Here is a 72089-nt window from a genome sequence, read left to right as displayed (position 1 = left end):
ATACCTACCACTGGACCTTCTGAGGAAGACCAGATTTTTCTACACAGGATCACCGCTACAACAGAACCACATCCATTCACTTCAGGAGGACTGCAGCCACCACCTTATTGGACTGCTACTGCTACCCTAACAGGGTCAGGTCGTATCTGACTGTCAGTTTAAATCAGTTTTTTCCCTGCCTTGTTTTATATATATATATATATATATGTCGGGGTCTCCTCCCCCTGCCATGTAGCCCTGGGAGAGGGGCCCTGGGAAAGAGACGGGGTTTCCCGAGCCCCTGGTCAGCCTCCTTCCCCATTGGTTGTTTTGGGTTCCGCTGCGTGGGCAAGGATCCTCGGGTCCAGGGATTGTAAGAGTTCCTCGGCAGAGCCCCGGCCATGCGGCTGGAGAAATAAACATCTCTCTGAAACATCTATCAAGAATCTGTCTATATATATTTCCTTTCCACGGGACTCTTTGTTTGATATGCGTGTTACAGTATCCGCACTGCAACATAATGGTGGTGAATTGAGAGCAGAACGATCCCCGATCCCTAAGCGACTGATTTGTCAGTAAAGAAACTTTGGATTCCTCTTCTCGTTTTTGTTTTGCTATTCCATATGTAAACTATGGAGGAATCGTGGGAAGACTCTTGGCTCTCAGAGCCGCATATGGACATTTATTTTAAACTTGAAAAGATTCTTGAACAACGATTTGTAAATTTTAGCTTCATTCAATCTCAAGAGGAACTGAAACACTTCCTTTCATGGTTGTTTAAGAACTTTTTCTGTGTTTCTTGGGATTTAATTCTTACCAAAGACTTTTGGAATACCGTTTGGATAGAGTTAATTTTTGAGTCAAAATATATGCCGATGGAAGAATATTTTCGTGAATATTATTTAATTACCGAGACTGTTGAGCAATGTCAGCTGAGTCTTGGCGAAGGGAAGCCTGGCTCAGGGACCGTGCGACCGCGGCCATGTGGACCGAGCCATCTGCGAGCAGCAGCGAGGCAGTTCCCGCGTGCAGGCGGAGCCATGCAAGCTGCAGTGTCAGCGGCTGAGCGAGGCGTGGTGGGAGCGGGGCGACCCGGCTGTGCCCACCCGGCCCTGCGCAGCGCGTGGTGGAGTGAGCCCCGTGAACGCCTGACCAAGAGGGGCGGCGCGCGGGCGGTGGTTGGCGGCGGTGGCGGTGGAGCGGAGTCGAGCCTAGCCAAAACACGCGCTGGAGCAGGGCGCGGGGGGGTCATCACTCGGAGGCCCGGCCGAGACGTAGATGCAGTGCCTGGCAGCAGCAGCGAAGCTGCGACATGCGGAGAACTGAGCGGTGTGGCCCGGCCCGGCCCGGCCCACGCATCCCTGAATGCGACCCCAGGAAGAGCGCGCAGGCACGAGCAGCTCCGGCAATTCCAACACCCGAGCGAGCAAAAGGGAAAGCAACAACGCAGCGAGACAGAAAACAGCAGCCACTCGGAAAAAGGAAAAGATCATCGTACCTAAGGTTTTAGGAATAGTAAAGTGGTATAATGTTAAACAAAATTATGGTTTTATAACGAGATGTGACAACCAGCAAGACATATTCGTTCATAGAACTGCTATTAAAAAGAATAACCCTGAAAAATACATCCCAAGCTTGGGAGATGGAGAGGGGGTAGAATTCAAAATTATACAAGGTAGAAAAGGGTTACAAGCATCGCAGGTCACTGGGCCTGATGGTGTTCCTGTAAAAGGCAGTATATATGCAAAAAATCATACTCATGTTAGACAATATCTCCATTGTAGGCCCCCCCTACAGTCTCCCTTTCCTAATCTCACCTTTCCCCTTTATCCTATATCCTACTGCCCCCAGTGTATTCCCAATCCATTTTTCCACCCATGGTTTCCCTCACAAAACCATGCCTTTGCCAATTGTTTCCCCAAAAATCCCTTTCCAATGCCGAGTGGGGGATGAAAAGGGGGAGGGAAGAAATTAAACCCTCTCCTGCCTCAGTTTCCCCACAAAGCATGCCCGGAGAGTCCTGTCTCCCTTCTGTCAGCCTTAAGATGTTCCAGAGAATCTGTTTGGACATTTAAAGACTCAGGAGGGTGGCTTATTTTGTTTTAAAACTGTTCTTGTTATGTTTATCCAGTTGTTTTCTATGTTCAGTTTTAAATCTCTTTTTGTTAAAAATAAACAGGTGAAATGTCGGGGTCTCCTCCCCCTGCCATGTAGCCCTGGGAGAGGGGCCCTGGGACAGAGACGGGGTTTCCCGAGCCCCTGGTCAGCCTCATTCCCCATTGGTTGGTTTGTGTTTCCCTGCGCGGGCAAGGACCCTTGGTCCCGTGACTAGAAGAGTTTCTCGGCAGAGCCCCGGCCATGCGGTTGGGAAAATAAACATCTCTCTGAAACTCTGAAACATCTATCAAGAATCTGTCCATATATATTTCTTTTCCATGGGACTCCATGTTTGGTACATCGTGTTACAGTATCCCCACTGCAACATATATATATATATATATATATATATATATATATATATATGTATAAGTAAAGAACTGTTATTCCTGTTTCCTATATCTTTGCCTGAAAGCCCCTTGATTTCAAAATTATAATAATTCAGAGGGAAGGGGGGTTGCATTCTCCATTCCAAGGGAGGCTCCTGCCTTCCTTAGGCAGATACCTGTCTTTCAAACCAAGACACAGTATAATAGATTTGACCTTGGACTATTAAAGGCAATGATAAATACCGAGGGCCTAGTCGTATAATACTGCCCTGAGTTTTTCACATGTAACTCTGGTAGGTCAGTGGGTGCATAAAACTGACAAGTGCATATAAACAGCTACAAAGCCATGGTTTCAGATTATTTCAAAGGAGTATACTACTGTTTACTGTTTTCCTGTCTGCATAAGAGTAGCGAATATTAGAAAGTCAGCCACTGAGCAGATAACATATACTCAGAGAGCAAGTCTGTTTTGTAAGGTAATATCACTCCTAGTCACTTTACTGGCCCATCATTGTACTTAAACTTTTTTGATATCAAGTCAAATTCTAATTTTGAAGTGGTAAGGAAAAAATCTACACTTGAACCACTAAATAGCTGTACCAATTTGAAAAGCTGTTGCATGTTCATTCATGGCAAAATATTCATGGTAAAATTACCTTAGTAAAGCTGTGGGATAAAAATGGTAAAGCTGGCTGTACCGGTTTGGCCAAATTTAGAAATATATCCTCTGAGAGAAGGCACAACCACCCCTCCCCCACCAGGTTCGGGAAAAATAAATTTTCCTGGAAGGAAAGTGAAGGAGATAAAACTATTTATTTAACGAACACGCGGGAAAAGGAAAATAATGCTAAATAATAAAATCTCTCACTGTGGAGGAAAAACCTGGGAAATAGTGTTAAGAGTCCTCCCTTTGGTCTCCTCGGAGCTGGGGCTTGGCCCAGGGCCAGGCCCTCTGTGCCCGGTGGAAAGTCCTCCTGATGTGCTCTGAGGTTGAAGCAGTCCAGCAGAAAAAGGAGAAAATCCAAAATTCCAGGGAAGGAAAAGCAAAGTTCAACTCTCAGTCTCTCTCCGGAAAAAAAAATAAACTGAACAACTGGCCAAAAGCTGACTGGAAAGCAGCAAGCCGGGTGCTTCCTCACTTCCCTGACGCAGCTGAAAAAAAGTCCCTATCTCTATGTGACCTTGAACAAGCTGCAAACTGCTTTGAAAAAGTTTTGCTCAGTTTTTTCCTTCCCCCTCTCAGGCTCAGTTTAAAGGCATAGAAAGGCACAAGAATTAATTTCTGGGCATAGGGCAGCAATATGGGATACACATCACAAAGTCACCCCAAGACACTGGCACAGGTCCCTCTGCTTTTGCAGTGGAGAATTATGAGCCAATTATATGTAAACCTCAAATAGTTTCTGCAGATAACGTTAATAAGGGAGTGGGCCGGTTTGGTCAAATTTAGAAATACATCCTCTAAGAGAAGGCACAACCACCTCTCCCCCACCAGGTTCAGGAAAAATAAATTTTCCTTGAAGGAAAGTGAAAGAGATAAAAACTACTTATTTAACAAACACACAGGAAAAGGATAATAATGCTAAATAATAAAACCCTTTGCCCTGCTGAGAGAAACCTGAGATAATTTCAGAGTCCTTCTGTAGATCTCTCTCTCCCCCTCCTTGGAGCTGGGATGGGGTGGTGGGCCTACCTCCAGGGCCAAGGCCTTGGTGGAAACTCCTCCCAATGTATTCTGATGTTGAAACCAGCCAGCAGAGAGAAAAGGGAAAAAAAACGAAGTCCCAGGAAAACAAAAAGTTCAACTCTCTGAAGGAAAAAAAAAGAGCTGAGGAAAAAAAAACTGCCGAAAACTGGCTGGAAAGAAAAGCAAGTCGGGTGCTTCCCTTCCCTCCTGCTCTCCTGCCGCAGCTGAAAAAAAGGTCTCTATCTCTGTGTGACCTTGAACAAGCTGCAAACTGCTTTGAAAAAGTTTTGCTCAGTTTTTCCTTCCCCCTCTCAGGCTCAGTTTAGAGGCATAGAAAGGTACAAAAATTAATTTCTGGGCATAGAGCAGCGATATGGGATACACATCATAAGGTCACCCCAAGACATTCCACCCCTTATCTCATATCATTGGCTCAATGTCCAAACTAATATATTCTAACTCTACACACACACATCAATACATATATATATACACAGCTATGTACAAACAGTGACAGTGACACTCAGCAAGCAGTGGTATACTGGCATTTAACATTACAGATGGTTTTCACCCAACAATCAGATCTCCCTGCGGTACACAACGTGTTGTTCCATCTTTCTGCATTACCCACCATGTGCAACCAGGTCCCTGAGCAAAGACAACCCCACGGATGGGTTTGTCTGTACTCGAGGCAGAATTCATCCACACAGTCTTTCCTAACAGACCTCTGACATGCACTACTGGGACCTTATCTCCATCTACTGTATGCAGGGATTCAGATTGGGCTGGACCAGCTCTATTGGTGGAACCTCGGGTGTTAACTAACCAGGTGGCCTTTGCCAGATGCTGGTACCAATTTTGGAAAGTTCCCCCACCTAGTGCCTTCAATGTGGTGTTGCTGCCTGCTCTGAGCTTCCCTTCCCCCTCTCCAAGACAAGCCAGGACTTGCCTCTGTCATGGGCTCTGACCTCCTTTGTTCCAAGTGCGGGCAAAACCAAATGTAACTCAAACTCTTTAGCAGTGTCTGATTGGCCAGTCACCCCGGGTCTGCCCCCAGTTCTCCCCTTTCCCCTGTTCCGAATAAAAGAAGGACCCGAGAGGGGGCCCGTGCTCTTTGGCTTTGCATTCCTTCTGCGAACATCTGTGTGTCTCTGTCTCTGTTTGAAAGCTTCTAATTGCAGGAATTAGGCAAAACAAAGGCTATATTTCTCCCTCTTTGCTTCTACTGGTGGCATCAGCTTTGCAGCTACTATTTGCCGCTTTTAGAGCTACTGAAATGCTAGATTGCCCATGCTACCTCTCTAGGCTGCTTGAGGCTTCCTAAGGCATTGAACTACGAGCACTAGCCGGTAAAAAGCTGTGAGTATTCAACAAGGTGGTTTTCAACAATCTATTGCCTGCTTTGCCTGCAGCTGGTGCATGGTAAGGGACATGGTACAACCACTCAATGCCATGTTCTCTAGCCCAGGTGTTAATAAGGCTATTCTTAAAATGAGTCCCATTGTCAGATTCAATTTTCTCAGGGGTGCCATGCCTCCAAAGGACTTGTTTTTCAAGACCCAAGATGGTGTTACAGGCTGTAGCATGAGGCACAGGGTAGGTCTCCAACCATCCAGTGGTGTCTTCTACCATTGTGAGCACATAGCGCTTGCCTTGGCGGGTTTGAGGCAGTGTGATGTAATCAATCTGCCAGGTCTCCCCATACTTGTATTTGGACCACTGCCCACCATACCACAGGGGCTTCACCCGCTCGGCCTGCTTGATCGCAGCACGTCTCACAGTCATGGATCACCTGGGAGATACTGTCCATGGTTAGATCCACTCCTCGATCTCGTGCCCACCTAGAGGTGGCATCTCTGCCTTGATGACCTGAGGCATCATGGGCCCATCGAGCTAGCCCAGATTGGTTTTCCCCTATGCTGCCAATTAGCTTTTTCCCACTTTTCCACCCATCCCCATAGAGCTTTGGCTACCATCCATGAATCAGTGTAGAGGTAAAGCTTTGGCCACTTCTCTCTTTCAGCAATGTCCAGGGCTAGTTGAACAGCTTTGAGTTCAGCGAGTTGGCTTGATCCACCTTCTCCTTCAGTAGCTTCTGCAACCCATCATGTGGGACTCCATATGGCTGCTTTCCACTTTCGTTTCATCCCTACGATGCGACAAGAACCATCGATGAAAAGAGCGTAGTGTGTGTCTTCTGCTGGCAATTGGTTATATGGTGGAGCTTCTTCAGCACATGTCACTTGTTCTTTTTCTTCTTCATCAGTGAGACCAAAGTTTTCACCTTCCGGCCAATTTGTAATTATTTCCAAAATCCCAGGGCGATTCAGTTTCCCGATATGGGCGCCCTGTGTGATGAGAGCAATCCATTTGCTCCATGTGGCATTGGTGGCATGGTGGGTAGAGGGAACCTTTGCTTTGAACATCCACCCCAGCACCGGTAGTCGGTGTTAGTAGTTAAGTGTTGGAACCCTGGGTTCTGAGAATTTCAGCCTGTCAGTGCTGAGAAGCAGTGATCCTCAGAAGTACACTGTATTCGATCCAAAGCCCTGGGAAAAGCTTCCTAAATTGTGTGATAACACTGAGGTTATTACTGTGTAATTAAAAGTTATATCACTGGGTGGAATATGTAGAAATGTAGAAAATTAGGTTTAGGGGATATAGGTAATAATAGGTTACAATATGGAGGACTTTGGGTGTGGATTTGTTCTTTATCTTTTCTCCTTCTTCTGCACAAATCTGAGTGCTCTGTCATTGGGTCAAAAGTCCCACACTGCACGACATGAAAAGTTAGTAATTGGGTTGTAAGTAAAAACATATTACTTGGTATTTCATAATTGGTTAATTTAGACTTTAAAAAGCCTTGAAAGTTAAAACTCATGACTATTTTCCACCCTGCCAACTAAGAGGCACACTGTGCAGCTGTATTACTGATAAGATATAATAAACAACTTAGTCCACACAAGAATTCTCGATCTCCTGCATCTTAATTCAAACTCTGAGTAAAAGAACTCGAAATACAAAAACAGAGAAAACTAATAGTTAAGCAACCAATGGATAAGTAACATGAATGATAAACATACAAAAGTGTATAAATAACACTGGCTTCTTAGAATAAACGACTTTTTGCCTGGAATTGTTGTGGGGTCTGTATGTGTCTTGTCCTTCTCAACAGCGACATCTTTTGGCCCCAATGCGATATTGCAACAAAAAGTAATATTGCAATGAAAAGTAATATTGCAGCGAAAAGTGATACTGTAACGAAAAGTGATATTGCAACGCAGCGAAAAGCGATACAATCACAGGAACGGCAGGGCGAGGTGCCGTGGAGACAGAGCCTGGTGTAGCTGAAAAGGCAGAGGAGTTCTGCCAGCGACTCAGGTCATTGTTTTGATACCTTGTCGAGTTTTTGTCAAGGTAAGCCACCAGGGCCTGATTAAAATAGGAAATAATTTATCAAATGAGGAAAAGACTGTAGTGTCGACTTGGATGGCACTTTTAAAGCGAAAGGGTGTTAAAACCACAGACTTTGCCTTTCAAAGCGTCTTTCGGTGGGCACGCTCCCAGGATTTCCCCGCGGACGCCAGTGTAGCGTTCAGTGTGTCTGCATGGAAGGAGGTGGGGGAGAAACTCTGGGATGTGATCTCCAATGGAGACAAAAATGCCGCAGGCTTGGTTCCCACCTGGTGGCTGCTGTATGAAATGCTGAAGGAGTGGAAAAATGAACAGGACCAGCGGGAGCGGGAGACAGCAGAAGTTGCACAGCCGGTGGCTGAAGCGGAGGGGGACGTGCCGATGGTGGAAGCGGAGGAGGGGGAGACCTCGGGTGCCTCGGGTGCCTGCTCTGGTGGGCTGACCAGCACGCCTAACGTTGTTAAAGCAGAAGTAGAAAAGAATCTCGGTGGGTCCTCCTCGTACCTGTCTCTGAGAGACTATGTTAAACCGAAGTACCCCTCCCCCACTGAAGCAGCTGGCTGAGCTTTCACTGAAACATCACAAGGGCAGGCCTCCAGTTGTGCCCTCCGCTCCACCACCCCCGTCTCCTCCGAACCTGGCTGACAAACCGTAAAAACAAAAGGAAGGGGCGGGGGATCCCACACCGACACAGGGGGGTGCGGTCGGCGCTGGCCCGCGTGGCGGGGAGCAGGTGGAGCCCATTCGTGAGCCCTGTGCTGAAAGTCCTGGAGCGGGGTGCCCTACTCCCCCCGCTCCCATGGATCCGCTTTATCCACCCTTGCCTGCGGATGAGTGGAGAGATTGGAACAACCCTTGGTACCGTCTTTGGAACCCTCCGGTACTCTCTGTGGGACGGGGCGGCTCCAGTGGCGGCTGCAGCGGCTCCGTCCAAGGCCCTGTCAGAGCACCCAGGAACAGCAGCAGCTTCTTTCCCGCCCTTCTCCTCCCGCTGCTGCCTTTTCACTGTGTATCACCAAGAAGAAGAGGGCAGCGAGGGGGGGCAGGTGAGCCCTGGCATCCTCCCCACGCTCTCCTCGGAGGACCCAGACAACTGCGGAGGGGGCCCGGGGGGGCGCGTTCAGGGCTGTGCAGCTCCATTCCAGCTTCCAGCTTCTACCCTGCTCTTCCTCTCCCTTCCCGTGTTTGTGATTGTCAGAGACTGAAAATAGTTCATGCCTCAAACATTGATATAAAGTTTTGCTCATTATAAAGAAGCTACAACCAAAGAAGCCTCCGTGAAGACTGGGACTTTGAACTGAAAGTCAAACTGCTGATTAGATAAAGGGAAACCCATTGTTCAATCATCCCCGCCTGAGTTTGGGGTGGGGGGAGGGCACAGCTCACAGAAGCCAGGTTTACGCAGACCACCCCCCCCAACCGAGGAGGGAGGAGGAGGTTTCGGGTACGTGGCGTAACCTCTGGTCAGAGGCACTGAACACCCATCCTCGGTTACACAAACTGGCCCAGCTGTGGAACCCCCAACCCCACAGGGCACATCCATGGGACTTTCACGTGAGAGGCTTTGCACCACAGGGCTGCACGTGATGCAACAGATCCAGAGTCTGCTGTGAGAGACTGCCCCCCTCCCCCAGGGGGACATGCCTGAACATTGCTACCTGGCTTGAGGGTATATAAACCCATCGGATTCTATGCTTTTCGGGGGCACCTTCACCACCAAGAAGACCAGCTGGAGAGGATCAATGGAACATCGTTGGGATCCACAGAGTGGTGATATTTTCCTTATTCTGTCCCTGTCACTCTTCTGTCCCCTCCACCTATTTTCTACTTCCTTCCTTCCTTCCTTCCTTCCTTCCTTCCTTCCTTCCTTCCTTCCTTCCTTCCTTCCTTCCTTCCTCTCTCTCTCTCTCTCTCTCTCATATTTACCATCAAATAAAACCCTTACTATTGTCATTGGCATATGGTCTCGTTTGCACCTTAATTTGGGCAGAGGCATTTCTAAGAACCTTAAAACTGGATGACAACAGTGATATGGAAAGGTTACTGTCATCTGAGTCATTTTGTCAGCGCCTTATTATCCAAGAGATGGGATGATCATGTTATCATGATTTATTACTTAAAACAGCAAACAAAGCATCAGTCTCAGAGGCCGTGGCTTTAGTAACAAACCTCCATAACTGGAGACAATCACTGTTGGGGTCCCTTCCCCCCTGCCATGGAGCCCTGGGAGAGGGGCCCTGGAGGGGAGACACGGGGTTTCCCTGCCCCTGCTCAGCTTCATTCCCCATTGGTTGGTTTGGGTTCCCTGATAACACCAAGGACCTTCGGGTCCCGTGACTGCAGAGTTCCTGAGCTGAGCCCCGGCCATGCGGCTGGAGAAATAAACACCTCTGAAACATCTACCACGAATCTGTCCACGGGACTCCTGGTTTGAAATATGCTTGTTGCAGTAATCCCCGCTGCGACAAGTCACGAGTTTCAGAGTTACATCGTAATTTATAACTTTTTGGTCCAATAAGCAATTAACACGAAACTTTGTTTTGACTTTATAACCTATCACTTTTGGTACTTTTTCCTGCATTGCGTCTGTTTCACAACCAATAACTTGTTAGCTCACGTACACACATATGCTTCTATTATAACATCTAAATTCTTAAACTATAAAATCACATTACTATACTTAAAACCCTTCACCATATTACCCAATACATTTTCTTACTTATAACTATAGAAACACAGGTTTATAATTCTTCTGCTTAAAGCCTGTACAGCTTTGCCACTACATCAACCCAAGCTCCTTCCAGGGCTGTAAATCAAACTCTTTAATGCCTGTGGAAGTTTCTGTTTCTCTGTTTCCCACAGGTTACCACTAAAAGAGCTTCTGGAAAATGCTTGCTTTGTCCCAACCTTAGTGCCCTTGCAAATGCATATTACTCATGTTAAAAAACATGTTTTGCTATGCATCTCCAGAACATTTGTGGTTTCTGTAAAAAGTAACTTATATTTTCAGTAAGCTGTGGATTCTGATAGGATTGTTTACTGGAGAGGTTCAAGATTATTTGTACCGGTACCCTCAGCTCCTTCCTTGAAAAGAGCAATTAACTTTAAGATCTGATGTTGAAACCTTGAATGATTTGCAGGGTTGCTGAGAGTAATTAGCTGGCTGAATTCCTTTCTTTAACCATCTGTAATGTGCTTGGCAGAAGGTGTGTGGTGAGACTCGAGGTCGACCACTAGGATTCTGGAGCCGAAGCTACAGAGGGTCTGAAGCCAACTACACCCCAGCAGAGAAGGAAGTCTTGGCAGCCTATGAAGGAATCCAAGCTGCCTCAGAGGTAATCAGCACTGAAGCACAACTTCAATAATAATTAGCCAAAATAATAATAATAATAATTAGCCAAATAATTGGCTATTATTTAAATACAACATACTGTTATTGGTTTCCTACAGCATAAGCATTCTAAGCATTCGGAAAAACACCCGGTGCAGCTTTGTTGCTGTGTTCTCTTTCTGTTGTTTAGGTTTCTTGCTTCTGTTTCTCACGGGCACAAACGGATTGTGCTAAGATCTATGTTGGAACCAGACAGGCTTGCTGACCTGCTGTTAATTCCCACAGACAAACCCATCCGTGGGGTTGTCTGTTGCAGCGGGGATTTCTGCAACATGTATAGACAGCGAGGCCCGTGGAAAGAAATAGGGACCAATTCTTGACAGAAGTTTCAGAGATCTTTATTCTCCAGCCACATGGCCGAGGGACTGCTGAAGAACTGAGCAATCACGGGACAACCAGGGTCCTCCCTGGGCAGGGGAACACAAAATAACCAATGGGGAGCAAGATTGACCAGGGAGTAGGGAAACCCCGTAGGCCATGCCTCTACTCCAGGGTCCCCTCCCCCTGGACCCCACGCCAGGGGGGAGGAACCCCAACAGTTGTCTTTGCTCAGGGACCAGGTTGCACATGGTGGGTTATGCAGAGAGATGGAACAACACATTGTGTACTGCAAGAAGATCTGATTGTTGGGTTAGAGCCCCCTGCAATGTGGAATGCCTGTATACCACTGCTTGCTGAGTGTCACTGTCACTGTTTGTACATAGCTGTATATATATATGTATGCATATTTGTGTGTGTGTAGAGTTAGAATATATTACTTTGGGCATTAAGCTGACGGTATGGAATAAGGGGTGGAATGTCCTGGGGTGACTGTATGATACTGTATTCCCTATCGTCTGCCCTATGCCAGATGTGAGCCCTGTGCCTTTCTGTACCTTTAAGAGAGGGGGGGAGAGCCAGTGGAATTCCTTTGGCGATGTGTTCAAAACACAGATAAATTCGCTGGCTTCTCCTGCCTGGCTGCTCTGCTTCTGCAGCAGGGAAGAGAGTTACATTCCTTTTGCTTTTTAGCTAGTTTCTTGTTCATTAGCTAAAGTACAGAGCCCTGGGACTTTGGCTTCTTCTTCTTCTCTTCTGGAACTGTTCAGAACACCAGAACATGAGAACCTCACTGGGAGGCCTTTCCACTGAGGCCCGGAGGGGCCCCTGCCAAACCCCAGCTCCAGAGAGGAGAAAGCCACATCCACAAAGGACTCTGAAATCTACCCGGGTTCTCTCCACAGTGAGAGGTTTTATTATGTAGCATTATTCTTTTTCTTTGCCTGCATGCATTGTGTTTGTTAAATAAAGAAATTTTTTCCTTTCACTTTCCTCTGAGGAAAATTCTTTCCGAACCTGGTGGGGGAGGGATGGCTGTAACCTGCCTTCTATCAGAGGATGTTAATTTTGGACGTTCCTCCGAATTTGTCTCAAACCAGGACATTCATGAAGTTAGAAGTCTCCTACACACACCCTGGAAACATGTAGAACTTCTCCCTGAAGTTTGGAAGCAAACTCCATGGTTACTTTCCTGGGAATTGGGTGAAAGGACTTTATGTGTACTCCATCATCAATTTGGTGGTAAGTCACACTGACTCCTAGTCTATACTGTTCCTTCGCTAGCTGTAATATAGGTACCTTTTATCATGCACTGTATTTTTATCTACTAGTAGTTCTTTTTGTTTATCCCGTGTAGTAAGTAAGTCTGTTTAAAGTCTTCTGTCTGTTAATCTTGTCTATTCAATGAATAATTCATTTTATAATAAACCTAATCAGCCATTCTTAAGAACTTGGGAGCAAGAAATATTTGGGGTGCAGGCTGCCTCAAACAGATCTACTGCCAGAAATCTGAGTCAAAGGCAGGACTTGTCTAAGCTCTTGTCTCCATTCATAACACAGCTGTCTCTGAAGAACAGCCATGAGCAGGTCAAAAACCTGTGGGTAAGAATCAGAGACTGAGGCAACAAAGGGAACCTTGTGGCTGGTGGCTACAGGCTGCCTGACCAAGAGGAACCTATTGATGAAGCCATCTTGCTCCAGCTGCAGGAGGCATTGTGCTCACAGGCTCTTGTTTTGCCAGGGGACTTCAACCACCCTGATGTCTGCTGGGGAAGTAGTTCAGTGAGCTGTAGGCAATCCAGGAGACTCCTGGAATGCATGTAGGATAACTTCTTGAGCCAGGTAATAGACAGCCCTACCAGAGGGGATGAGATACTGGATCTGATGGTCACCAACATAAGCGAACTAATTGGGGATGTCAAGACTGGAGGCAGCCTAGGTTGCAGTGATCATGCATCAGTGGAGTTTGCAGTCCTGAGGGAGAAGGGTCAGGTAAGGAGGAAAGTTAAGCCCCTGAACTTTAGGAAAGCAAACTTCCAGCTCTTCAAGGAGATAGTCAATAGGATCCCCTGGGACACTGCCCTCCAGGACAAGGGAATGGAACTGAGCTGGCAGATCTTTAATGAAGACTTCCATAGAGCACAAGAGCTTGCGATCCCCAGGAGCAAGAAATCGGGCAAGGAACGCAAGAGACCAGCATGGCTGAGTAGGGAAGTGCTGGTCAAACTAAAGAGAAAGAAACAAATGCACAGGCAGTGGAAACAAGGACAGGTGACCTGGGAAGAGTATAAAGATGAAGTTGGGTTGTGTACGCATGCGGTAAGGAAGGACAAGGTGAAGCTGGAACTGAGCCTGGCAAGGGATGCAAAGAATAACAAGAAGGGCTTCTACAGGTATGTCAGCCAGAAAAGGAAGGTCAAAGAAGGCATATCCCCCCCCCCCCCCCCCCAATAAACAACACTGATAAACTGGAAACAACAGATGAGGAAACAGCTGAACTGCTCAACAGCTTTTTTGCCTCAGTCTTTAATGGCAACCTCTCTTCCCACACCTCTCAAGTGGGTGGACAGCAGGATGGGGACTGGGGGAGGAAAGTCCCTCCCACTGTAAGTGAAAATCAGGTTTATGACCACCTGAGAAACCTGAACATGCATAAGTGTATCGGACCCAACGAGATGCATCCCAGAGTCCTGAGGGAATTGGCTGATGTCGTTTCCAAGCCAGTCTCCATGATATTTGAAAAGTCATAGCATTCAGGAGAAGTCCCAGGTGACTGGAAAAGGGGAAACACTGTACTCATCTTTAAAAAGGGAAGAAAGGAGGACCCTGGGAACTACTGACCTGTCAGCATCACCTCTGTGCCTGGGAAGATCATGGAACAGATCCTCCTAGAAGCTCTGCTAAGGCACATAGAGGACAGGGAGGTGATTTGGGACAACCAGCACAGCTTCACCAAAGGCAAGTCCTGCCTCACCACCCTGTGGCCTTCTATGATGGGGTGACTATATCTATGGACAAGGGAAGGGCTACAGATGTCATTTATATGGATCTCTTTAAATCCTTTGACACAGTCCCCCACAACATCCTTCTCTCGAAATTGGAGAGAGATGGATTCAATGAGTTGACTGTTAGATGGATAAGAAAATGGTTGGATGGTCACATTGTTGCCTTTTTGGCCCCTGAAATCATGAGCCAGACATGGTTAGGTGATAAATTTTACCTTTTATGTAGGGTCACTTCACGTGCACAACATGCCGAAAATGCACCAAAGATGCACACGGGACATAGAGCGAGTACAGTTTCATAAGTTTGGCAAATTAGCATAATTGACAATAACCCCCAATTAGAAACACAGGTGATGAGGTAATTCCCTCCCTTCCTCGCTACTAGGTCTACTTTGTTTATGAGAAAGTATCTCAACCTTGGTTCTCAGAAGATAGGGCCCTAGGAATGTGTTTTGTCTTTCTTTCTAACAGGATAGGAAACTTACTAGCTATGAATCTATATAGTTATACAATAATAGGCTACAGGGCTACAAATATATGAAGAATATATAAAAGCAAAAATCAGTTTGGCATCAACATCCAGAGGATGGTGGTCAATGGCTCAGAGTCCCAATGGACATCACTGACAAGTGGTGTCCCTCAGGGGTCTGTATTGGGACCAGTGCCATTTAATATCTTCATTAATGACACAGACAAAGGGATCAAGTGCACCCTCAGCAAATTTGCTGATGACACCAAGCTGAGTGGTGCAATTGACATACCTGAAGGACAGGATGCCATCCAGAGGGACCTGGACAAAATCAAGGAGGGGGCTGGGTTGGTTTTGCACAGCCTGGTTTTTGGTAGCAGGGGGGCCACAGAGGTGGCTTCTGTGAGAAGCTGCTAGAAGCTTCCACCATGTCCGGCAATCCCTGATGGCTCTGAAGATGGACATGCCTCTGGCCAAGCCTAGGAGAATTAGAGAGGTTTGCAACACCTCTGTGATAACATATTGTCTTGGTTTGAAAGACAGGTGTCTGCCAAGGAAGGCAGGAGTCTCCCTTGAAATGGAAGGAAAAAAATTGCAACCCCCTTCCATCCAAATTATTATAATTTTGAAATTAAGGGGCTTTCAGGCAAAGATATGAGGAATAGGAATAACAGTTCTTTACTATTATATATCTAGATGTGTATAACAAGGCAAACAAACAACAATAACTATGGCAGTAATAGCAAACAATCACAAACCCAGTGCCAGCCTTCTCGGCTGTCAGGCCCTTTCCCCTTTGGTGCAGTTACGGTTGCAGCCAGCAGGGGCGCTGGTGGCTCCCGGTGAGCAGGGCAGGTGCGATGGTCTCCCCGCGGCTGCAGGGGGCGCTCCGGAGCGAGCTCTGGGAGCACATGGCAATGGCGGCCTGGGGTCCCAGGAAGAGATGGAACAAAGGCTTCACAAACCCCCTGGGCAGCCGATCTCGGTGTCTGGCCAGACCCTCGGGACAGCAGACTGGAACAGCAGGGACGAGCACAAATCCCGGGTGGCAGACAAGATGTATCAAACTCTGGAACTGCGGTGGAAAACCCCCGGAGGTCTGGGCAGGCAGGGTGTACAGGGCTACAGAGTAGCGAAGGCTTGAAGCAACGGCGGGGGCAGGGCAGCCTCAGCCCGGCTCCCAGAGAGGCAGGGAAGGCGGGCTTGGGAATCCCGGGGTTTCTCTGGTAGAAGGAAGGAAGGCAGCCGAAAAAGCAGAAGTCTTCAGTGCTGACGAATTCCTTCCAGCCTCCCTCTCCATCCAAACACCGCGGTCTCCCGGCTCACAAGCCCTGGTGAAAAAGAGTAGCCAGATGGACCCCTCCCCCTGTGGCCAGGTCTTTTGTTTTTTGTAAGCATCCAGTAATTTGTCCCCCTGGCAACATGTATGGGGAAAGTTCTTTAACAGAAAAAGAAAACAGAAGAGAAACTCCTAAAACCCCAACATATATTTAAGAACAAAATCAAAACTAAGGTGGGGGTGCAATTTGAATTTGAGCTTGAGAAGAGGAGGAGGTGAGAACATGTGAGGGAAACAACATGGAGACACCAAGGTCAGTGGAGAAGGAGGGGGAGGAGGTGCTCCAGACACTGGAGCCAAGATTCCTCTGCAGGCCATGGTGAAGACCATGGTGAAGCAGGCTGTCCCCCTGCAGCCCATGGGGGTCTACAGGGGATGCAGAGATCTATTACCGCAGGCCTGGGCCCTAGGGTATATCACCGTGTCCCGCAGCCATAGGGAGGAGGAGGAGAGATGATCCAGAAGGCAGGAATTGTGCAGCAAGATTGATTGATTTAATTATTTTACAAACTAGACGTTTTTCTTCATAGTCTAATTGGACAAAGGACCAGCCACCCCTTGGGGGTGACTGGCTAAAATCCTAAAACATCCATTGTCAAAATATTTTTCTACTATACCATAAACAAGACTTTTCAAGGTTGCAGGTGGCTTGGTTGTTTACATTCCCTGCTACCTCTACTGCATGAGAGAAAAGTTCCTCACGGACTTAGAAAATAGCAAGACAATCCTTGCTAGCAGCATTTTTGAATCTACAATTCCCCCTTTTTGTTTTATAAGATAACAACTCTACTATTAATCCTAAATAGAAATCTACCTCAGTTATTAATTCTAAATATGTCCTTAAGGCTTTAACTATCTGACTCCATAACAAGAAATTTAAAGTTCAGTCTCTGCTTGTGGAAGGACCATCCCAGTCTCTGCTTGTAGAAGGACCATCTGCCTGATGGTTGACATCCTGGTCATCATCAGAAGAGTCATTAGGCTGATGATCTACATTCTGGTCACCATTTGGATGGTTGGTGTTCTGGTCATCATTTGGAGGTTGCCTGTTCTGCCTCTGATGCCGTAGGTCAGGGCGAACGCATTTTGCAGGTAGCCACTGTGCCCCAGTATCTGTGGAAACGCAAGCATACCCACGACCCCAAATGATAAGCTCATGAGGGCCTTCCCACTGGTTAGTGAGTAAATTCCGTACCCAGACTTTTGCCCGGAGCAGTTGTGTCTCGCCTGCAGACTGCAATGAGAGAAAACGATTCAGAATAACAGGATTATTTGAATTTTGTGGTACCGTAAGGTGATTAATTGTATACAAAGCTTTTTCTAGTCGGCCTCAGTAACCAAATTCAAAGCTTCCTATGAGAATCGTTGAAAAGCCATAATAACAGCCCTTAATTCAACTAACTGAGCAGAGTCTGACTCGGATTGGTGTGTTAATCAACCACCTCAAAGGCAGTGTAGGATACTGTGCGCCCTTACGCACAGTGACCCCTGCTAAAAATTTGTCCCAATCCGTACGCCCCAAGCTGCCAACACATCCCGACCCCAAAGGTTAAGGGGAGTGGCAGCAACATAAGGCCTAATCATAGCTGGGTGCCCCTCTGAATCCTTCACCACCACAAGCCGTTCGCTTAAATAGCTCTGTGTGGTTCCTCCTACTCCTGCGATGGCCGATCCCGCTGGGGCTAAAGGCCATGAGGGAGGCCATGCAGAGAAGGAGATGATAGTTACATCAGCACCCGTATCAATCAAACCTCGAAGCTGAATCAGGGGTGGACCAGGGTACATGTCATCTGTGGCCTTTGGTCAGAAATGTCTGCAGTCCAGAAGGCCTGTGGAAGTCCCGTAGATCCACTGCCGTTATCTTCGTGAGTTTGTTGTTCTATCCTGGGGACACAAGACTTAAAAGGCACTAATTTAGCAAGGCAGGTCTTTTCAGGAATAGTTACAGGGGGTTTTTGCGTGGAGACCATAGCGCAAATCTGACCTTTAAAGTCAGCGTCAATAATTCCTGAGTGCACTAAGATTCCTTGATGGGCAACGTCAGGTTTTCCCACCAGCATTGCACTGGATCCCTGGGCTAAGTGTCCATATGCATCCAAGGGAACCTTATAAATACCGCTAGAGTCTAAGACGACTGCGGTTGAGGTATGGACGTCAAAACCGTCTGATCCCTGGGTGCCGTCTGATCCCTGGGTGCCGTCTCTAGGGTGGCTGGGTAGGCCTGTGCCTGTACCTGTGCCACTCTCTGGGGGAGCGACTGCATCGGAGAGCAATTCCCCCTCCTTGCACCCCAGCGGAAGTTTCCTGGCAACGGCCGACCATCGGTGTGAGTCAGGGATCTACAATAGTCCAAGCAATGCCCTGGCCTGCCACACCTCTTGCACTGGGGGATCGGTGTGTTCTCTTTTTGGTTCGGCTTAGGCCGCTTCTGTTTTTTCGCCTGTTTTGGTTGCTTTGGTTCACGACCAGAAGATGTGTGAACAGGCTGCAGGAACGCAGCCAAAGCAGACCTTCTCTGGTTCCCAGATCCCACCTTAACACAGGTTTCGACCATGTCTGTTACCTCAGGATCCCCTGGTAAGGCATCTATGATTTTTCTGCACTCCTCGTTTGCGTTATCTCTCACTAACTGCCTTAACAACAACTGTCTTAACCCGTCATCCCCAACCTGCATCTCGAGAGAAGCAGCGACTTTCTCTACAAAAGAGAGGAATGACTCTGATTTCCCTTGAACTATTTCAGTATATCGCTTTCTGGGTGCAGACAACTCTATGGTTTTCAACAGGGCCGCCATGCCGACCTGTTGAGCTTGCTGCAGGATGCTAGAGGACAAGGTACCCTGTAGACTGGGATCAAAGAAGGGACCAGTCCCCATCAAAGCATCCATTCCTGCTGTCTGTCTAGGATCAGCAGCAGGGAGCTGCATATTTGCTAATGCAGCCTTGCCAGCCAGCTTTCTCCAGGTTTTCTCAAAAACTGTAAATTGTACAGGTTGAAATAGAATTTGACCTAAGTGTCTGATATCAAATGGAGAAAGCAAATCTGTATTTATCACCCTTATTATCTGCATAACCTCAGCAGAACCTAGCCCATATTGTGCCACCTTGGATTGCAGGTCCTGGGCAACCTTCCAAGCAATTACCTCATGCTTGTCATGCTCGCCAGAATCTGGGAGAACCTTTTACACTGGGAAAGCTTGGATCTCCCCTTTTGGGGAAGCACTACCATCCTGAACTTCTGGCACAGCCTGTGGATGGAGTGTAACAGCTCCCCGGTTACCCCCAGAATCCTCAGATCTATTTGGCATTCCAAGTGTTTCAAATAACCTCCAGTCACTCTCCTCCAATGCTCGCATCTTAACTGACTCTAAGAAGCGACTGTAGTGGGTCGGACGCACTGTTACCGTGCAGTCCTGAAAGGTCCAGGGGCGAGACCGGCGCAGCCTTTTTCTTCGCTCCGCGGCTACAGCCGCCTGACGACCTGGGGCCAGAACCTCATCTGCCTCACTGCCTGTCGATGAGTCATCAGGAAAAGGCAACTCTGAGGTGCTGGGAGTGAACAGAAATGGACGGAGAGGGGCACTTTGGCTAAGTTCGCTAGAGGCAGAACAGACAGCACAGACTGCAGCTGGCTGCGCTGCAGTTTGAACAGCAGTTTCTTTACGGGATGCTGTCTCGGCCAATCCCGACTGCACTGGTACCGAAGCTGCTGCCACCGTCTATGGGGCTACGGCCGCGCCCGGCGCCGCGCTTGTCTCTTGCACAGCAGCCGCGTTCAGCACGGTCGCTGCCGAGATCGCTCCTGTTTCGCGCTCCCCGGCTGCGGTCGGCGCCACTGCCGGCCCGTGCTCCACAGCCACGCCCGGCGCCTTCACTGGCCCATGCTCCGCGGCCGCGCTCGGCACCGCTGCCTCTGCCCGCCGCTCCGCAGCCGCCGTCGCTTCTGGGTTTTCCCGCGGCAGCGCTGCTTCTGGGTTCGCCGCCGGCCGCACCGCTTCCTGGTTTGGAGCCGCGGCTCCCGTGGGCGGCGCGGGCGGTGTTGGCGGCGCGGGCTCGGCGCGCCCCACACGGCAGGGTGCCTCTGGCATCCGCTGCAGTAGCAAGCTGAACAGGTCCTCCATCCTTCGGGATAGGTTTGGTAACTCTGTCAGCAAAGGCAGATGCTGTATTAAAAGGTCGATGGCTCGGTTCTGCGACTGCGCAGAACAGTCCAGCGCCAAGGAGGGCAGCGGACCACACCCAGGCAGTCTCGGCGCAGGCACGCCCGGCGCTACGCCCGCTAAGAAGTTAGATCCAGGTGCATACGCAACCAAGCTAGGAGCTGCTCTGGGGGTCCAGTTTGCTAAGCTGCTAATTTGTGGCCCTGGATAAGCCGTGGCCGCCACCAAGCCAAGCGGTAAGGCAGGCTGTGCGCCATCCCGCTGCCCCGACCCCCCCGCCTCTGCCGGCGCGGGGTCCCTGGGGGTCACAGAGTCCTGCGATTGGGGAAGGTGAGGCGGAACAGGCTCTGCCTGTGGAGCCGGGGGGGGTTTTCCGAATCCACCATCATTTGCCCCGGAAACACGGTCCGCGGGGTGCCCCCCGGACATTCCTTCGTCACTCATCACCGAAATAGGCGAGCCCGCTCTGCTGCTACAGTCAAGGTCTGTCAGCAGAATAAATAACGAACGCCAGGTTTTGTATAATTCTAACGCTGCTGGCTCCTCAGACGGGAGCTCGTGTCGGACAGCACAGCCGAGTTCCTGCCATAAGGCAAAGTCCAGGGCAGTATCTCTGTCCACGGAAATCCCTTTTAAGGTAGCCCAGTCTAATAATTCCTGAACTGAGTTTTCAGGAATGGAGGTGTTCAATATGCTAAACACACCTTTCCAGACCAGTACCACAGCGTCGGTTTGTGAGCCGCTGTTCGCCATTTCTCAGTCCTGTCGGACTTCCCGGTCCCAGGGGGGAAGGGGATCAGCATACCTCTAGAGGAATTCGGCTTGGCTCGAAGCATGCAGGACACGTCAGAGAGTGCAGATCACGTCGGGCAGCACCAAATATTACCGCAGGCCTGGGCCCGGGCCCTAGGGTATATCACCATGTCCCGCAGCCATAGGGAGGAGGAGGAGAGATGATCCAGCAGGCAGGAATTGTGCAGCAAGATTGATTGATTTAATTATTTTGCAAACTCTTTTATAGACTTTTTTCTTCATAGTCTAATTGGACAAAGGACCAGCCACCCCTTGGGGGTGATTGGCTAAAATCCTAAAACATCCATTGTCAAAATATTTTTCTACTATACCATAAACAAGACTTTTCAAGATTGCAGGTGGCTTGGTTGTTTACATTCCCTGCTACCTCTTCTGTGAGAGAGAAAAGTCTCTCACGGACTTAGAAAATAGCAAGAAAATCCTTGCTAGAAGCATTTTTGTATCTACAGAGATCCACCCACAGCCTGTGGGGGAGGTGCTCATGCCAGAGCAGGTAGATGCCTGGAGGAGGCTGTGATCCAGTCGGAGACGCAGTGGAGAGAGGGGGCCCCTGCTTCCAGGATGGAGGAGCCTGTCCTTGGAGGACTGCACGCGGTGGAAGAGTGACCCATGCTGCAGCAGTTTTTGGAGGACTGTTTGCCCATGGGAGGGACTCACGTTGCAGCAGTTTTGGGAGGACTGCTGCTTGTGAGAGCCGAACTACACTGGAGAAGTTCACGGAGAACTGTCTCCTGTGGGAGGGACCCCACGGTCTCACAGGGGAATGACTTCTCTCCCTGAGCGCAGTGGAACAAAACCTTTGGTGATGAACTGACCAACCCCCCACACCCTGTCTCCCGGCACTGTTGGTGGAAAGGAGGGAGGGATTGGGGGAAGAAAAAGTGGTTTTAAGGGCTTATTTTACTTCTCAGTATCCTCCTCTGATTTTGTTAGCAATACATTCACTTTGTACCTTTAAGTTGAGCCTGTTTTGCCCTTGGAGTGTTTTCTCCTGGTCCTTATCTCAACTCATGAACTCTTTGTTAATTTTTTCCTCTCCTCTGCCCTGCTGTAGCAGGGGAGGGTGAGTGAGGAGATGTTCTCAGCTTGCTCAGTCATTCAGCTCACCGTTCTGTGCCTTAGAAAGCCCCGAGCTGCCTAGAGAGACGGCACGGGCAATCCAGCGACTCGATGGCTCTGAAATGCAGCAAATGATAGCTGTAAAGCTAATGTCAATAGCAGAAGCAAAGAGGTAGAAATACAGTGTTGTAGTGGGGATTCCTACAACACGTATATACAGCAACACCCATGGAAAATTATAAGGACCAATTCTTGGTAGATGTTTTCAGAGAGATGTTTATTTTCCAGCCGCATGGCCGGCGACTGCCGAGGAACTGTAGCAATCACGGGACCAGAGGGTCCTTGCTGGGCAGGGGAACACAAAACAACCAATGGGGAACAAGGCTGACCAGGGAGTAGGGAAACCCCGTGCCTCCACCCCGGGGCCCCTCTCCCAGGACCCCACGCCAGGGGGGAGGAACCCCAACAATACAGCTCAAACTCTGTGCCTCAATCCTGTTTCTTTATTCCTCCTGGAGAGAGAGAGAGAGAGAGAGAAGCAGCTGTTTACAGAAGAGGGGCCAGAGCAAGAGGGGGCGGAGCCCGCTCTGGTCGCCTTTTATTCGGGGGAAGGGAAAGGGGAGAGCTAGGGGTGGACCCGGGATAACCAGCCAATCGGACTGTTTTGGGGGAATCTGTGTTACTTTCAAGTTTTTACCTGTGCTCAGAACAAAGGGGATTCAGAACACATGGTTGAAACAAGTCTGGACTTGTCTGGCCAGTCCCGGGGCAGTGCTGCACCTCAGGCGCAGGCAGCAACAGGTGAGTGAGAGCGACTTCTGTGGGTGCCTGGCGTTTGGCCAGTGTCAAACCACGACAGGGTGGATTTGGTGTGGGGAGCTTTTTTCCTTTTCTTTCTGTTTAGTTTAGTTGGTTTTTGTGGTTCTCAGTGAAGACTGTATGTTGAATATGGTTTAAATGAAAATTCTTAAATATGTGATTCACAGAGGTGAAGGGTGGAATGGGTTAGTTTTGCACGGCCTGGTTTTGGTAGGGGGGGCCACAGAGGTGGCTCCTACCATGGACGGCTCATTCGTGGTTTCCATAGTAACGAGTTTTGTTTTGGATAGAAACCGAAGCAGCTGTGGGTGGCAGGAAGGGGCCAGCATGGGCGAAGTGGGGCGCGCGGAACCTGTGCTGCTGGGAGTATCCCCGGGCGAGTGTGTCTCTGCCACATGTACAGTCTGTGATAATGGGGCTACCCTATCTGCCCCTCTCCTCTTTGCTACCCAAGGGGAGAAGGCAGGGTCCAGTTATGGGCCAGTTGCCTGGTCTGGCAGAATCAGTGTGCCTTTTGCAAGGCACATTGGGTCCAAAGAGGAAGAAGCCGCATTTCAGGCTCCCTTCAAACAGGCTATAAGCAAACAGTCCTGTTTTACCGAACACCTTAGAAGGGAAACTGAATCAAGATACTATAAGAGTTATTAGTGCCACAGGGGTAAGCGAGATGAGACCTTTCTTCCAACCTTTGAAATATGAATTGGAAAAACACTGGGTGATTCATCAGTTTCTCTATTTGCCAAATTCTCCTAAGAAGAATCTATTGAAATTTTGTAAGGGGAGGAGAATAGCAGATAACTTAAGAGGGTGTACCGTATTAAATTTTAAAAATACCTTCTCCTGCATTCCTGCGAATAAGAAAGGCCAAGAACTCTTTGCTGTTGAAGAATCCTGAAACAGGGAAAAGGAGCCAGCTCACAGAGATAGTCCTACCTGAGGACTTAAAGAACAGCCCAACTATATCCAGAAATCAGCTGGCAAAGTGTTCCGGTTTGGCCAAATTTAGAAATATATCCTCTGAGACAAGGCAGGTCACAACCACCCCTCCCCCCACCAGGTTCGGGAAAAATAAATTTTCCTCGAAGGAAAGTCAAGGAGATAAAAACAATTTATTTAACAAACACATGGGAAAAAGATGATAATGCTAAATAATGACATCTCTCTCTGTGGAGAAAAAAACCTGGGAAAGTGTTAGAGTCCTCCCTTTGGTCTCCTTGGAGCTGGGGCTTGGCCCAGGGCCAGGCCCTCTGTACTCAGTGGAAAGTCCTCCTGATGTGTTCTGATATTGAAGCAGTCCAGCAGAAAAGGGAGAAAATCTGAAATTCCAGGGAAGGAAAAGCAAAGTTCAACTCTCAGTCTCTCTCCGGAGAAAAGAAATTGAAAAAACTGGCCGAAAGCTGACTGGAAAACAGCAAGCCAGGTGCTTCCTCGCTCCCCTGCCGCAGCTGAAAACAAAGTTGCCATCTCTGTGTGACCTTGAAGAAGCTGCAAACTGCTTTGAAAAAGTTTTGCTCAGTTTTTCCTTCCCCCTCTCAGGCTCAGTTTAAGGGCATAGAAAGGCACAAAAATTAATTTCTGGGCATAGGACAGCAATATGGGATACACATCACAAAGTCACCCCAAGATGCGAAGGAAGTGAAGAAGGCAGCAGCTAAGAATTGCTGCATTCGACCAGCAGCCACAAATTGCTGCATCTAACAGTTGCATCCACCTCACTGTAAATTTGTTCTGTGAACATGAACGACAAGTATCCCATGCCATGCTATGGGAACATGGTAATGTTATTCTGAAAACATTTGCCGTCAGTCCCGGTATATCTCTGTTCTCGACACTAACTGATAATATATCTGAGTATGACTGTTTACAGACCATTGAAGAGGCCTATTCCAGCAGACCAGACCTGAAGGACATGCCTTCAGAAGACCCAGATTGGGAGCTGTATACAGATGAGAGCAGCTTTGTGCAAGACGGCAAACAGATGACAGGTTATGCAGTGGCAACCACAAACTAGATAATCGAGACAAAGGCCTTGCCATTGAATGTACCATCACAGAGAGCGGGACTGGTTATTGCTTTAACGAGAGCTCTAGAACTGAGCAGAGGAAAGAAGGTAAAAATATGGGCTAATTCTGAATATGCATTTAATGTTGTGTATGTCCATGGAGTCATCTGGAAGGAAAGAGGACTGCCAACTGTTCAAGGTAATGGAATCAAACCTGCTGAACAGATGCATGCACTGCTACAGAGTATTTGGGGGTCTAGAGAAGCAGCTTTTCTGCATTGCAAAGCTCATCAAAATGGGAAAACAACCGCCAAATCATTTTGAATCATTTTGCTGATTAAATAATAAAAGTGATATGCGGAAAAGACTCCACTACTGGAATAAGTAATAAACTAGGTATGTTTATTCCAGTGCTGGGACGCATGGGGGATAGCTCCTCCAAAGTCATGCGTGCCTACAGCTGCATTCAGCTTGGTATTTATCAGGTTACAAGTTCCATATTCATTAAGTTTCCCAATATGCCCATACATATTCATTACCTAGCCCCGCCTAGCCTCGCCTCATATTAAAATGAGCCCAAAAGTCATTTACATCCGCGTTGCGCTTGCACAGTGTTGTCTGGTGGTGGTGGGCAGAGGTCACTGAGATGGGGTAAGGGTCTTCCTCAGATGAAGTAAAGGTCTTCCTCATTCTGAACTTTTTACCTTGCTTCCCTGCGCATGCTCTTTATGTCCCTGGCCCAAGTCCAAACTTCAAGGCTGGTTTAAGTTAGTTTTAGGTTGAAAACAGGATCTTTGGTCAAGATTCCTTCCTTTTATCAATAGTCTTATATCTTCTCATCCAGCTTTGGTAGGCACAATAAGTGTTGAGCAAGCTGTATGCATTGCTTTTAAGAAACAACTTCTTAGCAAATCATTTAACCTCTGCTTCCCCATCCCCCCTGATTCAGTCCCCGCTTTTCTATAGAGTTAGTAAATTCTTTTACTAATACATAAATTCTTTCTTTAATAATTTTATACGGTAAGCATCCCTTAATGCTTTTCCATGTGCATTTGACAAAGTAGTTAAAACTGATAACTTCTTTAGTACTCTATAGTTCCAAATAAGCAACATAATAGACAACAAAAGGCAAGCACTCACCAAAATTAATAAGACAATTATGGGGTGACAGAACTGTAGTGGTTTGGTCCAAAACAGTCATTACTGTTTACCTTCTGTGAGATAAGAATTAGGAGAAACACAAAGCAGGCACCAAACTTGAAAGAATATATAGAAGTTTATTAATAGACCTAAAAGAAAGGAAAAAAAAGATAAAATAAAATCATACCACACCTTCAGAACACTTGTCCTCCCCCCACCTTTCTCCCTTCTCCCACTGTAAAAAGACAACCCTTGAGATGTTCAGTCTGTTTACCACTTCCATAATAACCTTGTTCAGTTCATTTAGGAAGAGGAGTCTCTCTTGCTCATGCTATGGAGTCATCTCCACAAGAGATTCTCTCATGGCTTCAGTATCACGAGACAGCTGCCCGGGTTGGTTCTCTGCTCACATGTGAGTCCCTTCCCACGACTTGCAGCTTTTCCCACAACTGCTTTCGAGAGTCCAATCTTGAATTACTGGGGTACAATTTTAAGGTTGAGTTGTTCAGAAACAAAAGTTCTTTTCACCCATCTTTGGGAGCATTTTCATCTCTGAGAATAGACGCCCTCCTCCTTTCCTGGGAGAAAAAAGCATCTTCATCTCTAAGACTATCTCTGGGAGTATCTCTAGGAACGGAGGTCTTCTCCTTCCAATTGGAGCAAGAGTCCTCCATCGCTTCCATCTCTCCCTGTTCAAATTTCTCTTCAAATCACAGCTGCTTCAGCATTTGCTTGTTTTAGCATAGGTGCTTTTGCTCACAAGTACAAGTTGAACGCTCCACCCCCCATGCTTTCATGAAATTACAACGGGTACTCTGATATATCATAGTCCATCACCACCATAGCTTTACAACAGAATTTCAGCTTTAAGCATCTTCTCTTTCTCCTCCCTCAGGTTTTCAGCTCTTCTCCGCACTAAAAGGGTTAATCTCACCTGGGTCTTTCAGCTGGAATTTCACTTATCGCTGTTGGTCACATGATCTTTGCCAGGCAGCAGGCAGCTTCAGCTGAATTCTTCAGCCGCACTGGAGAGGGGGAGGCCTCGCCGTCTGCACAGAGCAGGGCTGGGGGGGGGCTGCAGGTGGAACAGGGCTGCATGGCTCCAGGATGGCTGTGGTCCGGCCCGGCTGGACCTGAGCAGGTCCCGGCAGGGTCCGACAGGGCCCAGCAGGGCCGCTGGGCCCTGTATGGGCCCAGGCCAGTTACCAGTCCTCCGTCCAGGAGCAAGAGAGAGAGCTTCCCGGGGTTTGTCCATTCTTAAATGAGGACCACAGAGGCGGTCAAAATTCTAAGTGACTTAAAAAATTGTCCATATTCAAACTTGCCAGCTCATAGGTTCTGTCAGGTCATAGAGGAGCTGTAAGCACCCCTTTGCAAGAAAATCACTTCCAGGACTATGCTTGTTAACCCACAACAATAACGTATTTAGAATGCCAGTTGCGGTAGGTGACCACCCGAAAAGCACATCCCACCAGTTATGACTTGCGTCTTGTTTTGCTCTTTGAAGATTCTGCTTATTTCTTGTGTGTCATGATGGATGGTGACTACGGTCTTTTTCCCATTTTTTTTGATTTCTTCTAAAATCTCAATTATATCCTGATGTTTCACTAATTGCTATACTAATGTGAGGTCCATCCCAATAAGTGTGGGTAGCAATTTATGGTATATGGTGAGGTTAGACCTTATCAATTGATGAGACACAACCGGGACTAAATACGAAAAGTCACACCCAACAATCTTGGTAAAATTACAAATACAAAAATTCGAGTGATTCCTGGCAGCTACATTTATATTACTGTCATCTATCATCATAAAAGTGCACTTCCCTGCTGTGGGCAGCCAGAGCGGCTTGGCTCCCCCTCTCCAGTGCTGCCAAGATTCAGCTGAAGCTGCCCTGCAGAGATCATGTGACCAACAGCGATATGCGAAATTCCAGCTGCAAGGCCGACGTGAGATTAACCCTTTTAGTGCTATGATGAGCTGAAAACCTGAGGGAAGAGAAAGAGGAGATGCTTAAAGCTGAAATTCTGTTGTAAAGCTATGATATATCAGAGTATCCTGTTGTAATTTCATGAAGATATTGGGGGTGGAGCATTCAACTTGTGAGCAAAAGCACCTGCGCTGAGATAGGCAGATGCTGACGCAGCTGTACTTTCATGAGAAGTTTGAACAGGGAGAGATGGAAGCGATGAGGACTTTTGCTCCGAATGGAAAAGGAGAAAACCTCAGTTCCTAGAGATGCTCCCAGAGATAGTCCTAGAGATGAAGATGAGGAGGACCCTTTGCTCCCAGGGAAGGAGAAGGGCCTCTGTTCTTAGAGATGAAATGTTCCCAGAGATGGGTGAAGAGAACTTTTGTTTCTGAATGGCTCAACCTTAAAATTTTATCCCAGTAATTCAGGAGTGGACCCTCGAAAGCAGTTGGGGGAAAAGCTGCAAGTCGGGGGAAAGGACTCACATGTGAGTAGAGAAACTCCTCTTCCTAAATGGATTGAACAAGGTTATTATGGAAGTGGTAAACAGACTGAACATCTTAAGGGTTGTCTTTTTACATTGTCAGTGGGAGAAGGGAGAAAGGTGGGGGGGAGGACAAGCGTTCTGAAGGTGTGGTATGAGGTTTTTTGTTTTCCCCCCTCCTTTTAGGTCTATTAATAAACTTCTTTATATTCTTTCAAGTTTGGTGCCTGCTTTGTGTTTCTCCTAATTCTTATCTCACAGAAGGTAAACAGTAATGAGTATTTTGGACCAAACCACTACAGCACACACAGCCTTGACCAATATATACAAGTACAGTTTTCGGTGTAGTGTCTGGGTGGACCTCGAAGTGACAAATGCCTTGTTCTACATCAAGACATATGTCGTTAGCATCAAGTGTATTACTTTCACAGATAAACCCTTCTTGTTCCAGTGTGATGCAAGATTCTAAATTTACCGTTTGCCATTTTCCTTCTACCATCCGAGCCCATACTTTGTGTTCAGAGGGGTAAAAATCTGTCCCTTCATAGTTTAGTCCCAATGCAACAATAGGATGAATTTCATTAACTGTGGCATTCCGTATCGTAAGCACAAATGCAGTAGCTATGTTCGTCATTGGGTCATAAGTGAAATTTACCAAGGTCCACCAGGATTGGAGCTTTCTTTCTAACTTAGTAGCATTATTCCAAACAGCTTCTCAGATTTCAATAGGGAAAATGCCTTAATTTCCTTCTCTTATAATTAAGGAAGCTGTTGACTGCATCCATAATTGGGCTTGTATGCAGCTAAGGGCTAATGAGACATTGTATTGAGCTACACCAAGTGTGTTTAATATCAGTCTGTGGTCCAGGTCGCTGGTCTTTGCGAAGTCTGGGAGTATTTTTGAGACTTGCCACTGGTTGTTTCCTAATGCTAATAGGGAGGATTGTAGGGGCTGTTTTAATTTGGTCAGGTCACTGGTTGCCGTGGACAATTTATTCATCAGTATCTCTAAATCAATTCTGTTTAGGACTCCCAGTCCTGTTCCCAGCATGCCAGTCAGGTCTCTGCATTCTGCCTTTGAGGGGTGTTTGCTTTTGCAGCCAGGCTGTCCACCCTTCAAAGGATGTTTGTATTAAAGGGGAGCAGGCTGGTTGGATCTCAGAAATATTAATTTGCATTAGTAGTTCTACACGCTTAAGAGACCACTCTGGATTAAACAGCAGTAATTGCTGGCCTGTGTTCCTCACTACATAAGGGCCAATCTCATAAATCTTTGGTTCAGGCTTAAGTGGTGTGACCTGGGTTTGGATTCGATTGCCAGCGTAGGTTGTAGTAGGCCTAGTCATGGTATTTATCTGGAATTTGAATGAGAGCCCATTACTGTCCTGGGCCCAAAGACAAACTACTTCAACGGTCTGTACTAATGTAAAATTATACCAACAATCTACTTCACTTGAATGACTACAGATTTCATTATGTTTGTCTGTAGGAGTAGTTGAAACACTAATTTGGGTTGCTTTTCTATGAGTAGTTCCGTTAATCATTTGGCATCCTATTTTGATTTCTTCGCCTACAGTTCCCTGAAGCTGCCAAGTTTTTTGTTTTTCTCATTCTTGCTTTGTATACACTTGATTTCCGTGCATGACCACAGTCAGCAGGTTTAAATCCTTTAAATCAGAATATTTCCCCATGAGTCCAGTGAACTGAATAAAGGCTTGGGACTATATGTCTTGTCTCTTATGAATAACTTCCCAACAGGAGGTTACAATTATGACTGTGAAAAATCCAATTTTCTGGGTTATACTTGCGTGCCACCCTGACATTTTCATTTTGTTCAGGTAAACTTCAATTTCAGTTCATCACCACCAGGGGTCACTTTCCAAGGGGCCTCTGGAGCCTTCTTTACTCAAGTATGGTGAATCCAGGCACTCGATTCTCTGATCTTAATCGCGGTGTAAGTGGTGAGAAGTACCTGGAATGGTTCTTCCCACTGTGGTTCCAGAGTTTTTCTGTAAGAGACTTAACATATATATAATCTCCAGGGTGAATGTCATGTACAGGACCGTCCAAGACTCGACTTCAGGTTCCAGCCACATGTTTTCCAATTTCTCTAAGCTGTTTGTCTAAAGCAATCATATAGGTGGTTAGCGTCTGTAGGTACAAAAATGCTGTTAGCGAGGATTTTCTTGCTATTTTCTAAGTCCGTGAGAGATTTTTCTCTCTCACAGAAGAGGTAGCAGGGAATGTAAACAACCAAGCCACCTGCAACCTTGAAAAGTCTTGTTTATGGTATAGTAGAAAAATATTTTGACAATGGATGTTTTAGGATTTTAGCCAATCACCCCCAAGGGGTGGCTGGTCCTTTGTCCAATTAGACTATGAAGAAAACAGTCTATAAAAGAGTTTGTAAAATAATTAAATAGATCAATCTTGCCGCACAATTCCTGCCTGCTGGATATTCTCTCTTCCTTCTCCCTATGGCTGCAGGACACGGTGATATACCGTAGGAACAAGGCCTGTGGTAATATTGGTGCTGCCCGACGTGATCTGCACTCTCTGAGGTGTCCTGCATGCTGCGAGCCAAGCCGAATTCCTCTAGGGGTACGCTTAACGCAACCGGGGGCTTGTCATCACAAGCCCCGGCATGCCCTCGGGCAGAGGGGACGCAGCGTTGGCCTCCACAGCGTCCTCGCTGGACGGCTCAGTGGAATCAGCGTGAGATGGGTGCGTGCGCTGGCTCCTCCTCAGAGGAAACATGTCGGGCAGCCGATGATCAGGCTGGCGTTTGCCCGGAGGCAAAGAAGGCGGGAGGGGCTTCTGGTGTGAGTTCCAACAGGTTTATTTGCAGGAGGGACCAGGGACCAGTAAAAGCCCCGAGGAGATGCGGGCTAGCCCCCTTTATGGGGGGGTGGAGTAAGGCAGGGAAAGGGAAAACAACCAATGGGGTACAAGCAGAGGGGAGGATACAATTTTTCAGAACAAATGGGGAAAACAGGGAGGCAGGAGTCATAACATGGAACCAATTAATAACTACAAAAGGGAGAACTTTCTGGAACAGGGGGAGGTAATTTAGAATTGGGAGCCACCCAGGGGGAGGTAACCTAGACCTCAGTGATCTCGTCTGGTCTGCCTTCCGATCCACTGTCCTGGGTGGGGAAATCCACCCAGTGGATAGCCCTGGTTTGACTGACATTTGATGGTTTCAGCCTGAGAGCAGGCTGATCCACCCCAACATACGCTGTTCCCTTTTCCCGCCGGGACTGGGAAGTCCAACAGGACTGAGAAATGGCGAACAGCGGCTCACAAACCGACACTGTGGTACTGGTCTGGAAAGGTGTGTTTAGCATATTGCACACCTCCATTCCTGAAAACTCAGTTCAGGAATTATTAGACTGGGCTACCTTAAAAGGGATTTCCGTGGACAGAGATACTGCCCTGGACTTTGCCTTATGGCAGGAACTCGGCTGTGCTGTCCGACACGAGCTCCCGACTGGGGAGCCAGCAGCGTTAGAATTATACAAAACCTGGCGTTCATTATTTATTCTGCTGACAGCCCTTGACTGTGATAGCAGAGCTGGATCGCCTATTTCGGTGATGAGTGACGGAGGAATGTCCGGGGGGGACCCCGCGGACCAGGCTTCCGGGGCAAATGATGGTGGATTCGGAAAAACCCCCCCGGTTCCACAGGCAGAGCCTGCGCCGGCTCACCCTGCACAATTGCAGGATTCCGCAGCCCCCAGGGACCCCGCGCCGGCAGAGGCGGGGGGGTCAGGGCAGCGAGAGGGTGCACAGCCCGCCTTGCCGTTCAGCTTGGCGGCGGCCACGGCTTATCCAGGGGTGCAAATCAGCGGCTTAGCAACATGGACGCCCAGAGCGGCTCCTAGCTCGGTTGCGTATGCACCTGGATCTAACTTCTTAGCGGGCGTAGCGCCGGGTGTGCCTGCGCCGAGACTGCCTGGGTGTGGTCCGCTGCCCTCCTTGGCGCTGGACTGTTCTGCGCAGTCGCAGAACCGAGCCATCGGCCTTTTAATACAGCATCTGCCTTTGCTGACAGAGTTACCAAACCTATCCCGAAGGATGGAGGACCTGCTCAGCTTGCTAGAGCAGAGGATGCTCGCACCACCAGCACCGCCCGCGCCGCGCCGTGCGGCCAGCGGCAAACCCGGAAGCAGCGCTGCCACGGGAAAACCCGGAAGCGCTGGTGGCTGCAGAGACACGGCCAGAGACGGCGGCGCCGGGCACGGCCGGCGAGCGCGAAACAGCCGCGGAGGCAGCGAGAAACAGCAGCGGAAGTGGCGACCGCGCCGAACGCAGCCACAGTGCAAGAGGCAAGCGCGGCGCCGGGCGCAGCTGCAGCCCCAGAGACGGCGGCAGCAGCTTCAGTACCGACTCAGTCAGGACTGGCCGAGACAGCATCCCATAAAGAGGCTTCTGTCCAAACTGCAGTGCAGGCAACTGCAGTCTGTACTGTTTGTTCTGCCTCTAGCGAACTTAGCCAAAGTGCCCCTCTCTGTCCATTTCTGTTCACTCCCAGCACCTAAGAGTTGCCTTTGCCTGATGACTCATTGACAGGCAGTGAGGCAGATGAGGTTCTCGCCCCAGGTCGTCAGGCGGCTGTAGCCGCGCGGCGAAGGAAAAGGCTGCGCCGGTCTCGCCCCTGGACCTTTCAGGACTGCACAGTAACGGTGCGTCCGACCCACTACAGTCGCTTCTTAGAGTCAGTTAAGATGCGAGCATTGGAGGAGGGTGACTGGAGGTTATTAGAAATCCTTGGAATGCCAAATAGATCTGAGGATTCTGGGGGTAACCGGGAAGCTGTTACACTCCATCCACAGGCTGTGCCAGAAGTTCAGGATGGTAGTGGTTCCCCAAAAGGGGAGATCCAAGCTTTCCCAGTGTATAAGGCTCTCCCAAATTCAGGGGAGCATGACAAGCATGATGTGATTGCTTGGAAAGTTGCCCAGGACCTGCAATCCAAGGTGGCATAACGTGGGCTAGGTTCTGCTGAGGTTATGCAGATAATAAGGGTGATAAATTAAGATTTACTTGCTCCATTTGATATCAGACACTTAGGTCAAATTCTATTTCAACCTGTACAATTTACAGTTTTTGAGAAAACCTGGAGAAAGCTGGCCGGCAAGGCTGCATTAGCAAATATGCAGCTCCCTGCTGCTGATCCTAGACAGACAGCAGGAATGGATGCTTTGATGGGGACTGGTCCCTTCTCTGATCCCAGTCTACAGGGTACCTTGTCCTCTAGCATCCTGCAGCAAGCTCAACAGGTCGGCATGGCGGCCCTGTTGAAAACCATAGAGTTGTCTGCACCCAGAAAGCGATATACTGAAATAGTTCAAGGGAAATCAGAGTCATTCCTCTCTTTTGTAGAGAAAGTCGCTGCTTCTCTCGAGATGCAGGTTGAGGATGGCGGGTTAAGACAGTTGTTGTTAAGGCAGTTAGTGAGAGATAACGCAAACGAGGAGTGCAGAAAAATCATAGATGCCTTACCAGGGGATCCTGAGGTAACAGACATGGTCGAAACCTGTGTTAAGGTGGGATCTGGGAACCAGAAGAGGTCTGCTTTGGCTGCATTCCTGCAGCCTGTTCACACATCTTCTGATAGTGAACCAAAGCAACCAAAACAGGTGAAGAAACGGAAGCGGCCTAAGCCGAACCAAAAAGAGAACACACCGATCCCCCAGTGCAAGAGGTGTGGCAGACCAGGGCATTGCTTGGACTATTGTAGATCCCTGACTCATGCCAATGGTTGGCTGTTGCCGGGAAACTTCTGCCGGGGTGCAAGGAGGGGGAATTGCTCTCCGATGCAGTCACTCCCCCAGAGAGTGGCACAGGTACAGGCACAGGCCTACTCAGCCACCCTAGAGACGGCACCCAGGGATCAGATGGCACCCAGGGATCAGATAGCACCCAGGGATCAGACGGTTTTGTCGTCCACTCCGCAGCCGCAGTCGTCTTAGACTCTAGCGGTATTTATAAGGTTCCCTTGGATGCATATGGACCCTTAGCCCAGGGATCCAGTGCAATGCTGGTGGGAAAACCTGATGTTGCCCATCAAGGAATCTTAGTGCACTCGGAAGTTATTGACGCTGACTTTAAAGGTCAGATTTGCGCTATGGTCTCCACGCAAAAACCCCCTGTAACTATTCCTGAAAAGACCTGCCTTGCTAAATTAGTGCCTTTTAAGTCTTGTGTCCCCAGGATAGAGCAACAAACTCACGAAGATAACGGCAGTGGATCTACGGGACTTCCACAGGCCTTCTGGACTGCAGACATTTCTGACCAAAGGCCACAGATGACATGTACCCTGATCCTGCCGTACGCCCGTCCACCCCGGATTCAGCTTCGAGGTTTGATTGATACGGGTGCTGATGTAACTGTCATCTCCTTCTCTATGTGGCCTCCCTCATGGCCTTTAGCCCCTGTGGGATCGGCCATCGCAGGATTAGGAAGAACCACACAGAGCTATTTAAGCGAACGGCCTGTGATGATGAGGGACCCAGAGGGGCACCCAGCTACAATTAGGCCTTATGTTGCTACCACTTCCCTTAACCTTTGGGGACGGGATGTGTTGGCAGCTTGGGGTGTACGGATTGGGACAAATTTTTAGCAGGGGTCACTGTGCGTAAGGACGCACAGTATCCTACATTGCCTTTGCGGTGGCTGACTAACACACCAATCTTTGAGTCGCAGTGGCCCCTACCAAAAGAGAAGTTAGACGCCCTTCATCAGCTGGTTCAGGAACAGTTACAACAGGGGCACCTTGAACCTCCTACTAGCCCCTGGAACACTCCTGTTTTCGTAATTAAGAAGAAATCAGGGAAATGGAGATTATTGCAGGACCTCCGGAAAGTTAATGCAGTAATGGAAGGTATGGGGGCATTGCAGCCTGGCATGCCCTCTCCCACCATGATTCCTATGGGGTGGGACATCCTGATCATTGATTTAAAGGATTGTTTTTTCACAATTCCTTTGCATCCTGTTGACAAACCAAAATTTGCCTTTACTGTGCCTGCCATTTAGAATGCTGAACCTGCTAAGAGATACCAATGGAAGGTCCTCCCTCGAGGGATGAGGAACAGCCCAATTATCTGTCAGTGGTATGTCGCCCAAGCTTTAGCCGGAGTTCGCAAGCAGTTTCCTGATGCACGCTGCTACCACTACATGGATGATATCCTGGTGGCAGCGTCCACTCGGGACGAGCTGCTGAGAATACAGCCTCAGCTGCTCGCTGCTCTGCATGCCTATGGATTAGAGGTAGCTCCGGGGAAAGTTCAACAGCATCCTCCTTGGAAATATTTAGGAGTGAAAATTTTGGACCAAACTATCCAACGCCAAGAGGTGCAATTCCCGGATTCGATTAAAACCTTGACTGATGCTCAGAAGCTGTTGGGTGTCATCAATTGGTTATGACCTTACTTAGGTCTAACTGCAAAGCAACTTTCCCCGCTTTTTAATACATTAAAAGGGGATCCTGATCTGAATTCACCTCGGGAGTTGACTCCGGAAGCGCGACTAGCGGTGCAGGAGGTCCAATGGGCTGTTTCCGCTCGTCAGGTTTATTGAGTGGATCCCTCCATTGCTATCACTGTTTTCATTACTATTCCAGACCTCCATCCTACAGGTATCATTGGCCGGTGGAATGCTCAATGGCCTGATCCTTTGCATATCCTAGAATGGGTCTTTTTGCCTCACCAGCCGAAAAGGATTGTGACCACAGTGTTTGAATTGGTCGCTTCTCTGATAATCAAATGCCATCAACGGTGTTTGCAACTGATGGCTGCGGATCCTGCAGTAATTGTCATTCCGATCTCAAAGGAATACTTTGAGTGGAGCCTCATCCATAGTGCTCCTTTGCAAAGCGCGCTGCAAAACTTTTCAGGGCAGATCACTTACCATTTGCCCAGCCATAAATTATTGCAGTTGGCAAAATCGACCGTACTTTCCTTGCGGCCGACATATAGCCGAGTACCGGTGCAAGGACCCACCGTCTTTACGGATGGTCCAGGGAAAACTGGGAAAGCCATTGTTACCTGGAAGGAGGGATCGGAATGGCAGGTGCTGAAGGAACACGAGTCAGACTCTGCTCAGTTAGTTGAATTCAGGGCTGTTACCATGGCTTTTCAGCAATTCTCACAGGAACCTTTGAATTTGGTTACTGACTCTGCTTATGTAGCAGATATAATGCAACGCTTAGATTCTTCACTTCTGAAGGAGGTGAACAATGCAGCTCTGTTTTCACTGTTGCAAACCTTGTGGTCTGCAATTCAGGCTCGAGTGCATCCGTATTACATTCTGCACATTCGAAGCCACACCAATTTACCAGGTTTTCTAACAGAAGGCAATGCCAGGGCTGACATGCTGGCCAACCCTGCATGGGTAGGGCCTCAGCCTGACAAAATTGCACAAGCCAAGGCATCGCACGGTTTCTTCCATCAAAGTGCACATACCCTGCAGAAGCAGTTTCATTTAACACCAATCGAGGTGCGCGACATTGTCAGCGCTTGCGCTGTCACGGACTCGCTGCGCCTTTGCCAGTGGGGGTAAACCCCAGAGGGCTAAAAGCCTTGCAGATTTGGCAAACGGATGTAACTCACATCCCAGAATTTGGTCGGCTGAAATATGTGCACGTGTCTATTGACACTTTCTCCTCAGCTATGTGGGCTACTGCTCACACTGGAGAGAAGGGCCGTGATGTCATTGCCCATTGGAAATTGGCTTTCTCGGTCCTGGGCGTGCCAGCTTCTGTGAAAACCAATAATGGTCCTGCCTACGCCTCGGAGAAGACGTGGCAGTTTTTACACCTATGGGGTGTAGACCATACCTTTGGTATCCCACATTCTCCTACTGGCCAAGCCATTGTCAAACGCGCTCATGGTACCTTGAAGCGTGTTTTGGACAAACAGAAAAGGGGAATGCATGGAGAAACCCCACAGAGCCGACTAGCAAAAGCTTTGTATACAATTAATCACCTTACAGTACCACAAAATTCAAATAATCCTGTTATTCTGAATCATTTTCTCTCATTGCAGTCTGCAGGCGAGACACAACTGCCCCGGGCAAAAGTCTGGGTACGGAATTTACTCACTAACCAGTGGGAAGGCCCTCATGAGCTTATCATTTGGGGTCGTGGGTATGCTTGCGTTTCCACAGATACTGGGATACGGTGGCTACCTGCAAAATGCGTTCGCCCTGACCTACGGCACCAGAGGCAGAACAGGCAACCTCCAAATGATGGCCAGAACACCAACCATCCAAATGGCGACCAGAATGTAGATCATCAGCCTAATGACTCTTCTGATGATGACCAAGATGTCAACCATCAGGCAGATGGTCCTTCTACAAGCAGAGACTGGGATGGTCCTTCCACAAGCAGAGACTGAACTTTAAATTTCTTGTTATGGAGTCAGATAGTTAAAGCCTTAAGGACATATTTAGAATTAATAACTGAGGTAGATTTCTATTTAGGATTAATAGTAGAGTTGTTATCTTATAAAACAAAAAGGGGGAATTGCAGGTACAAAAATGCTGTTAGTGAGGATTTTCTTGCTATTTTCTGTGAGAGACTTTTCTCTCTCACAGAAGAGGTAGCAGGGAATGTAAACAACCAAGCCACCTGCAACCTTGAAAAGTCTTGTTTATGGTATAGTAGAAAAATATTTTGACAATGGATGTTTTAGGATTTTAGCCAATCACCCCCAAGGGGTGGCTGGTCCTTTGTCCAATTAGACTATGAAGAAAAACGTCTATAAAAGAGTTTGTAAAATAATTAAATAAATCAATCTTGCTGCACAATTCCTGCCTGCTGGATCTTCTCTCCTCCTCCTCCCTATGGCTGCAGGACACGGTGATATACCGTAGGAACCAGGCCTGCGGTAATAAGCGTCTCCTCCCCTATTTGGGTAGATATTCCTTTCTGTACCCCATATGGTCTCCCATAAAGTATTTCGAAGGGACTTCGCTTTTCTTTAATTCTGGGCTTGGTCCAAATTCCTAACAATGCAAGTGGAAGAGATTGTGGCCAGGGTAGGTTAGATTCTTGCCCTAGTCTCACAATTTGCTGTTTAATCAAATGATTCATTTTCTCTACTTGACCCCTTGACTGGGGGTGGTATGGAGTGTGGAGTTCCCAATCTATGCCTAAATGATGGCTAATTTGTTGTACCACCGTTGAAATAAAATGTGGTCCCCTATCTGAGGATATTGTGGCTGGAACTCTGATGCGCAGTATTATTTCTTGTAGTAATGCTTTGGTTACTTCTCAAGCCTTAGCGGTTCTAGTAGGAAAAGCTTCCGGCCATCCTGAAAAAGTATCTGTCAGCACTAGCAAATATAGATACCCCCCTTTTCTTGGAAGTTCCATAAAATCAATTTGCCACTGCTGTCCAGGCCCATGGCCCCTTCCAATTTGACCCATTCTTGGTTTGGGGGTATTTTTGGGATTAGTCTAGCTGCAAAGGTTACACTTTTGGGTTACCTGCACAACGGTTTTGTATAAATTTCTAGCTATAATTTTCCCAATTAAGTAGTTGTATAAGGCATTTGTTCCCCAATGTGTTTTCCGGTGCTCCTCTCTTACTAGTGACCATAGCAAATGGGAGGGAATAACCAATTTTCCTTCTGCAGTGACAGCCCATCCCTCTTGGTTGAGTGTTGCAGTGGGGATCCTGCAACACGCATATATCAAACCAGGAGTCCCGTGGAAAGGAAATATATACGGACAGACAGATTCTTGATAGCTATTTCAGAGAGATGTTTATTTCTCCAGCCGCACGGCCGGGGCTCTGCCCAGGAACTGTCCCAGTCACGGGACCAAGGGTCCTTCTGCCCGCGCAGGGAACACAAACCAACCAATGGGAACGAGGCTGAGCAGGGGCAGGAAACCCCGTGCCTGTGCCCTCAGGGCCCCTCTCCCAGGGCTACACGGCAGGGGAGGGACCCCAACACCTCACCCGTTTTATTTTAACAAAAGGAGAATGAAAACAACTGGATAAACATAACAAGAACAGTTTCAAAACAAAACAAGCCACCCTCCTGAGTCTTTAAATGTCCAAACAGATTCTCTGGAACATCTTAGGGCTGACAGAAGGGAGACAGAATTCTCTGAGCATGCTTTGTGGGGAAACTGAGGCAGGAGAGGGTTTAACTTCTTCCCTCCCCCTTTTCATCCCCCACTCGGCATTGGAAAGGGATTTTTGGGGAAACAATTGGCAAAAGCATGGTTTTGTGAGGGAAACCATGGATGAAAAAACGGATTGGGAATACACTGGGGGTAATAGGACATAGGGTAAAAGGGAAAGGTGGGATTAGGAAAGGGAAACTGTAGGGGGGGCTTACAATGGAGATACTGTCTAACATGACTACGATTTTTTGCATATATACTGCCTTTTACAGGAACACCATCAGGCCCAGTGACCTGCGATGCTTGTAACCCTTTTCTCCCTAGTACAATATTAAATTCCACCACCTCTCCATCTCCCAAGCTTGGGATGCATTTTTCAGGGTTATTCTTTTTAATAGCAGTTCTATGCACGAATATGTCTTGCTGGTTGTCACACCTTGTTATAAAACCATAATTTTGCTTAACATTATACCATTTTACTATCCCTAAGGTCTTAGTTGCTATGATCTTTTCCTTTTTCCGAGTGGCTGCTGTTTTCTGTCTCGCTGCGTCTTTGTTCTCTCTTTCGGTCGCTCCCGTGTTGGAATTGTCGGGGCTGCTGGTGCCTGCGCGCTCTTCCCGGGGTCGCGTTCGGGGCTGCGCGGGCCGGGCCGGGCCACGCCGCTCAGTTCTCCGTGCGTCGCCTCCTCTGGTCGCAGCTTCGCTGCCGCTGCCGGGCGCTGCACCCACGTCTCGGCCGGGCCCCCGAGCGACGACCCCCCCGCGCCCCGCTCCAGCGCGTGTCTCGGCTGGGCGCGGCTCCGTTCCACCGCCATCGCTGCCAGCCACCGCCCGCGTGCCGCCCCTCTCGGTCAGGCGTTCACGGGGCTCGCTCCACCACGCGCTGCACAGGACCGGGCAGGCACCGCCGGGTCCCGCCGCTCCCGCCGCGCCTCGCTCCGCCACCGACACTGCGGCTCGCGTGGCTCCGCCCGCGCGCGGGAACTGCCTCGCTGCTGCTCGCAGAGCGCTCGGTGCACGTGGCCTGGGCCGCACGGTCCCTGCGCCACGCTTCCCTTCGCCAGGACACAGCTGACATTGCTCAACAGTCTCAGTAACTAAATAATATTCACGAAAATATTCTTCCATCGGCATATATTTTGACTCCAGTATTAACTGTGTCCAAACGGTTTTCCAAAAGCCCTTGGTAATAATTAAATCCCAAGAAACATAGAAAAAGTTCTTAAACAACCATGCCAGGAAGTGTTTCAGTTCTTTTTGAGCTTGAATCAAGCTAAAATTTACAAATCGTTGTTCAAGAATCATTTTAAGTTTAAGATAAATGTCCATATGCGGCTCTGAGAGCCAAGAGTCTTCCCACGGTTCCTCCATAGTTTAGATATGGAATAGCAAAGCAAAACCAAGAAGAGGAATCCAAAGTTTCCAGGGTTTACTCACACAAATCAGTCGCTTAGGGATCGGGGATCGTTCTGCTCACAAATCTCCACCATTTGTTGCAGTGGGGATACTGCAACACGCATATATCAAACCAGGAGTCCCGTGGAAAGGAAATATATACGGACAGACAGATTCTTGATAGCTGTTTCAGAGAGATGTTTATTTCTCCAGCCGCACGGCCGGGGCTCTGCCCAGGAACTGTCCCAGTCACGGGACCAAGGGTCCTTCTGCCCGCGCAGGGAACACAAACCAACCAATGGGAACGAGGCTGAGCAGGGGCAGGAAACCCCGTGCCTGTGCCCTCAGGGCCCCTCTCCCAGGGCTACACGGCAGGGGAGGGACCCCAACAGTTGAGTGCTCCCCCTTCATCCTTAATCAATTTCTTGTCCTTTTTATTATATGTGGGCTTACCCTCTAGGGAAAGTTGTCCATCTGGAATCAAGGCTTCAGTTTTTGTTACCTCACCTTTTGCTGCTTCTTTTGCCTCTCTGTCCGCCAGTTCATTCCCTTCTTCCAATTCTGAGCTCACCTTTTGATGTGCCCTTATGTGCATGATTGCTGGTAGCTGGACTGCTTCCAACAGTTGCATTATTTCTTGTGCATGTTTGATGTTCTTTCCCTGCGAATTTAACAGTCCTCTTTCTTTCCAAATGGCCCCATGTGCGTGTACAACTCCAAATGCATACCTTGAGTCTATATAAATGTTTATTTTCTTTCCTTTTGCTATCTCTAAGGCACGGGTTAGGGCGATTATTTCAGCTTTTTGTGCAGAGGTGTTTGTTGGCAGGGGTCCGGATTCTATCACCTCCTGGCAGGTGGTAACTGCATACCCAGCATGCTGCTTTCCACTGATGACGTAGCTGCTCCCATCAGTAAACCAGGTCTCTGTGTTGTCTAAAGGGGTATCCTTCAGGTCCGGGCAGCTGGAGTAGGTGGCTTCGATAGTCTCCAGGCAATCATGGCGTACCGGTTCCCCTTGATTTCCACTGAGAAAGGAAGCTGGGTTGACAATGTTAGTTACCACTATTTCTACATCATCGTGTTCCACCATAATGGCTTGATATTTCAGGAACCTTTGTGGGGAGAGCCGGTGCCCGCCTTTCACCTCCAGCACCGCGGACACTGTGTGGGACACCAGCACAGTCATTTTCTGACCCAAGGTGAATTTGCGGTCTTCTTGGATGTTTAGCACTACTGCTGCAACAGCTCTGAGGCACCCAGGACATCCTTTGGCTGCTGCATCTAGCTGCTTAGAGAAATAGGCAACTGCCCATCGGTATGGGCCCAGGTCCTGTGCTAGTATTCCCAAGGCAATCCCTTGTTTCTCATGGGAAAATAGAAAGAATGGCTTACTCATGTCTGGAAGTCCTAGAGCTGGAGCTGACATGAGGGCATTCTTTAGCTGACCGAAGACCTGCGTGGCCTCCTTTGTCCACTGGAGATCTCTGCTCTCCTTTGTAATGTGCTTGTATAGTGGTTTCACAAGCAGCCCGTAATTGTAAATCCATAATCTGCACCATCCTGTCATCCCCAGAAAAGTCTGTAACTCTTCCACTGTCTGGGGTTTCGGGGTTTGGCACATCGCTTCTTTGCGATCTCGCCCCAAAGTTCGTTGCCTGGCACTGACTTCATAGCCCAGGTAGATCACTTTCTGTTTCACCACCTGAGCCTTTTTCTTAGATACCCTGTACCCTTGGAGCCCCAGAAAGTTTAAGATGCTTACCGTCCAGGCTACACAAGCTTCCTCTGTTCGGGTAGCTATTAGGAGATCATCCGCGTACTGCAATAGCTTCCCTTCTTCTGGTGGAGCTTCCCAGGACTCTACGTCTTTTGCAAGTTGTTCTCCAAACAGGGTGGGACTGTTCTTAAATCCTTGAGGAAACACCGTCCATGTGAGCTGGGTTTTGCGCCCACTCTTAGGGCTTTCCCATTTGAATGCAAAAATTTTCTGGCTGACTTCATGGAGAGGGAGGCAAAAGAAGGCATCCTTTAAATCTAAAAGAGTAAACCAAGTTAGCTCTGGTGTTAAGCATGTTAACAGAGTGTAAGGATTCGCTACCACAGGATAGAGATCTTCAGTTATTTTGTTAACAGCCCGTAAATCCTGTACCACTTGGTACGACCCATGACGTTTATCGACAGGCAGGATAGGAGTGTTAAAATCAGACTGGCACTCTTTTAACGGTCTTAACTGTAAGAATTTTTCAAATATTGCACTAATTCATTCTGTGTCTTCCTTTTTGAGGGGGTATTGTTTAATTCTAACTGGTTGTTTTCCCTCTTTGAGTTTGACCTGTATTGGGGTTGCATTTTTGGCTCTCCCAGGTACATCTGTGGCCCAGACTCCTGGGAACACTTGGCTCATTATCTCTTCTCTAATTTCCTCTGCAGAGTCTTTGGTTGTTAATATTAAGCTCAGTATTTCCACATACTGTTGGTCATTTACCTCCAGAATAATTTCCCCATTCCTAAATGTAATGGTTGCTTGTAATTGTTCCAATAGATCTCTTCCTAAAAGCACTTTTGGAGAATTGGGTAAATATAAAAACTTGTGAATACCCCATTGTTTCCCAATTTTATATTTCAATGGCTTGCAAAAATAAGCTTTTTCAGATTGACCAGTTGCTCCTTGTACCACAATGTAGTCACCCCCCACAGGCATTAAAGCTTTATTTAAAAGTGAATATGCTGCCCCCGTATCAACCAAAAATTCTATTTCCTTTTTCTTTTCCCCTAGCTTCATTATAACCAGTGGATCCGCTAGGGTGGTGTCATAGGTTAGCAAGCATAGTCCCGGAAGGGACGTCCTTGCTAAGGGGTGCTTACAGTTTCCTCTGGGAACTGATAGAACCTATCAGCTGGCCAGTTTGAATATGGACAATTCTCTAAGCCACTTAAAGTTGTGACCACCTCTGTGATCCACATTTAAGAATAGGCAAACTCCCCCTCCAAGCTCTCTCTCATTTCCGGCGCTGGCACAGGTGGCTGCAGGCCCCGTGTGGGGGCCAGCGGGCCCGGCCAGGCCCTGCTTGGACCAGGCTGGGCCGGGCCACGGCCATCCTGGGTCGATGGACCTGTTCCAGCCATGGAACCCCCCCCACTGCCTTGCCATGGGCAGCCGGAGCGGCTCGGCTCTCCCCCCTCTCCACTGCAATAAGAAAAATTCAACATTCCAGCTGCAAAGCTGCAAGGCCGAGGTGAGATTAACCCTTTTACTGCTGTGAAGAGCTGAAAACCTGAGGGAAGAGAGAGAGGAGATGCTTAAAGCTGAAATTCTGTTGTGAAGCTATGATATATCAGAATATCCTGTTGTAATTTCATGAAGATATGGGGGGTGGAGTGTTCAACTCGTAAGCAAAAGCACCTGCGCTGAGATAGGCAGATGCTGACGCAGCTGTAATTTCATGAGAAGTTTGGACAGGGAGAGATGAACCAGATGAGCACTTTTGCTCCAAACGGGAAAGGAGAAAACCTCAGTTCCTAGAGATGCTCCCAGAGATAGTCCTAACGATGAAGATGATGAAGACCCTTTGCTCCCAGGGAAGGAGAAGGGCCTCTGTTTTTGTTTCTGAACGGCTCAACCTTAAAATTGCACCTCAAAAAACTTCAAGAGTGGACCCTCGAAAGCAGTTGCGGGAAAAGCTGCAAGTCGGGGGAAGGGACTCACACGCAGGCAGAGAGACTCCTCTTCCTAAATGGACTGAACAATATTTGGAAGTGGGCGGCTGTCTCGTTGTGATAATGTTTTCATAGCATGAGCAAGAAGAGACTTCTCTTTCTAAATGGACTAAACAAGGTTATTATGGAAGTGGTAAACAGACTGAACATCTTAAGGGTTGTCTTTTTACATTGTCAGTGGGAGAAGGGAGGAAGGTGGGGGGAGGAGGAGAGTTCTGAAGGTGGTATAATTTTTTTTCTTCTTTTTAGGTCTGTTAATAAACTTCTTTATATTCTTTCAAGTTTGGTGCCTGTTTTGCATTTCTCCTAATTCTTATCTCACAGCAGATAAACAGTAATGAGTATTTTGGACCAAACCACTACAGGTGGAATCCCCCGCTCCTCTTCAATCTTCTTTCATGTGTGCAACCACCCTCCCTCCTTCTCGGTCCCCTCTGTTCTGGCAGTCTTCTTGTCTTCTTTCTGGGCACTCATTTTTCCAATGATTGAACTTTCTGCAAATCGCGCATTGGTCTTTACCTAGCCAGGGTGGGCCCTGTCTGGGAGGTCCTTGTCTGGGGGGGTCCCTGTCTAGGTTTTTCCCTATTTCCTTCCCTTACTACTGCTACTAATTTCTTCATCCCTTGCTTGTAACTTTCTTCTCGATTACTGAATACCCTCCAAGCTGCATCTAATAGAGTTTCCAGGTTCCTCCCCTCTGGTCCCTGAAGTTTTTGCAATTTACATCTGATATCTCCTGTGGATTGCCCTAGAAACAAAGATACTAGCTGTTGTACCCCTACTTTGGTCTCAGGATCCAGTGATGTATTGCAGCGCATTGCGTCCTTCAGACGATCCAGGAATTCGGATGGTGACTCAGAAGGACCCTGTTTCCTTGCTGTCATAGGTTAGCAAGCATAGTCCCGGAAGGGATGTCCTTGCTAAGGGATGCTTACAGCTTCCTCTGGGACCTGATAGAACCTATCAGCTGGCCAGTTTGAATATGGACAATTCTCTAAGCCACTTAAAGTTGTGACCGCCTCTGTGATCCACACTTAAGAATAGACAAACTCCCCCCCCAAGCCCTCTCTCTCGTTTCCGGTGATGGGACAGGTGGCTGCAGGGCCCGAGCCGTGCCCAGTGGGCTCGGGCCAGGCCGGGCCGGGCCACGGCTCCAGGATGACTCCCCCCAGCAGGGCTGTGGGCAGCCAGAGCGGCTTGGAACCAACCCCGCCTCTCCACTGCTGCCAAGATTTCAACAAAGTGGCACCTCTGTCTGGCAGAGGTCAGGTGACCAACAGCGATAAGCCACACAGCTGCAAGGCCGAGGTGAGATTAACCCTTTTATTGCTGTGAAGAGCTGAAAACCTGAGGGAAGAGAGAGAGGAGATGCTTAAAGCTGAAAGTCTGTTGTGAAGCTATGATATATCAGAGTATCCCGTTGTAATTTCATGAAGATATGGGGGGTGGAGTGTTCAACTCATGATCAAAAGCACCTGCACTGAGATAGGCAGATGCTGACGCAGCTGTAATTTCATGAGAAGTTTGGACAGGGAGAGATGGACCAGATGAGGACTTTTGCTCCAAATGGGAAAGGAGAAAACCTCAGTTCCTAGAGATGCTCCCAGAGGTAGTCCTAACGATGAAGATGAGGAAGACCCTTTGCTCCCAGGGAAGGAGAAGGGCCTCTGGTTTTTTTTTCTGAACAGCTCAACCTTAAAATTGTACCCCAAAAAGTTCAAGAGTGGACCCTCGAAAGCAGTTGCGGGAAAAGCTGCAAGTCGGGGGGGAAGGGACTCGCACGCGAGCAGAGAACCAACCCGGGCGGCTGTCTCATTGTGATAATGTTTTCATAGCATGGGCAAGAGAGACTCCTCTTCCTAAATGGACTGAACAAGGTTATTATGGAAGTGGTAAACAGACTGAACATCTTAAGGGTTGTTTTTTTTTACATTGTCAGTAGGAGAAGGGAGGAAGGTGGGGGGAGGAGGAGAGTTCTGAAGGTATGGTATAATTTTTTTTTTTCCCCTTCTTTTAGGTCTGTTAATAAACTTCTTTATATTCTTTCAAGTTTGGTGCCTGCTTTGCATTTCTCCTAATTCTTATCTCACAGAAGATAAGCAGTAATGAGTATTTTGGACCAAACCACTACACTAAATTGGTGTTTCCACCCGGTTACAAACCCAACCCGCTACAATTGCATACAAAGCTGACCAATTTAGGGTCTTGGGAATAGCCCTTTCCACCCCTTTTGCTATCCATTCTTGATAACCTTTGAATTTCTCTAATTCAGCTGTTCTATTCGGACTCCAGTGTGGTTCCTGGAGTGGGAAGTAATGTTTTACATCTAATTGTTGCATTTTGTAATAATCCTCTGTGATATCTCTTGCTGTTTTCAAAACTAACTGCTTCTCTGTGTCTGTTAGTCCACCCAATAGTAATTGTATATCAGCCCAATCTAGATGATGCTGTTTTATCATGAGTCGCAAGCATTCAGCAGTACCCGCTAGATCATTTCAGTAATTTTTGGCAACATTATACCATGCATCCAGGTCAGCAGTAGAGAAAGGTACTCTAATCAACATTGTATTCCCATCAGGTGCCACTGCCTCTCTCAGAGGTGCCATCAGTACCTGTTTCCTGGTTCGGGATGAAACAGGACTGCCTGGGGGAGAGGGGGTTGGCGTTGGTGTTCCTTCCAAGTCCACATCCTCTTCCCATCTCCTAAGGGAAGGCTTAAGCAAATCGGTTAGTTCATCATCGTCTTGTCCCTGAGCTGCTGCCTGATAGACTTTGTCTGACTTTATGCATCTCTGGCCTATACTGCACGACGAACACCACCGCTTAATTCTTCCTCGGCCTTTTTTATTTTCTTTTTCCTGAGCTAACACCATGGGATCACTGGGGGGTTTGATTCCACAATCTCTCTGCCACTCAGGGTGATTTCGGAGAGAGAAAAATGCGTCAGCGTAGGAAACCTGTTCCCATTTGCCTTCCCATCTCAAAAACAGCATTAACTGTAGCAAGATATTATAATCTAAAGTTCCATTAGGTGGCCACTTTGCTCCATCTTCTAATTTATACAGTGGCCACCATTGGGTGCAATATTTTACAAGAGTTCTTTTATTTTCTGTGCCTCCAGTTCCTACTATCTCTTTCCAATGTGCCAAAACACAGCCAAGCAGGCTCACTCTAGAGATTCCCTTACTCTGTCCGGTTCCCATCCTGTTCAGAGTTCAAGTTCACTCAAATACTGTGCCACCCACTCCGAGTCACCCATATAGTGTATAAACCACTCATAAATTCTCTTATGCTTTCTGCCAGGCCTGCTTCGCTGCCACTTAAAATCTTCTTCAAAAGCCTTTACTACTTTCTCCCAATCCTTTTCTAGCACACTACTCTTTTCAGGAACGTGATGGTCTTTGCCACTGTAGCGGGTTTGGTTTGTAACCAGGCAGAAACACCAATTTAGTGTAGTGGTTTGGTCCAAAATACTCATTACTGTTTACCTTCTGTGAGATAAGAATTAGGAGAAACGCAAAGCAGGCACCAATCTTGAAAGAATATAAAGAAGTTTATTAACAGACCTAAAAGAAGGGAAAAAAATCATACGACACCTTCAGAACTCTTCTCCTCCCCCCACCTTTCTCCCTTCTCCCAGTGACAATGTGAAAAGACAACCCTTGAGATGTTCAGTCTGTTTACCACTTCCATAATAACCTTGTTCAGTCCATTTAGGAAGAGGAGTCTCTCTGCTCGCATGTAAGTCCCTTCCCCAACTTGCAGCTTTTCCCCCAACTGCTTTCGAGGGTCCACTCTTGAAGTTTTTTGGGGTACGATTTTAAGGTTGAGCCTTTCAGAAACAAAAGTTCTCTTCACCCATCTCTGGGAGCATTTCATCTCTAAGAACAGAGGCCCTTCTCCTTCCCTGGGAGCAAAGGGTCTTCCTCATCTACATCTTTATGACTATCTCTGGTAGCATCTCTAGGAACTGCGGTTTTCTCCTTTCCCATTTGGAGCAAAAGTCCTCATCTGGTCCATCTCTCCCTGTCCAAACTTCTCATGAAATTACAGCTGCGTCAGCATCTGCCTATCTCAGCGCAGGTGCTTTTGCTTGCAAGTTGACCGCTCCACCCCCCATATCTTCATGAAATTACAACGGGTACTCTGATATATCATAGCTTTACAACAGAATTTCAGCTTTAAGCATCTCCTCTTTCTCTTCCCTCAGGTTTTCAGCTCTTCATAGCACTAAAAGGGTTAATCTCACCTAGGCCTTGCAGACGGAATGTGGCTTATCGCTGTTGGTCATATGACCTCTGCCAGACAGGGGTGCAGCTTTTAGCTGAATCCTGGCAGCAGTGGAGAGGGGGAACTGGCTGTCTGCCCACAGCAGGGCTGTGGGGGGGGTTCTGCGGGTGGAACAGGGCCCATCGGCCCCAGGATGGTCGTGGCCCGGCCCGGCCTGGCCTGAGCAGGGCCTTGGCCAGGCCCGCTGGCCCCAGCACGGGAAATGAGACAGACCTGGGGGGGGGGTTCTATTCTTAAGTGTGCATCACAGAGGCGGTCACAACTTTAAGTGGCTTAAAGAATTGTCCATATTCAAACTGGACAGCTCATAGGTTCGGTCAGGTCACAGAGGAAGCGGTAAGCACCCCTTAGCAAGGACATCCCTTCTGGGACTATGCTTGCTAACCCATGACAGCCACACGAAAGTTTTAAAACAAAATGGTCCTTGCTTTCCCAGCACTCCAGGCACGGATCTCTGTCTGCTAAATAAATAGAATCGTAATATCTCCGACTTCCACAAAATCTGGACTGAGCTGAAACCCACAGCCGGTGTGGGGCTGGAGTCTTCTTATACCCACACACAAAGCAAGGCATCCCTTCTATCACTCGTGCAGGTAGGACAAATGCACGGGAAGAGTCGGGGGCTATACTCCTACCATATAACTGTTGAGGGATAGTGGAGGGTAACAACCTCCCTTCCTGCTTAGCCACTGTTGTTTCTATCTCCTTCTCCTAGTTTTATCTCACTTCCACCCAAACCTTTCTTCATACTCTCTCACAATTCTTTCCCAGTTTTCTTCCCGAACCTCCCAAACCTCAGGTACCAAATGAGACTTCCTGCACACAAACTTTAAAATCTCAGGCTCAAAATCAACTTCTCTAGAGTGCCTCTGATAACACTGAGAGCATAGGCTCTGCCGCCTGGCAGAAGAGCAGTACCACTTCTTCTTACAAACTTTACACTGTATTAGTACCCACGCAACATGCCACCCTCTCACTGAACAAAAAATTCTAATGCATCCACAAAAACAAGTTATTCCATGTATTCTTTCAAAACCTAAATCCTCTGCCGCTGGTTGTTCCCAATCTAAAGCTACTAATCTTCCTGCAGAGGTTCTGTATATTCCTTCTAAAGGAACTCCTTCGCCTCTTCTCTCTATCCAATGTTCTATTGGATTTACAAATTCCCAAGAATCAAGACCAAACCACTGAGGGGGAGGAGTTCTTCTAACCTCTCGCCTAGCCATGATTCTAATTCTATTAGCACCAAAATCAATAATCTAGCACGGCTCCAAACAAGTGCTTCAATACTACACACTCAAAAAACACACAGCAACATACACATCTCTGATCTAAAAACAAATAGTCAAGCTAATCCACAGCCACATACACATAAAAGCAGTCCAACAACAACAAATATCCACACAGACATAAGCAACACAACAACACTCAAACCAGCTACTAGTAGCCAAAATATTGATAACACTCACTTGTAATAACTTCAGGGTCCCGCTTATATTTTCCCCAATTCAATCATCAACAAGTTCTGGCAGAAACCCCCCGGAATCACCCGATCCGCTCTCAGGATTGCTAGCAGCTGCTCTATCAGTCGGTGACTCCCCCTTTCCGGCTCCCGTAGCTGGCTGCCCCCTGCCGGCTCCTGTAGCCAGCCGCTTGCAAGCTCCAACTTTACCCACACAGGGACTATGCTGTGTGCCAGACGTCTCTGCATGGCTTACCAGCAGCCCTGGCCATGCATATGACTTACAGGCACCCTAAATCCAGAACATACCGTTTTTTCCGCAGTGCCAGCAGGTTGTTGTCTGCCCCCACAGTGAGCGAGCTGAGATACAGATTTCCTCCAAGAAAAGCCCTGGAGCGCACCTAGGACGTCCACTCCTCTTCTGATCCTGCAGCTAGACAGTTTCTCCTGCCTGGCTCGCCAAAATGATATACGGAAAAGACTCCACTACTGGAATAAGTAGTAAAGTAGGTATGTTTATTCCAGTGCTGGGATGCATGGGGGATAGTTCCTCAAAAGTCATGCGTGCCCACAGCTGCATTCAGCTTGGTATATATCGGGTTACGAGCTCCATATTTGTAGCAGAGGGGGGTCCCGGGAGCAGGGGAATCCAGCCAGAGTCACGACACGAACACCGATACGATTTGAGCATCATGCTCCAGTTTTATTTGGTTACACCAAGTTATACTTTTTCCAAAGTTCATGCCCCTTTCCCATGAGAAAGCCTCTAAGCAGCAGGGGAGCTGACCAGTGTATACCTTTTCCCAAGGCTGTTCAAGGCTGCCAGCTAGCAGGTGCCTTGCAAGCCTGTTTTCAGCCTGAGGCCCCGTCAGGGGTACTTCTGCAACAGCCCTGGGATGCCCAAGCCCTCCTGGGGTATCCTATATTCCACAAGGAATCCCTCTACACATCCCCCGTTTTCTTTTTGGGCAACCCAGGTCTGGTCGATGATTTTTTGCAGCCCCGCTTTATGGCAAAAAAAATACACCCAAGTATTATTAAACCTAATATAACTACAAATAGCAATCGGCAGCCTTCTACTACCAAGGTACACAGCCATCTGGTGATACCCAGACTCTTAAGCCAATCTCTCACATACCCAGGAACTCTTCACAGCCGTGGCCGTGAGCTAGTAGTAGAAAATCAATGGCTGCTCGATTTTGTAATATTGTATGTCTAACACTAGTAACATCTACGCTTAACTCATCAAGCATCTGCGAAGTTATGTTTAACTTATCCCTCTCCCAGCAAGCAAGTTTATGCAAAATAGCATGAGCCCTGGCTGCTGAAGCACCAGGTAAAAACATAGATGCTAGCCAAATTGACTGCCTTCACTCAATCTAAATGGGGGGACAGCTGATTGAAAATGTCCACTAATGCTTTTGTCTCCAGACAGTCAAAAAACAATTTCTCACACTATTTCTGTGTCTGATGCCATACCTAAAAATTTATGCAACTCTCCTTCTTGGTTTTGCCTTTGGAGAGGGTTCCCCGACACCCACCACAAGTCACTAGCAACCACCTAGGGCAGCTGTTACATTCGCCCCAGGGTCTCGCTATTTCTCCTGCTACGGAGAGTGGTGGATCTGGCAAGTCCTCAGCTCCCTCACTCAGCCACGTCTGCAGCCTCTCCCAAAGCTTCTCGGGACGGAGGTCCCAGAGTTCCAGCTGTTGAAGTAATGGCATCACTTTCCTCAGCAGCTGATGCTGACTGCGCCTTCTCACTTCGGGATCCTACATGCGTAGCACGGCACCACTTACTGGGCACCCACAGTGGTCCTTCTGAGGAGGAAACACACATATATCCTCAGCCATTAAATAGCACTGGGCTGGGACCCTCCCACAAACCCGTTCGAGGGTTACGGTATGACATACTTATTCCTGGAAGGGCCTGCTCAATTCCCCTATGAACTGTCTGATGATGGATTGCCACCGGAGGCTCCTCCCTATCTCCAGCCAGAGAGAGGAAGTTCAATGTAAACAGTACCTTGCTTAACCGCTTACTTGGTTCCATCTCTCCCCCTTTCTGTCGGCCTAGATATTCTTTTAGTGTACGATGGGCTCTCTCTACCACTGCCTGACCGGTGGGAGAGTGCGGGATCCCCGTGATATGTTCTACTCCCCACTGCTGCATAAATTTTGCTAGGCGACTGCTGATGTATGCTGGCCCATTGTCCGTTTTGATCTTTTTGGGTACCCCCATTACTGCGAAGCAAGAGAGCAGATGCCGCTCCACATGCAATGCCTTCTCTCCTGTCTGAGCAGTAGCCCACAGGAAGTGTGAAAAGGTGTCAATTGTTACATGGACATAGTGCTGTCGACCGAACTCAGGGACGTGAGTGACGTCCATTTGCCAGAGTTTGAGGGCTTTCAGACCCTTGGGGTTAAGTCCCACACCCAACCCTGGGCCATGATGGCTACAGCTAGGACAAGCCCACACTATGCCTTTCGCTTCTGTCAATGGGATCTTAAACTGTCTCTGCAGAGATTTTGCGTTTTGGTGGAACAGATCATGGCTACATCTGGCTTGCTCAAAAGTGTTCGCAGGCGGGAGATGCACTATGGGGGCACAGGTCACCCTCTCATCTGCATGGGCATTGCCTTCTCCCAGCCCAATGTTCCACTGGTGGCTCTGAACGTGCAGGATACAGTAGGGGTGTGTCCGTTGTTGCAGGGTGTGCCGCAATGTAATGAGCAGTCTGCCCAAATGTTCGTTGCTGGTACGCCGGATTTCTGCATCATGGATCCGTTGGGCTACTCCAACGACATATAGGGAATCGCTGACTACATTCACCGGTTCTTTCGACCACTGTTGTAAGGCCCATATCACGGCACGCAGTTCCAGTGTTTGCAAGCTGTCGGCCGGTTCTCCTGATATGACATGAATCTTCCAGTGGTCATTCTCTTTCCACGCACAGGCGGCCCGCTTTGTCTTCCTCCCCGCATCCGTGAACACTGTGCGCCCTAGTACTGGCCGATCTACATTCAGCGGGCGGTCCAGCCACTCATAGCGCCCCAGCAACTGCGCCAGCCTTCCTTGTGGACGCTTGTTATGGACCACGCCGGTGAATCCAAGCAGAGCTTCCTGCAGTGCCTCCCCATGGTGTAGCATCCACTCCAAGTCCCCTGTCCGGACTGGTATACTGATGTCCTCTGCCTCTCTGCTGTCCAACTCCACCACTCGATCACAACTCTTTCGGATTAAAAATGCCACTATCTCTACCCTGGACTGCAGTCTGAAGCGTGGCTGAGTCGGCAGGAAGATCCATTCGAGAATCTGGATGTCCTCCCCCTTTTTCTTTTGCCATTGATGGATGATGGCATGTGAACCTGCTGCACTGATCAGGGTGATAAGAATGGCAAATGGGACTCCTTCTTCTCTGCATGATACCCATGCGTGCCGCAGCTTATCTATGACTTTGGCAAGAGCTGCTGCTTGGTCTGGGGAGCATTCTCGAGGTTCAGCAGCGTTCGTCCTGTGCAGCCATGGCAGGAAGGGGGCGAGGTCGGTGTTCGTGATTCCCGCGACCCCACTGACCCATTGCAAATCTCCTAATAGCCATTGTGCATCATGGAGCGTGGAGATTTCTGTGTGTAGCTCGATCTTTTGGGGCCTAATTTGTGAATCTGATATGAGCCAGCCCAGGTACTTCCATGGTGCAGTCCGCTGGATCTTCTGGGGGGCAATCTCTAATCCAGTCTTATGCAAGTGTTCTCTGACCCATTGCATCTCTTGGTCTGAGAACTCTGTGGCAGTAGCTATCAGGATGTCATCCATGTAATGGTAGATGAGTGCTTCTGTGTAATGTCATCGAATCGGACGGAGCGCCCAGTCAACATATAGCTGACACAGTGTGGGGGCGTTTTTCATTCCCTGGGGTAGGACAACCCACTCGTAGCGCTTAGCAGGCTCACTGCGATTCTTAGTGGGCACTGTAAAGGCAAAATGTTCTGTGTCCTTTGGATGCAGTGGGATTGTAAAAAAACAGTCTTTTAAGTCAATTAAAGTGATTTGCCATCTTTCTGGAATCATTGTAGGAGTCGGTAGCCCAGGCTGCAGTGCCCCCATAGCTTGCATGCGTGCATTCACTTGGAGAAGGTCACGAAGGAGGCCCCATTATCCTGATTTCTTTGAGATCACAAAGATGGGGGTGTTCCATGGGCTGACCGATGGCTTGATGTGTCCTGCTGCTAGCTGTTCTGCAACAAGTTGTTCTACTATCTTCAGCCTTTCGCCTGTTACTGGCCACTGCTTGACCCAAACAGGGTCATCTGTTAACCAGGTGAGAGCCGGTATGGGCGGCTGATCGGCAGCGGCCATCAGCATAAATGCTGGTCTGTGGTGAGCACAAGGACTAGCTGCGCGAGAATGTCACGTCCGATCAGGCCTTGTAGGATGTGAGGCAGCTTCATAACATAGGGCCGACACACAATGGTTTGATTGTCCTCAAATTCTAGGGTAATTGGGGTTGCACTTACTTGGGGGATTTGTGTTCCTCCCACCCCTATCAGTGTGGCTGCTGGTTTTTCCAGTCCCCAACCAGGTGGCCATACCGCTTGGTTGATTATGGTAACGTCAGCACCTGTGTCGAAAAGCGGCTGTACTTTGGTGGCTTCTGCCCCCTTTCGCAGGATCACTTGCCGCTGAGGTCTCTGGGCCAAGTTCAATGTCCAAAACACTTCAAACCCAGAGGACCCAAAAGCGTGGTCTCCGCGAACACTGCTGTTGCTGGTTCCCCTGCTGGTCATTAGGGGAATGGGGATGATTTGGGCAATGCGACTGCCCTGCGGGATAGTCACGAGTGGTTGCAGCGCGTAGGCCATGATCTTAATTTCACCGGTGTAGTCGGCGTCGATGACTCCAGGGAGCACCACTACTCCCTGCCGGCTGGTTGATGACCGCCCCACGAGTAGGCCACCCAGAAGAGGGCCATCTGATGACAGGGGGCCCTTGGCTGTAGTTGGGATCAGGGTGACCTGGCGGTCCGTCAATATGACTTCTATTGAGGTTGCCACGTCCACTCCGAGGCTCCCTCGGGTGTCTGGCTGGTTCTGGTGAAGGAAACCACGGGGGTTGCACTCGACTCGTGGCTCTTTGGGGCGCTCATTTGTGTCCTGGCGCGAGACCCCATTGCACTGTGCTGGCCGTTTCCCGCACAACGGCATGCCATGGTGGCATGGTTGCCAGAATTGCAGTTATGGCACCACACCGGTTTCTGGCAAGTGCGCCTCAGGTGCCCCTCTTCACCGCATCGGAAACAGGCTACTCCACCTGTCTGGGGACCAGGAGGTAGGCCAGCAGCCTTCATCCCCTTTTTCTTTTGCACCCCTCTGGTCAGTGCTGCGGCGATGACTTGTCCCTGTTGTTGCAGGACATTCTGCAGTGTTGCAGTAAAAGCAGCTGTTTGAGATGACTGTTCTGCACGGGTAGCACGTACGAGCATCTCATCTACACCTGCTCCTTGGGGCAGCATGGCAAGAATTGTCTTAGTTTGCCTATTAGCATTTTCAAAGGCAAGTGTTCAGAACATTTGCTCTTGGAGCTCTTCAGAGAGCTCAGTTGCATCCTTTAAGGCTGCTGACAAACGGTCGATGAACTGACCATATGGCTCTGACAGCCCCTGTCGGACTGCTGCATATGGAAGAGACTTCTTTTCAGGTACTGACAACAAGGCTTTGTGGGCAAGAGTCTGTGACAACTGATGAATGACTATGGGCATGGTCAGCTGCGTTACTGTCGCCCCGTAAGCTCCACTCCCAGTTAGCATGTCAGCTTGGAGTGCATACAGTGGGTCTTGTGTGTCACCTTGATGTTTGCCAGCTTCTTCTTGTGCTAGCTGTTTCCACGTTCGCTCCCAGAGCAGGAACTCAGGAACTGTGAGGGGGTTAACAACAACTGTGCAATGCTGATGCAATCATTAGGACACAGGACATCTGCTGTAAAACTGCAGAATGCTTCGTGTAGCTTCAGACCGCAAGCCATGTGTGGTGACTGTTTGCTTGGCTTGCTGCAAGATCTTCCAGTCATGGGGTTCCCACTTTGCAGTGTCCCCTTGTATCTGTACAGGGCAAGCGAGGGCATTCACTGCTTGCCAATCACCCTCAATGATTGCATCACGGATAACTCCATTCCATCTCCTTCGCAACGGGTCAGTCCTCTCCGTCGGGGCTGATGGAAATGACGGCTGCACCTCCCCTCGCGAGGAGGGAGGGGCTGTAGGCACTGTGCTTGATTCTCCCTATGGGAACGTAGGAGCTCTGGGTGCTAACTTGACCGGTGGGGCCACGGGACGCCACGGTGCTGATGGCGCAACATCACAAGCTTTGGACTCTAGCGCGTCTTGCCATGTAGATAAGTCAGCAAGCTTCTTGATTACTTCTTGCATCATTTCTTGGTGCTTCTCCCCCTCTTGGGGCTGACCCCCAGCAGCCCTGGCTGGCTCTGGCTTGGCAGGCGACGAAACCGCAGAAGCTACTTCGCTGCTGGACATTGCTCTGCTGTCTTGCAGAGGGGGGTTGCGCTCTGCCGCTTTTGGCTGGGCTTTAGGACCGCACGTCTGCTCTGCTGCTTTTGGTCGGGCACCAGGACTGCCTGTGTCTCCTTGGCCCGCCTGTGCCCCGCCCCCTGAGTTGGGCGGCTCTGCTTCCGCGTTCGCAACCATTTCTCTCTCGGCCGTCGGAGGGATAACATCCTGCCCTGCTGAGTCCAGCAACTCCCGCAGTGAGTGGACGGGTGCTGCTGTGCCTTTAATTGGTCTTTTCCCAGCCAGCCCGAAGAACCGTGCTACCCTGGACTCTGCTCTGGTCTCTGGCTGCCGCTCCATAAGACCCCTGTCTGTTTCTTTCCCAGAGCTGCTACTCTCTAAAGCCTCTATGGCCACCGCGGCCACTGTCCTCTCTGTTTTCATCTCTGCGAGAGTGCCAGTTACTGCCCCTCCATGTTAAGCTGAGAGCTTTAGCTTCTTTAGCTTCCTTTCCTCCCTCAATCGTGGACAGCCACAGTTCATTTCCAACTTCCCTCCACACTTTGACTGAGAACAAATGTGAAGTGTATTCCACACACCCATGTTCCCGGGCCCACGTAATGAGGGCATTTAGGTCTCAATCTTTCACAATCTCACCTCTCTTAGAGAGGAGGCTAGCTAGGAGTCGAGTCCCCGCCCCATAGTCCATAGCTTTTGTGCTGCGGGCACCCGTTCGGGCCGCGCGAAGATACGGTCTCCGGCCACTTGGCTTTGAGGTTTAGCCCCTGGCTTTACTCGGCTTTGGGAGTTATCCTCTGGCTTTCTATTCTGCTTTGAGACCGGGCCCCCGGCTTTACTTGGTTTCGGGGCCACCCGCTCTGGTTCCCCTGGCTCCGCCGCACCGATATGATGAAATTCGGAGTCTTACCGCATTGAAGCGAACCTGCATGAAGCAAAACTCACTCGGGTCCCTGCCGTTCGGGCACCACGTGTAGCAGAGGGGGGTCCCGGGAGCAGGGGAATCCAGCCAGAGTCACGACACGAACACCGATATGATTTGAGCATCATGCTCCAGCTTTATTATTCGGTTACACCAAGTTATGCTTTTTCCAAAGTTCATGCCCCTTTCCCATGAGAAAGCCTCTAAGCAGCAGGGGAGCTGACCAGTGTATACCTTTTCCCAAGGCTGTTCAAGGCTGCCAGCTAGCAGGTGCCTTGCAAGCCTGTTTTCAGCCTGAGGCCCCATCAGGGGTACTTCTGCAACAGCCCTGGGATGCCCAAGCCCTCCTGGGGTATCCTATATTCCACAAGGAATCCCTCTACACATATTCATTAAGTTTCCCAATACGCCTATACATATTCATTACGTAGCCCCGCCTAGCCTTGCCTTGTATTACAATGAGCCCAGAAGTCATTTACATCCGCGTTGCGCTTGCGCAGTGTCATCTGGTGGTCGTGGGCAGAGGTCGCTGAGATGGGGTAAGGGTCTTCCTCAGATGAAGTAAAGGTCTTCCACATTCTGAACTTTTCACCTTGCTTCCCTGCACATGGTCTTTATGTCCCTGGCCCAAGTCCAAACTTCAAGGCCGGTTTAAGTTAGTTTTAGGTTGAAAACAGGATCTTTGGTCGAGATTCCTTCCTTTTATCAATAGTCTTATATCTTCTCATCCTGCTTTGGTAGGCACAATAAGCGTTGAGCAAGCTGTATGCATTGCTTTTAAGAAACAGCTTCTTAGCAAATCATTTAATCTCTGCTTCCCCCTCCTCCCCCTGATTCAAAAGGGACAAGAAAAGGCATCTTAACAATAGTGCCACAGAAGGAAGTTGATTTGTCAGGGTTTGCCACAAAGTATGATCACAAAGACTTCCAGTTAACGGAGTCCCTTAAAGCTGAAATCAAAGAAAATGAATGGGCTACCACACCAGAGGGACAGATGGTAGTCCCACCTCAGCGAGAACCATGAAAGCACCCACAGGGGAACAGAGAACCTTTTTGTCTTGGTTTTGGAGACAAATTTCAGGAGAAAAACGCCCTGGAATGAGCGTTTCTTCTAAAGGGAAAGGGCTTCAATTACTCCCTTTTCTTTTGCCAATGAGAGAAATTTATACCAGCGGGTGAAAGTAAAAAAAAAGAACTGTTTATTAACACAAAAAAAAAGGGGCAGGGGGATGCCCGCAAGGCACAGAAAAGGATTGAATAAATGCTAGATATGAACTCCCAGAAACTTACCCTCCACCCACACACACACAGAGCAGAACAAAGAAAACTCAAAAATGCCCGGGGAAGAAAAAATACACGGGCTGACCGCGTGGCCCAGAAAACAAAATGGCGATAGGTCCCTTGTGGCAGTTAAGTAAAACCTTATAAAATGAAGGCCTTGTTGCCTTTGTAAAATTATGGCTCAGGCCTGTTACTTCGGCTAGAGAAAGACTGTGAGAAAAGTCCGTGAGAAGAAAAACAATTTCCGGTTTGGCCAAATTTAGAAATATATCCTCTGAGAGAAGGCACAACCACCCCTCCCCCACCAGGTTTGGGAAAAATAAATTTTCCTCAAAGGAAAGTGAAGGAGATAAAACTATTTATTTTCCAAGACACACGGGAAAGGAAAATAATGCTAAATAATAAAATCTTTCTCTGTGGAGGAAAAACCTGGGAAAATGTTAGAGTCCTCCCATTGGTCTCCTTGGAGCTGGGGCTTGGCCCAGGGCCAGGCCCTCTGTGCCCAGTGGAAAGTCCTCCCGATGTGCTCTGATGTTAAAGCAATCAAGCAGTCCAGTAGAAAAGGGAGAAAATCTGAAACTCCAGGGAAGGAAAAATTCAACTCTCAGTCACTCTCTGGAGAAAAAACAGCTGAACCACTGGCAAAAAACTGTCCTGGGAGCAGCAAGCTGGGTGCTTCCTCCCTCCCCTGCCGCAGCTGGGAAAACAAATTGCTATCTGTGTGTGACCTTGAACAAGCTGCAAATTGCTTTGAAAAAGTTTTGCTCCGTTTTTTCCTTCCCCCTCTCAGTCTCAGTTTAGAGGCATAGAAAGGCACAGGAATTAATTTCTGGGCATAGGCAGCGATATGGGATACACATCATAAGGTCACACCAAGACAAGTTTTTACCCATGAGAATGTAGTATCAACAGAAGCAAGAAAGTCAAACAATAGAAGGAGAAAAACAGCAACATATCTGCACCTGTTATTTTTCTGAATGCTTGAATGCTTATGCTATAGGTAGCCAATGGTAGTATATTGAAGTTAATAATAGCCAAGGAGTCTATTGTAGTAGTTTAGCAGCCAATGAATATGTAACACGAATGATAACATACAAAAGGTGTATAAAAGAGGCTGCTTTGTTTAATAAACGGCTTTTTGGCCCTTGAAAGAGGCACTGTCTGTGTGTCGTGACCGCCCCAACAGCGACAGTCTCTTTTTCTCTGGGAAGCGGAGAGAAAAGAGTTCACGTGGCAGCTGGGAACTGTTGGGGTGGCTCAGCCTGCTCTCGGGCTGAAACCATCAAATGTCACTCACCAGAAGAGATCACTGAGGTCTAGGTTACCTCCCCCTGGGTGCCTCCCAATCCTAAATTATCTCCCCCTGTTCCAGAAAGTTCTCCCTTTTGTAGTTATTAATTGGTTCCCTGTTATGACTCCTGCCTCCCTGTTTTCCCCATTTGTTCTGAAAAATTGTATCCTCCCCTCTGCTTGTACCCCATTGGTTGTTTTCTCTTTCCCCCGACTTACTCCACCCCCCCATAAAGGGGCTAGCCCGCGTCTCCTCGAGGCTGCTCTGGTCCCTGGACCGTCCTGCAAATAAACCTGTTGGAACTCACACCAGAAGCCCCTCCCGCCTTCTTTGCCTCTGGGCTAACGCGAGCCTAATCCATAGGCCGCCCGATGTGCATCCTCTGAGGAGGAGCCAGCGCACGCACCCATCTCACGCAGATTCCACTGAGCTGTCCAGCGAGGACGCTGTGGAGGCTAACGCTCCGTCCCCTCTGCCCGAGGGCACGCCAGGGCTTGTGGTTACAAGCCCCCGGTTGCGTTAGGTTGGCACCCGATCAGGGAGGACACACACGTGCGTTCCTGCATCGTCCTCGCTACCAGGGGGCGGCGAGTGTCAGCGATTCGGAGCCGCCGACGCCTCTCGCAGCAGTGCACTGTGTTTGAAAAGCCGCGCTCCGAGAGGAGGTTGCCAACTCCTGCCAGGAGAGCAGCCTGACCCGGAGGACCCCACCGTGACTTTTTGTTTCCAGTACTGGACGCCTGTGTCTTCTTCTTGTGTGTGTAAGTATTTTTGTGATTCCCGGCCCCTGGGAAATTACTTTCAGTTTCTCCTTTTTGCCGGTGGTGGGTGAAGTTGAGGCTGAGGTTTAAGATGGGAGCTACGCTTTCCCAGCCTCAGCGGGAGGTTTATCTCCAAGTTGGGGAGTCCCTGAAGAATTGTGGATTAAAGTTATCAAAGGGGTTTTTGAAAAGGTTTGTTAAGTGGCTGTTCTTTTATTTTCCCCAGATGTCCCCTGCTAATTTGAAGTCAGCCACGTTTTGGCAATTTGTGGGGAACAAAATATTAGAATTAAAAAAAAGGGGAGATCCCTCCAGAGAGAAGTTTCTCTACGTGGTCTGGGCTTTGAGAGATATACACAAAGCTAATCGGAAAATAAAGGAAAAGCCCCGAGTTCTCCCCAGTTCTTCCCAAGTCCCTCTTTCCCCTCCTCGCATTCCTCATCCCACTACCCCTTCGCTGAGAAGACCGGGAGTTGTAAAATGCCCAGAGGCACAGGGCTGCCACTGTCTCCCTGACTCTCCTCGATCCTCTCAGCCACCCTGTAGGTACAAAAATGCTGTTAGTGAGGATCTTCTTGTTATTTTCTAAGTCCATGAGAGATTTTTCTCTCTCACAGAAGAGGTAGCAGGGAATGTAAACAACCAAGCCACCTGCAACCTTGGAAAGTCTTGTTTATGGTATAGTAGAAAATATTTTGATAATGGATGTTTTAGGATTTTGGCCAATCACCCCCAAGGGGTGGCTTGTCCTTTGTCCAATTAGACTATGAAGAAAAAAAGTCTATTAAAGGTTTGTAAAATAATTAAATAAATATATCTTGCTGCACAATTCCTGCCTGCTGGATCTTCTCCTCCTCCTCCTCCCTATGGCTGCGGGACACGGTGATATACCGTAGGAACCAGGCCTGCGGTAATATTTGGTGACCCCGACGTGATTTGCACTCTCTGACGTGTCCTGCTGCTGCGAGCCAAGCAGAATTCCTCTAGAGGTACGCTGTTCCCCTTCCCCCCGGGACCGGGAGGTCCGACAGGACTGAGAAATGGCGAACAGCGGCTCACAGAACGACGCTGTCGTATTGGTCTGGAAAGGTGTGTTTAGCATATTGCGCACCTCCATTCCTGAAAACTCAGTTCGGGAATTATTAGACTGGGCTACCTTAAAAGGGATTTCCATGGACAGAGATACTGCCCTGGACTTTTCCTTATGGCAAGAGCTTGGATGCACTGTCCGACACGAGCTCACGACAGAGGAGCCGGCAGCGTTAGAATTATACCAAACCTGGCGGTCGCTATTTATTCTGCTGACAGCCCTTGACTGTGATAGCAGGGCTGGATCGCCTGTCTCGGTGATGAGTGACGGAGGAATGTCCAAGGGGGGCCCCGCTGACTGGGCTTCCAGGGCAAGTGATGGTGGATTCGGAATAATCCCCCCGGCTCCACAAGCAGAGCCTGCACCGGCTCACCCTGCGCAATTGCAGGACTCCGCAGCCCCCAGGAACCCCGCGCTGGCAGAGGCGGGGGGGGTCAGGGCACAGGCAGGGCGCACAGCCTGCCTTGCCGTTTGGCTGGATGGCAGCTACGGCTTATCCAGGGCCGCAGATCAGCGGCTTAGCAACTTGGACGCCCAGAGAGCCTCCTAGTTCGGTTCCGTATGCACCTGGATCTAACTTAGCGGGCATAGCGCCGGGCGTTCCCCCCCCCCCGGGACTGCCTCGCTATGGTCTGCTGCCCTCCCTGGCGCTGGACTGTTCTGCTCAGTCGCAGAACCGAGCCATGGACTTTTTTATGCAGCATTTGCCCTTTCTGTCAGAGCTACCAAATCTATCCCGAAGGATGGAGGATTTGCTCAGCCTGTTAGAGCGGCGAATGCCCGAGCCCGTGCCGTCCGCGCCGCCCGTGCCCCCCCCCGCCAGCTGCGGGAGATACAACTCCGAGCCGAGAAACGGCGCGGCCGGAGGCGAAACCGGAAACAGCGCTGCCGCGGGAAAAGCTGGAAGCGGCGGCGGCTGCTGAGCGGCAGGCAGAGGCGGCGGCGCCGGGAATGGCCGCAGGCAACGGGCCAGCGGCGGAGCCAGGCACGTCCGTAGAGAAGGGGCCAGCGGCGGCACCGGGCGCGTCCGCGGAGCACCGGCCAGAGACGGCGGCGCCGAGCGCGCCCAGGGAGCGCGAAACAGCAGCGGAAGCGGCGACCGCGCCGAACGCGGCTGCTGTGCGAGAGACGAGCGCGGTGCCGGCCGCGGCACCGGGCGCAGCCATAGCCCTAGAGACGGTGGCTGCAGCTTCAGTACCGGCTCGGTCGGAACTGGCCGAGATGGCCTCTCTTAAAGAAACTGCTGTAAAAACTGCCCCACAGCCAGCTGCAGTCTGTCCTGTCTGTTCTGGCTCTGGTGAACTTAGCCAAAGTGTCCTTCCTCCCCGCACATTTCTGTTCCCTCCCAGCACCCCAAAGTTGCCTTTGCCTGATGATTCCTCGTCAGGCAGTGAGGCAGATGAGGTTCTGGCCCCAGGTCGTCAGGCGGCTGTAGCTGCGCGGCAAAGGAAAAAGCTGCGCCGGTCTCGCCCCTGGACTTTTCCGGACTGCACGGTAATTGTACGTCCGACGCATTATAATTGCTTCCTAGAGTCTCTTAAGATGCAAGCATTGGGGGAGGGTGACTGGAGGTTATTAGAAATCCTTGGAATGCCAAATAGATTTGAGGATTCTGCGGGTAACCGGGGAGCTGTTACACGCCATCCGCAGGCTGTGCCAGAAGTTCAGGATGGTAGTGGTTCCCCAAAAGAGATCCAAGCTTTCCCAGTGTATAAGGCTCTCCCAGATTCAGGCGAGCATGACAAGCATGAGGTAATTGCTTGGAAAGCTGCCCAGGACCTGCAATCCAAGGTGGCACAATATGGGCTAGGTTCTGCTGAGGTTATGCAAATAATAAGGGTGATAAATACAGATTTGCTTTCTCCATTTGATATCAGACACTTAGGTCAAATTCTATTTCAACCTGTACAATTTACAGTTTTTGAAAAAACCTGGAGAAAGCTGGCCGGCAAGGCTGCATTAGCAAATATGCAGCTCCCTGCTGCTGATCCTAGACAGACAGCAGGAGTGGATGCTTTGATGGGGACTGGTCCCTTCTCTGATCCCAGTCTACAGGGTACCTTGTCCTCTAGCATCCTGCAACAAGCTCAACAGGTCAGCATGGCTGCCCTGTTGAAAACCATAGAGTTGTCTGCACCCAGAAAGCGATATACTGAAATAGTTCAAGGGAAATCAGAGTCATTCCTCTCTTTTGTAGAGAAAGTCGCTGCTTCTCTTGAAAAGCAGGTTGAGGATGACGGGTTAAGACAGATGTTGTTAAGGCAGTTAGTGAGAGATAACGCAAACGAGGAGTGCAGAAAAATCATAGATGCCTTACCAGGGGATCCTGAGGTAACAGACATGGTCGAAGCCTGCGCTAAGGTGGGATCTGGGAACCAGAGAGGGTCTGCTTTGGCTGCGTTCCTGCAGCCTGTTCACACATCTTCTGGTCGTGAACCAAAGCAACCAAAACAGGTGAAGAAACGGAAGCGGCCTAAGCCGAGCCAAAAAGAGAACACACCGATCCCCCAGTGCAAAAGGTGTGGCAGGCCAGGGCATTGCACAGGCTACTGTAGATCCCAGACTCATGCCGATGGTCGGCCGTTGCCGGGAAACTTCCGTCGGGGTGCAAGGAGGGGGAATTGCTCTCTGATGCAGTCTCTCCCCCAGAGAGTGGCACAGGTACAGGCACAGGCCTACCCAGCCACCCTAGAGACGGCACCCAGGGATCAGACAGCACCCACGGATCAGACGGGTTTGACGTCCACAAGTCTTGGGGTGACATTATGATGTGTATCCCATATCGCTGCCTATGCCCAGAAATTAATTTTTGTGCCTTTCTATGCCTCTAAACTGAGCCTGAGAGGGGGAAGAGAAAAAAACTGAGCAAAACTTTCTCAAAGCAGTTTGCAGCTCGTTCAAGGTCATATAAAGATAGCAGGTTTTTTTTCCCCCAGCTGCGGCAGGGGAGCAAGGAAGCACCCGGCTTGCTGTTTTCCAGTCAGCTTTTGGCGAGTTGTTTTCAGTTTCTCATTCTCCGGAGAGAGACTGAGAGTTGGACTTTGCTTTTCCTTCCCTGGAATTTCAGATTTTCTCCCTTTTCTACTGGACTGCTTTCAACCTCAGAGCACATCGGGAGGACTTTCCACCGGGCACAGAGGGCCTGGCCCTGGGCCAAGCCCCAGCTCCGAGGATACCAATGGGAGGACTCTAACGCTTTCCCAGGTTTTTCCTCCACAGTGAAAGATTTTACCATTTAACCTTATTTTCCTTTCCCGTGTTTTTGTTAAATAAATAGTTTTATCTTCTTCACTTTCCTTCGAGGAAAATTTTTTTTTTCCCGAACCTGGTGGAGGAGGGGTGGTTGTGCCTTCTCTCAGAGGATATATTTCTAAATTTGGCCAAACCGCTACAAATTTAGTGGCGCCCAACTGTGGGGCTCGAAGGAAAGTGAAGAACCTGTGCTAATTACATTTTGGTTTGAATTTACTTATTCTGTGCTGGGGTAAAGTAGTCATCATGTTGGTTGAGTTCATAACATTTCTCTGGCTTGATGTATTCATGTATTTCTGGTCCGTAGGCTTGTTTAAGGTACTAGTGCCTTTCTGGTCCCTAGGCTTATTTGCCTATCCACAACTTGGTCCGATCTTATCCTTGATAAGGAATTTTTGCAGAGCAGGGACACGAATTCGGATTTCTATTTTGCTGTGCTCAGTGATAATGATTTATAAGAAGTTGACAGAGGTACAGGCAGCTGCTCGAAGTGTGTATGATAAATGGTTTCTCCATCCTAACCCCAGTCCTAGCTTCAGTAGCCTGTTTTGGGAATTTATTAGTAACTGCACCCAGATTGTTAGAGGAGGAGGAGACGGGGTTTCCCTTCCCTTTAAATTTGATAGGTTATCTTTTGAGAATGTTCAGTTTCCCCTGGATGTTAAAGAGACCACCTTCCTGGTATTTTATCTGGTAAGCTTCCTCTATGTGGTTTGCAGCTTGTCTAGAATAAGAGCTCAGATTTCCCGGGCGACTGCCGAGACACCTGACCCAGAGGTGGAACATCCTGAGTGGTGTGGGGAATGGGAGGATATAGGCCAAATCCTAAAGAAATTCTCTGCCCCAATGGTTTGCAATTTTCCCCCTGAACAAATTCAGAAACCAGCTGAGGTGGCAAAATATCTGAAAGAGAAATACAATGACAATTCTAATGAGAACAAGCTCCTTGCGATATGTTGGGCCTTGGCATATGCCTATCGCACACTGCAGCAGGTAAGGGTAGAGAGGCAGGAAGATAAATCAGCAAAGCCTGCAGACACCCCAGTCACTCAGGCTGCAGATAAACCAGACAGCAAGCCCAAACCAGATGGAGAGTCTAAGCCACTGACAGTGGCTCCTGTCACGAGGAAAAAGCACACAACCAAAACTGATCGCCCAGTGAAAGATGATGATGATGATGCAGGGGAAGGGACCTCAAAAGATGATGCAGGGGAAGGAACCTCAAAGCCACCAACTGACTCAGGCACAGAAACCATTACTGAGTCCATGTCCATAAAGGACCTTCACAGCCTAAGAAAGGATTACACCCGACGGTCCGATGAATCCATAATAAGTTGGATGGTCCGTATTTGGGATGCGGCAGGTGATGATGTGATGCTGGATGGTGCTGAAGCGAGGCATTTGGGATCCCTGGCACATGATCCAGTGATCGACCAAGCGATGAAAAGGGGAGCTGACTCTACCAGTGTCTGGAGACGGATTTTGACAGGTGTGGCTGAAAGATATATGTGCGGAGATGATCTCTACATGCAGCAAACCCCATGGAAGACCATAGAACAAGGGATCCAACCCCTGAGAGAACTAGGGGTGGTAGAGATTGTCTTCACAGATGACCCAGGATTGAGGAGTCCAGACCGGGCCAGAGTTATTCCATACATGTGGCGAAAACTCATACAACTTGGGCCACCAGAATACGCTTCTGCTTTAGCAATAATGAAACCGGACTACGATGCGAATGAGACTGTGAAGGATATGGCAGTGAAGCGCCGAGCATATGCAGACTCTGTGCATGGCCCAACACGTGCAAGAATCGCAGCTGTGGAAACACGTATGCAGAAAATGGAAGATGAAATGAAAAAGAATCACCAGGAGATTAAAGAGTGCCTTCTCCGCGGATGCTCCCCAGAGAGAAGGTACACCCCACGAAGTGAGCTGTGGGATTTCCTGTGTGACAGTGGGGAAAACATGAGGAACTGGGGTAGACAACCCACTTCTGCTCTGGCAGCACGAGTGCGTGAATTGAAGGAGCGCAAGTCTCAGAAAGGAGGATCTACCAAAAAGGAAGTAGCTCCAGTGGCCTGTAGCCAAACTGCCGGAAATGATGGAAAAGACCATGGCATGTCCAATTCCCATGAAGGAACCTCTAAGGTGCAGGCCCAGGGAAAGAAGGATAACCAGGCATAGAGGGGCCCTGCCTCTAGCCAGGTGGAGGTCAGGGAAAACCGTGTTTTTTGGACTGTGTGGATTCGTTGGCCTGGTACATCAGAACCACAAAAATATGATGCCTTGGTCGACACTGGTGCGCAGTGTACAATAATTCCATCGCAGCATGTGGGGGTAGAATCTATTTCTGGTGTAACAGGTGGATCACAAAATTTGACCTTGGTGGAAGCTGAGGTGAGCCTGACTGGAAATGAGTGGAGGAAACATCTCATTGTGACTGGCCCAGAGGCCCCGTGCATTTTGGGCATAGACTTCCTCCGGAATGGATATTTTAGAGACCCAAAGGGACTCAAGTGGGCTTTTGGAATAGCTGCTCTGGAGACAGAGGGCATTAAGCAATTGGACACTTTGCCTGGGCTATCAGAGAACCCGTCTGCAGTAGGCCTTCTGAAGGTGGAAGAACAAAGAGTACCAATTGCTTCCTCGACAGTGCATCGCCGGCAGTACCGGACAAATCGAGATGCTGTGATTCCCATCCACAAGATGATCCGTGAGCTGGAGACCCAAGGGGTGGTCAGCAAGACCCACTCACCCTTCAATAGTCCCATTTGGCCTGTGCGCAAATCTGAAGGAGAATGGAGATTGACTGTGGACTATCGTGCCTTGAATGAAGTGACTCCACCACTGAGCGCTGCTGTGCCAGACATGTTGGAGCTCCAGTACGAGTTGGAGTCCAAAGCAGCAAAGTGGTATGCCACTATTGATATTGCTAATGCATTTTTCTCCATTCCTTTGGCAGCAGAGTGCAGGCCTCAGTTTGCTTTCACCTGGAGGGGTGTGCAGTATACCTGGAACCGACTGCGCCAGGGGTGGAAGCACAGTCCCACCATCTGCCATGGACTAATCCAGACTGCACTAGAAAAGGGTGAGGCCCCAGAACATTTGCAGTACATTGATGACATCATTGTGTGGGGGAACACAGCAGCAGAAGTGTTTGAGAAAGGAGAGAAAGTTATCCGGATTCTCCTGGAAGCTGGTTTCGCCATCAAGAAGAGCAAAGTCAAGGGACCTGCTCGAGAGATCCAGTTCCTGGGAGTAAAGTGGCAAGATGGACGGCGTCAGATTCCCACTGAGGTCATCAATAAGATCACAGCAATGTCTCCACCAACCAACAAGAAGGAAACACAAGCTTTCCGAGGTGCCATAGGCTTTTGGAGGATGCATATTCCTGAGTACAGCCAGATTGTGAGTCCTCTTTACCTGGTTACCCGCAAGAAGAACGATTTCCATTGGAGACCCGAACAGCAACAAGCTTTTGCCCAAATCAAGCAGGAAATTGCTCACGCCGTAGCCCTTGGCCCAGTTAGGACAGGACCAGAGGCGAAGAACGTGCTCTACTCTTCAGCCGGGAGCCATGGCCTGTCCTGGAGCCTTTGGCAGAAGGTGTCTGGTGAGACTCGAGGTCGACCACTGGGGTTTTGGAACCGAAGCTACAGAGGGTCTGAAGCCAACTACACCCCAACAGAGAAGGAAATCTTGGCAGCCTATGAAGGAATCCAAGCTGCCTCAGAGGTAATTGGAACTGAGGCACAACTCCTCCTGGCACCTCGACTACCAGTGCTGGGGTGGATGTTCAAAGCAGAGGTTCCCTCTACCCACCATGCCACCAATGCCACATGGAGCAAATGGATTGCTCTTATCACACAGCGGGACCGTATCGGAAAACTGAATCGCCCGGGGATTTTGGAAATAATTACCAACTGGCCTGAAGGTGAAAACTTTGGTCTTGCTGATGAAGAACAAGTGACACGCGCTGAAGAAGCTCCACCGTACAACCAACTGCCATCAGAAGACACACGCTACGCTCTTTTCACCGATGGTTCTTGTCGCATCGTAGGGATGAAACGAAAGTGGAAAGCAGCCGTATGGAGTACCACACGACGGGTTGCAGAAGCCACTGAAGGAGAAGGTGGATCAAGCCAACTCGCTGAACTCAAAGCTGTTCAACTAGCCCTGGATATTGCTGAAAGAGAGAAGTGGCCAAAGCTCTACCTCTACACTGATTCATGGATGGTAACCAATGCTCTGTGGGGATGGTTAGAAAAGTGGGAAAAAGCTAATTGGCAGCGTAGGGGAAAACCAATCTGGGCTGCTGCAGAGTGGAAAAACATCGCTGCCCGAGTAAGAAAGCTGGTTGTGAGAGTCCGCCATGTAGATGCTCACGTCCCCAAGAGTAGGGCTAATGAGGAACACCAAAACAACAAGCAGGTAGATCAGGCTGCAAAGATAGAAGTGTCACAGGTAGACTTGGACTGGAAACACAAGGGAGAGTTGTTCCTAGCTCGATGGGCCCATGATGCCTCAGGCCATCAGGGCAGAAATGCCACCTATAAGTGGGCACGAGATCGAGGGGTGGATCTGACCATGGACAGTATCTCCCAGGTGATCCATGACTGTGAGACATGCACTGCGATCAAGCAGGCCAAGCGGGTGAAGCCCCTGTGGTATGGTGGGCGATGGTCCAAATACAAGTATGGGGAGGCCTGGCAGATTGATTACATCACACTGCCTCAAACACGCCAAGGCAAGCGCTATGTGCTCACAATGGTAGAAGCCACCACAGGATGACTGAAGACCTACCCTGTGCCTCACGCTACTGCCCGGAACACCATCCTGGGCCTTGAAAAGCAAGTCCTTTGGAGGCATGGTACCCCTGAGAAAATTGAATCTGACAATGGGACCCATTTCAAGAAGAGCCTTATTAACACCTGGGCTAGAGAATATGGCATTGAGTGGATGTACCATATCCCTTACCATGCACCAGCTGCAGGCAAAGTGGAACAGTGCAATGGATTGTTGAAAACCACCTTGAAGGCACTAGGTTGGGGAACTTTCAAAAATTTCGAACAGCATCTAGCAAAGGCCACCTGGTTAGTTAACACCCGAGGTTCCACCAGTAGAGCTGGTCCAGCCTAGTCTGAATCCCTGCATACAACAGATGGAGATAAGGTCCCAGTAGTGCATGTCAGAGGTCTGTTAGGAAAGACTGTGTGGATAAATTCTGCCTCGAGTACAGACAAACCCATCCGTGGGGTTGTCTTTGCTCAGGGACCTGGTTGCACATGGTGGGTAATGCAGAAAGATGGAACAACGCGTTGTGTACCACAGGGAGATTTGATTGTTGGGTGAGAACCACTGTAATGGGGAATGCCTGTGTACCACTGCTTGCTGAGTATCACTGTCACTGTTCGTATATAGCTGTGTATATATATATATATGTATTAATGCGTGCGTAGAATTAAAATATCTTACTTTGGGCATTGAGCCAACAATATGGGATAAGGGGTGGAATGTCTTGGGGTGACGTTATGATGTGTATCCCATATCGCTGCCTATGCCCAGAAATTAATTTTTATGCCTTTCTATGCCTCTAAACTGAGCCTGAGAGGGGGAAGAGAAAAAAACTGAGCAAAACTTTCTCAAAGCAGTTTGCAGCTCGTTCAAGGTCATATAAAGATAGCAGGTTTTTTTCCCCCCAGCTGCGGCAGGGGAGCGAGGAAGCACTCGGCTTGCTGTTTTCCAGTCAGCTTTTGGCAAGTTGTTTTCAGTTTCTCATTCTCCGGAGAGAGACTGAGAGTTGGACTTTGCTTTTCCTTCCCTGGAATTCCGGATTTTCTCCCTTTTCTACTGGACTGCTTTCAACCTCAGAGCACATCGGGAGGACTTTCCACCAGGCACAGAGGGCCTGGCCCTGGGCCAAGCCCCAGCTCCGAGGAGACCAAAGGGAGGACTCTAACGCTTTCCCAGGTTTTTCCTCCACAGTGAAAGATTTTACCATTTAACCTTATTTTCCTTTCCCGGGTGTTTGTTAAATAAATAGTTTTATCTTCTTAACTTTCCTTCGAGGAAAATTTTTTTTTTTTTCCCGAACCTGGTGGGGGAGGGGTGGTTGTGCCTTCTCTCAGAGGATATATTTCTAAATTTGGCCAAACCGCTACACAGCCGCAGTCGTCTTAGACTCTAGCGATATTTATAAGGTTCCCTTGGACATATATGGACCCTTAGCCCAGGGATCCAGTGCGATGCTGGTGGGAAAACCTGACGTTGCCCATCAAGGAATCTTAGTGCACTCAGGAGTTATTGATGCTGACTTTAAAGGTCAGATTTGCGCTATGGTCTCCACGCAAAAACCCCCTGTAACTATTCCTGAAAAGACCTGCCTTGCTAAATTAGTGCCTTTTAAGTCTTGTGTCCCCAGGATAGAGCAA

The sequence above is a fragment of the Corvus hawaiiensis genome, chromosome W (assembly GCF_020740725.1).
Source record: "Corvus hawaiiensis isolate bCorHaw1 chromosome W, bCorHaw1.pri.cur, whole genome shotgun sequence".
NCBI classification, from domain to species: Eukaryota; Metazoa; Chordata; class Aves; order Passeriformes; family Corvidae; genus Corvus; species Corvus hawaiiensis.
This window is presented reverse-complemented; position numbering follows the sequence as displayed.